We start from the raw sequence: 67,964 nt of genomic DNA, 5'->3' as shown, positions 1-67,964 counted from the left end.
AGGTGTTCTTTTTTACTGACTTTAGAACAAACAGATAAACATTTTGCAGTGATGCACCTGCCAGTAGTGAAATTATTGCCATCTGTGATACATTTATGAATGTAAATCGGGGTGAGTAAAGACATGATGTACAATGTTTTACATTGCATAACAACAAAAGTGAAATCAAATACAGGTAGGTCACATGTCAAAGAAATGTGTTGGTTTAACTTACAAAATTATGTTTTAAAATACTTTACTGGAGGTCTTCTTTAAACAGACACTGAAGTGTACAAAAACTTATGATATAATGAATTGTATTGTTATATAGTTGTTGTTTTTTTTAGAACATTGCATCATTCTGTCATATTTACAAACTACACTTTGTATTTTAAACTATGAAACAGAGCAGAGCTAATGACCCTTTGAACTCTCCTGCAGTAAAATCTTATCTGAAGCTGCCTCTCACTGTTTATTTGATGTATAAGTACTTCAGAAAATAGGACTGTCTCTGACCAAAGTTTGGTTGGAGAGCTTAGAGATTTTTGCATGGATAACTAGTGAAGTTGTTTTAACTCTTCCTGTACTGGAAATAATATAAGACTCATACAGTATCTTTACTACTAAGGTTCTATTTCTTAGCTGTACTACAAATACAATGCATTATTTCACAAGTTTATTTTCACTTCATATTCCCTTTAATGGCGAGTTTGAAACTCATGCCTGCATAGATTAGAATTGATCGGCGCCACTCAGAGGAACTTCTCGGTAGGTAAGGGGGACACCTAGTGTGGCTGCTATTTCTGATGTTCTTCTGAATTACTAGGCACCTCAGAGGTACCTGGGGTGGTGGTGGTGCATCATCCCATGGCTGTAGCACGTGAGATTTTATCAAGGCTGGTTCTAGACTTTTTGCTGCCTGAGGCAAACTTGTGAGGATGCACACTCCCCACACCCCACCGATTTGGAATGATCGCACAGTAGCCGAAAATGTTCACCCTCAGTATAGGTATAAGTGAAGCACGTTGGTGGAGGAGCCCAAAAGTATGTTGTAGCAACAGCTAGATAATTTTACTCATAAAATTAGATAAATAAAAAGTAAATAAAAATATAGGGTATGATGAGGAGGTCTCTTACCTCCAAAGAAGACTCACGTGGGTAGAAAAAGGAGTCTTTTTATTAAAATAACGGTTATACTCTAGACAACGCGTTTCACGGGACTCAGCCCGCTTCCTCAGGTCAATAAAACAGATAACGTTAAAGAGGAGCTGTTAGGTATAAGGTCTCAGAGAAAATAAACACATATATCAGTAGCTAAAGATTGGCTGTACTTACATTACATATGCATTTCACTGTCCACGTTTGGATTTCACAGAATTTGTATATAGTATATGCAGAGATAGATGCTCCTGACAGCTTATGGCAGGCTCCATGTTTTTCTGTCAAATGTGTCGTCATGTCCTGCCTGCTTCCTGATCACAGAAAAGCTCGTACTGAATAACACAGTGTGCAGTGAATATTAATGAGCCATGTGGCTAGGAACAATAGCTGACTCCTGCAGTGTACTCTGCCCGGAGATTTATCAGTGCTACGCGCTGGATTGATTACAAGCTGCTGTAACGTCTCATTAGCAGCCGAGGGGAGGGCCCCAGAATGCTTTGCAGTATAGTATGCGGCTTGCGTCCTCTTGGGTCTATAACAGCTTTGCTGATAAGCACACATCAAAGGTAAGAGAGATTTTTATCTTCACTAATGCCTTTCTGGCTTCCTTCTAAACTGTTTAACACAGGAGAATAGAGGTTTAAATTAGCTTCTGCAGCCTGACAGTTACTCTTTAACAAAAGCCGTGCGGAGCTCGGGCGCATAGATCAAAAACGTTTTGATCTATGCGCCCGAGCTCCGCACAGCTTTTGTTAAGGTTATCCGTTTTATTGACCTGAGGAAGCGGGCTGAGTCCCGTGAAACGTGTTGTCTACAGTATAACCGTTATTTTAATAAAGACTCCTTTTTCTACCCACGTGAGTCTTCTTTGGAGGTAAGAGACCTCCTCATAATACCCTATATTTTTACTTACTCTTATTTTTATTTATCTAATTTTATGAGTAAAATTATCTAGCTGTTGCTATAACATACTTTTGGGCGCCTCCACCAACGTGCTTCACTTATATACTCCACACCTCCTTGAGATGTCATCACTGTCCCTGGGCAACATTATATACCGGGAAACAGGACTAAAGGAGGAGAGCGACCACCCAGATCCAGAGGGTCTGGGATATCGAGCGGAGACTGTTATCCTTCCGCAGGCATTTACGGTGGCTGCAGGACTGCAACCTTCCTTTGTGAGTATATCTTATTCACAAACTTACACCTTCAATTTATACTAACAATACTGCACCATAAGGGCACCCGGTCTCACCCTTCCTATAGGTCAAGGTTAACCCTCTCCATTGTGACGGGAGCACCCGAGACCCACACAGATACTCAGTATAGGTAGGTAGCCAGTATAGTTTCCCCAGTATAGATAACTAGTATAGTTGCCCCTACTATAGGTAGCCAATATTGTTGCCCCCTGTATAGGTAGACAGTATAGTTGCCCCAGTATAGGTAGCCAGTATAGTTGCCCCAGTATAGGTAGCCAGTATAGTTGCCCCACTATAGGTAGTATAGTTGCCCCACTATAGGTAATTAGTATAGTTGTCCACAATATAAGTGGTATAGTTGCCCCAGTATAGGTAGTTAGTATATTTCCCCCAGTATAGGTAGTATAGTTGTTGCCCCAGTATAGCTAAGATAGGTTCCCCTGGCCCCCCTCCATCCCCGGTCCAGCTTACCTTCTTGAAGCAAGTGGCGGCTGCCTCTTGCAGCAGGATAGGCCTCTGGTTCCCCCTCACACGGCCTGCTTGTAGACTTCTAGTTACTTCCGGTATATGCGCTGCTATGGGAGCCGCGACGGGTCACTCGGATCTGAGGTCTACAAGCAGGACAGGCGAGGGGGACCCGGTGAGCCTGTCCTGCTGCAGGAGATGGCGCCAATTGATTCAAGAAGGTAAGCGGCGACCGTGGAGGGAGGGGGCCAGGAGGCGGCTGCCCAAAACCAGAAGTGGCTGGAATGCCGCTTGATGCATGACTTCACCTGAGGAAGCAGCGTCACCTGGCGTCATGGGCGAGACGGCCCTGGATTTTATGCTGAAGAAAGCTTTCAGTCCCCAGAATGCAGAAGAAGTGCTTGATTGGCTCACTCAGCTTTCCGCATATTTGCGGGCCATCCCAAAAACAAATAAAAAGGTTATTCACATAGCCATTTTCTTTAGGAGCAAGTGGTGTTTGAGCAATGATGGCATTCACAGGAGGGTTTCCTGAATTCACATAATGTTAAAGTGGATAAGGCTATCACCATTTTCAACCAGGAGGGTGATCGTGTACAAATGTTCATGAAATACATACATATAATTTTTATAATGCAACAATTTGGCCACTTCCAACAGGTCTCATATTTTGGCCACAGGGACAGTCAACTACACAGCAAAAAGAAAAAAAAAAATTAAATCCCTTATCCCTATCACTAACAGGGTTCAGTGGATGGCCCGCACCAATCTCCAAAGGATACACATATGTGCGTTTGTTCAAAGTAGCGCATGTGCACCCCCGGACACCTTATGCTGGGGATACACAGTACGTTTCTGTACCGTGTATCGACCAGCTGATCCGGCCAGCTGATCATATTCAGCTGGCCCGATTAAGCCGCTCGACCCCAGCCCGATCGATCCCCGCCGGCGGACAATGGCAGGGAATTGAGCGCTGATAAGGAAGAGCCGGCGGGGATGAGCGGTAATCGATCCGCGGGGACGCGGCGGGCACGCGGCTGGGGTAGATCCGGCGGCTAATCGGCCGCCGGATCGACCCGTGTATTCCCAGCATTACGTGTCTACAAGCTTGCGTGGCTCAAAGGTCGCTTAACTAGTTAGCCTGGGGGAGTCTCTGTCTTTATCAGACATTGGGGTTGATTCACTATCACTATAGCTCCCCTTTCTGCACGCTTAGCGTGCCTTATCAGAGTTAACATGACTTATCAGAGTAGCGTAGCGAGCGCTACAAACTTATGCTTGCTAACTGACAATGACGAGGGCTCCACTCATCTGGCCCTGAGCCCCTGCGGGTCCAATCACTTTAAAGGACATAATCCCCGCACTTTGATTGGCCCACAGGGGCTCAGGGCAGGACGAATGGAGCCCTCGTCATTGTCAATTAGTCATTGTCAATTAGTTTGTAGCGCTCGCTATGCTACTCTGATAAGGCACATTAACCCTGATAAGGCACGCTAAGCATGCACTAAGGAGAGCTATAGTAATAGTGAATCAACCCCACTCAGTGCAGATGGAGGGACATGAAAGTAAGACTTACCCAAGTAAGCAAAGAGACAACTAGCAGGCAGAAGCTAGTCAGTATCACACACAATGCCAAAACAAATTAAAATGAAGACTGCATGCAGTTAGTTTATTGTCCACAAGATGGCACCCTAATCCATAGCTAGTAGGGAACATGCAGATATTGGTGAAAGGAAGTGATATCACAAAAGGGTTAAAGGTAAGAGGTGAAGCAGAGAAAGTGGAGAGCCGACATTGTTGGCTCTGGCAGCAGAGAAAAGGTAAGAACATGTATTTTAATGATGGTGATAAAAATAAATCTCCTAAAATAACTAACTGGCTTCATCTAGGGAAGGAGAAATTGGGGTAGCAAACCACTAAACAAATAACAAATCTGCTCTATATCTCTCATCTCTAGATTGTAAGCTAATAAGGACAGCCCACTCCCCTCCTCTGTAGATTGTAAGCTCACAAGGACAGCCCACCCCCCTCCTCTCTAAATTGTAAGCTCACAAGGGTAGCCCTCTCCTCTAGATTGTAAGCTCGTAGGAGAGCCCAACCCTCCATTCTCTGGAGCAGGCTTTCTCAACCAGGGTTCCCTGGAACCCCAGGGTTCCTCGAGTACTCTGCAGGGGTTCCCTGGCATTTTACCCCATCGTAAGGGTAGTATAATAGAGCAAACTATAATAGGTGGTACTGTAACAAGAAGCACTAAATTGGGGGGTCAGGAGACAGTATAATGAGTGGCAGTGTAATGGGGGTAGTGAAATAAACAGCCACACATACTTTTAAAGACCACGCCTCCTGCAAAATAAATGCAGGGGTTCCTCGAGATCAAAAAATTGTTTGCAGGGGTTCCCTGATATCCCAAAGTTATTTGCAGGGTTACTCCAGGGTAGAAAGGTTGAGAAAGGCTGCTCTGGAGTGTAAGCTCACTAGGGTAGCCCACCCCTCCTTTCTCTACATGGCAAGATCACTGTTGTTTCTCACCTCTGCTGTAGTGGATCCACCTGAGCAGGGATGCTATTGTTACTGTTACACTGCATTGTTTATGTATGTACTTATATACTTGCACGGTTGTCTGTTTCTCTGGTAAAAGCTTAGTGATGGATGCTTAGGAGCTTATTTTTTTTATTATTTTTGTTTTTTTACAGAAGACAACAAAGCCACAGTTTATAAAATAATGGAAAAAACCTGCAGCTTCGCATATAGTGCAAAGTACTAAGCACCTGGGAAATCAATATACTACAGGTAAATACATCAGCAGTTATGACTCTGGAGTACAAAATGACAAATATTCTGATGGGTTGGTCAGTACCAGAGCTATATGGATATGAGGCATGGCAAGGAACTTAATTATTAAAAAAAAAAAAAAAAAAAAAAAATTATGAATGAAAAAAATATTCTGCTCTCCATTTTGTAAAATCACAACTTTTATGGAAACAAAAGATTAGATTTTGGATGGTGTATCAATGCTTGATCAGAACTGCGCCTGCGCAGTACCGTCCTGATGACGTTGGAGGGACCACGTGACCCTCACGGTGGAGCGCAGAAGGAGCCAACCCGGAGCCCGACCTGGCCAGGTCGGCTGCGCCAACGGGGAAGACCGGGAGCCTCCGGAGCTGCGGCGAGGGCACAGGACGGCTGCCACGGGCTGGAGGAAGCCCCAGGTAAGTGGATCTTTTTTTTTTTTTTATTGCTTGGACCATTCCTTTAAGCTAAATTAGTGATTAACGGAATAGCACATTGCAGTATAATCTTGTTATAGCAAATTCCAAGGGACCGGGAAAAGTGGTTTACTATATCAGAAGATTAATATATCACAAATTGTCCTGGAAATGGCCCGGCATGCCCTAGTACATTCCTTGCTGCAAAGGAGCAACTCTGTCCTCCCAGTGGCTATACAGTACATTTGCACATTTGGTGGACTACAAGGTTAAGTATACCTTAGGGCTGCAGAGCCAGGCTGGACACATTGCTGGTACAGTATCCAGAGCTCCTTAAAAATTGCAGCCGTCACTGAATAGAGGCAGCCACTTCCTGGGAGTGGCTCCAACACATCCATGGGCGGGACTTGCAGCATGTGTACTGCAAAACCTTCTGCTAACACTTGAGCCAATCATGAAGCCTCTCTTCAAAATGCAGCCAATCATGATAAGCCACTCGCATCTGTAATGCAAGTAGCTCCGATACCTCCGTGGGTGGGACTTGGCACTCTTCTCTCCATTGTCCTTAGTTTTGCAGTGAGTAGGCCCTCTCTGATCTGCACTACAAGTGAAAGTAGCCTGTACTGCACTCCACACACTACCAGGAGTATCATCTCTAACGAGGGAAGCGATAACCAGGAGTGTGTACAATCCCGTTGGAGGACTGAGATGATACTTTTATTGGTGGTTGCAAAGTGGAAGTGGTAACGCTGGGTGTATGAGAGTATTCGCCCCCGGGAGACTTGGGTGCAGGATACAGCCGGTATGGCTTATCCTGCTTCTGCACAAGTTCCCGGCGACGTTAATTACTATTCCCCCTCTAGGTCGATGTGGATGGTGGGGAATGATGTAATTCGGCTTCCAGCTATTGCTGAAATTACTGGCTGTGCGCCGCTATAGCCGTAAATCCGATTACGGTCTACGGTGGCGCCGACTATGCCCAAGTCTCCTGCGCTGTATTGCCAGTGTTCGAACGCTGGAACCTCTTTTGTTTATGTTCACATTATTCCTCATTTTCCCCCAAGCTTCTTATTTTGTACAGTACTGTATATCCAGCACTGGTGCCATTCTTCTTGTCTTACCAATTCTATCAGACATCAACTCACCTGCAACCAGCCCTGAAGAGAGCAGTTGACCATGTGTTTCAAACTGACACATGACGCATGTAGCACCCACTGTTTACTATATCCAGAGTCAGCATCATGTAGGGGTCAAAAAACATGTTTACAATAACAGAAGTTTTATTATATCAGGGTTTACTATACTAGGCATTGCTCCCATAGACTTATAATGGAGATTGGCCGGTATGTGGAGAGTTAGTTTAATATACCCCAATGTTTACTATACCAGAGTTTATTATAATGAGATTATACTGTACTGGCCACCAATGTTATTTCACAGTAGAAACATTAGAGGTAAACAGCCCATTGGCTTTCACATCAACTGCATTATGCTGCTTCTTCAATTGCAATCTGTGAAAAAAGTGTCAAAAAGGATGCCTGAATAAATAAGAATAATAATTTGCTGGGTGTAGATCATTAGTATCAATGAGCAAAAACTTCTCTCAAAGGACAACTTGGGATTGTATAAATAAAACTTTTCACTATTGAAATCGACAGTTTGTTTGTCTGCTTGAGGAGGCAAGTCCACCACTACCTCCTCTTTATTTATGTTTTTAATTTTTTTTAGTAGATTTTATTCTTTTGGCGCCTCTGTTCCCTTCATACAATGTCTGAGTGCCCCCTTGGTGGAGAGGTGTTACCCCTTTCTTTCCTGATCTACAGCGAGCGACTTCCTAATTCTGAGTGGGGACAGGTTTAATCTCCCCACCTGCTGTTAAGGTGGCCATACACTTATAAATTTGCAGCAGATTTGACCACCAGATAGATTTCTGTCAGATGTTTGTCAATCGAATCTGACAGGAATCTATCTGATGTGTGCCACACACTAGGAAAGATTTCCAATAGATTTCAGATTGAAATCTATCTAAATGCATTATTGGACCATTAGATCCAATGCAACTCTATGGGCCACGGATCTACTACCAGCCGCAGATCGACCCAGGTCTTCCATCCTGTCAGTTAGATCAAAGCCATCGAAATTAATCGAAATTGGCCACACATTGATCGATTGATAGATTTGAAAGAATCAATTTCTGATCGATCGATTCTATAGAAACGATTGATCGAATGATGGCTGAAATCGACCAGTGTATGGGCCCCTTTACAGTGGTTGCCTTTGTGGTGACCCTACTTTGTGAGTATACTGCATTTACTCTAAACATTTATCATTTGTTAAGATTTACTAGTCAGTGTTTTTTTCTTAAGGCCCACCTTATCCATTTCACAATCTTTGTATAGATCATTTCCCGGGAGTGCTTTTGTAAAGAACAAAGATAATACTTAGAATCTTCCATGAGGAGATGGACTAATTCAAGATCTGTAAAGATTTGTCAGGTTTTTACTATGTACTGTAAATGCCGGCAACATAGGAAAAAAGTAATTAAAAGTGCATTTTACTCTTGGAGAAATGTACATTTTATATGTATGATCATTTTTACAGTTTGTTACTATAGTGGTCCTTTAGCATGCAAATCTGCACGTCAATGCTGCTAGCTGCCGATCTTCTCTGTTCTGCCTCCTCTCTTCGCTCTCTCTTCTTTCTCTAACAGTCAAGCCTCCCTCAGCTCCTCTCACACCATTTTTAGGTCCTTTTTTGTTTCTACTATTTTATTTCTGCTCCATTCACCCAGGGCCAGATTTTCCATAAGGCACTGTAGACACATGCCTACAGGCGCCTTATGTGGGAGAGGCGGCCTTCCCTCCTCAGATCAGTGACCTTAGGCACTTACACCCTACAACCTTGTCTCATGTCAGTGAGAATGATAAGAGACAGGGATTAGAGTGTAAGATTCTGAGGACAGTAGTGACATAAGGAAGGGATTAGAATTTGAAATATTTTTACTTGGGGGTGTGGCCTGTGTTCAGGGCGGAGTTTAGCACTTTAACAACTATGCCTATTGGCCACTGAGTTGTAAATCCAGCCCTACATTCACCACAAGCTCCCCACAAACTTCAGCTAATTCTTTCAATATCCCTGAATTAAGATAGATAGATAGATAGATAGATAGATAGATAGATAGATAGATAGATAGATAGATAGATAGATAGATATTCTGGTCTCTGATATTAAAACACTCACAAAATTTGATGAGTGATTCAGGGAGGTCACTGGGCAAAAATAAAATGTCCGCACTCACCAACAATTAGCTTCCATACGCTTTATTAGACATCCATAAAACAGCAAAGAAAGTCTGACATGTTTCGGACAATTGTGTCCTTATTCATAGCCCCCGATGCGAAGAGTGCAGCTGTGTTTTTCTTGTACATTTGATTCAGGGAGGTCACACAATGTCACTTCTATCTCTGTTAATAAAACACACCTGACCACAGAGGTGAAGTTGATTCTTGGAAGATAGACTGATAACTGCTACTGTCTTTATTGTACAGGCTGCCCACATTGCAACCAAGAGACTCAGCTAGGACATGCAAAATAATGAGTAGATCCTAAGATCATCAACAAGATCAACAGTGGGAGTATTTAAGGACACAGGGACCTCTAGGAGGACGCCAGGATGGAGAATCAGCTGCCCCTCACATCACCGGGTAAGAGGAGACTTTCATTTCCTGTAAAGGAGAGAGCAGTACAGAGGGTCCACCCCCCCCCCCCCCCCCCCGCCATCATCTGATAATCACATAGAGACAATGTATTCAGTCAGTGTGTGTTTACTACAGATGGATCCAGTAACAGAAACCCACCACAGAGATGTAAAGGTCCTCTTTATTCACAAGAACTTCAAGACTGCACATACTGTTATCAGGTAGGAGGGAAGAGGGAATAAAGATTAAAAAATAATAATCTACATTGTGAGACATGTTTTTTTGTCCTTGAGTCAGTTTATGTTTGCATGTTATGTTAGGGTGAAGACTTGATTGTAGTGAAAATTGAGAGTAAAGAGGAAGAAGAGACATACATGATGGGTGATCAGGATCAGGACTCTTCAGAGGATGGTGAAAAGATTAAAACAGTGAAAGAGGAAGAGGATGAGACAACTGGAAATAAAGAGGAAGAAAAACAGACATATGTGATCACCCATCATCAGTCTACAGAGACCAGTGGCAGGACGAGGTCAACTGAAGAAGAAGATGAAAAGTATATGAGGGGTGATCAAAGTGCTACTGAAGATGATATTATGTTGGTGAAAATTAAAGAGGAGGACCTTTCTGTAGATATAAACATAGGTAAGTAATAAGCACTGCATGTTAAAAAAAAGACTCACATTCTCTTATTAAACCAACAAGCTTAGGGTACATAGCCTTAGGGCCGGTTTCCACTAGCAATTGCTGGTGTTCATGCTGAACGCTAGCGATTGCGATTCAGCAAAGTAACAAATTTCCCCGGCGTTTGCAATCGCGATTTTGCTATGCACTGGACTGCATAGCAAAATTGTGTCAAAAATCGCTCCACGGCGCAATTACGTTTCAGTAACAAATGAATAGCGGTAGTGGAAATTACCTACCACGATTCCTATGTTAAAATACAAACTGTAGTGCTTTTAAAATCACTAGCGGTTTGCGATTTTGTGATTCAGCATCGCAATCACCGCTAGTGGAAAAGGGCCCTAAAGGAGAATCGGCAGCTCTTTAGTATAACATCATAATACCAACACATGAGGAGGAGATACTGTACACCATATGAAAGGCCCATCTCCATTCCTCAGTATAACATCATAGCTCCAACACATGAGGAGGAGATACTGTACACCATATGAGAGGCCCATCTCCATTCCTCAGTATAACATCATAGTACCAACACATGGGGAGCAGATACTGTACACCATATGAAAGGTCTATCTCCATTCCTCAGTATAACATCATAGTACCAACAAATGAGGAGGAGATACTGTACACCATATGAAAGGCCCATCTCCATTCCTCAGTATAACATCATAGAACCAACACATGGGGAGGAGATACTGTACACCATATGAAAGGTCTATCTCCATTCCTCAGTATAACATCATAGTACCAACAAATGAGGAGGAGATACTGTACACCATATGAGAGGCCCATCTCCATTCCTCAGTATAACATCATAGCACCAACAAATGAGGAGGAGATACTGTACACCATATGAAAGGTCCGTCTCCATTCCTCAGTATAACATCATAGTACCAACACATGGGGAGGAGATACTGTACACCATATGAAAGGCCCATCTCCATTCCTCAGTATAACATCATAGTACCAACAAATGAGGAGGAGATACTGTACACCATATGAGAGGCCCATCTCCATTCCTCAGTATAACATCATAGTACCAACACATGGGGAGGAGATACTGTACACCATATGAAAGGTCTATCTCCATTCCTCAGTATAACATCATAGTACCAACAAATGAGGAGGAGATACTGTACACCATATGAAAGGCCCATCTCCATTCCTCAGTATAACATCATAGAACCAACACATGGGGAGGAGATACTGTACACCATATGAAAGGTCTATCTCCATTCCTCAGTATAACATCATAGTACCAACAAATGAGGAGGAGATACTGTACACCATATGAGAGGCCCATCTCCATTCCTCAGTATAACATCATAGCACCAACAAATGAGGAGGAGATACTGTACACCATATGAAAGGTCCATCTCCATTCCTCAGTATAACATCATAGCACCAACAAATGAGGAGATACTGTACACCATATGAAAGGCCCATCTCCATTCCTCAGTATAACATCATAGTACCAACAAATTAGGAGGAGATACTGTACACCATATGAAAGGCCCATCTCCATTCCTCAGTATAACATTATAGCTGCAACACATGGGGAGGAGATACTGTACACCATACGAAAGGTCCATCTCCATTCCTCAGTATAACATCATAGAACCAACACATGGGGAGGAGATACTGTACACCATATGAAAGGTCCATCTCCATTCCTCAGTATAACATCATAGTACCAACAAATGAGGAGGAGATACTGTACACCATATGAAAGGCCCATCTCCATTCCTCAGTATAACATCATAGTGCCAACAAATGAGGAGGAGATACTGTACACCATATGAAAGGTCCATCTCCATTCCTCAGTATAACATCATAGTACCAACAAATGAGGAGGAGATACTGTACACCATATGAAAGGTCCATATCCATTCCTCAGTATAACATCATAGCACCAACACATGAGGAGGAGATACTGTACACCATATGAAAGGCCCATCTCCATTCCTCAGTATAACATCATAGCGCCAACAAATGAGGAGGAGATACTGTACACCATATGAAAGGCCCATATCCATTCCTCAGTATAACATTATAGCACCAACAAACGAGGAGGAGATACTGTACACCATATGAAAAGCCCATCTCCATTCCTCAGTATAACATCATAATACCAGCAAATGAGGGGGAGATACTGTACACCATATGAAAGGCCCATCTCCATTCCTCAGTATAACATCATAGCACCAACAAATGAGGAGGAGATACTGTACACCATATGAAAGGTCCATCTCCTTTCCTCAGTATAACATCATAGTACCAACAAATGAGGAGGAGATACTGTACACCATATGAAAGGTCCATCTCCATTCCTCAGTATAACATCATAGTACCAGCAAATGAGGGGGAGATACTGTACACCATATGAAAGGCACATCTCCATTCCTCAGTATAACATTATAATACCAACAAATGAGGAGGAGATACTGTACACCATATGAAAGGCCCATCTCCATTCCTCAGTATAACATCATAGTACCAACAAATGAGGAGGAGATGCTGTACACCATATGAAAGGCCCATCTCCATTCCTCAGTATAACATCATAGTACCAGCAAATGAGGGGGAGATACTGTACACCATATGAAAGGCACATCTCCATTCCTCAGTATAACATTATAGTACCAACAAATGAGGAGGAGATACTGTACACCATATGAAAGGCCCATCTCCATCCCTCAGTATAACATAGTACCAACAAATGAGGAGGAGTTACTGTACACCATATGAAAGGCCCATCTCCATTCCTCAGTATAACATCATAGTACCAACAGATGAGGAGGAGATACTGTACACCATATGAAAGGCCCATCTCCATTCCTCAGTATAACATTATAGTACCAACAAATGAGGAGGAGATACTGTACACCATATGAAAGGCCCATCTCCATTCCTCAGTATAACATCATAGTACCAACAAATGAGGAGGAGATACTGTACACCATATGAAAGGCCCATCCCCATTCCTCAGTATAACGTCATAGCACCAACAAATGAGGAAGAGATACTGTACACCATATGAAAGGTACATCTCCATTCCTCAGTATATTATCATAGCACCAACAAATGAGGAAGAGATACTGTACACCATATGAAAGGTCCATCTCCATTCCTCAGTATAACATCATAGCACCAACAAATGAGGAGGAGATACTGTACACCATATGAAAGGCCCATCTCCATTCCTCAGTATAACATCATAGTACCAACAAATGAGGAGGAGATACTGTACACCATATGAAAGGTCTATCCCCATTCCTCAGTATAACATCATAGTACCAACAAATGAGGAAGAGATACTGTACACCATATAAAATGCCTATTTCCATCCCTCAGTATAACATCATAGCACTAACAAATGAGGAGGAGATGTTGTAAACCATATGAAAGGCCCATTTCCAATCCTTCGCGTGCTCGGGCATGCACAGTATGGAGCTTCCAGTCTTCAGGAGCCCCCCTAAAGGCTTCCAAAGCCTCCCGTGGTGGCATAGAGCATTATTCGACCCATCGGTTCTATGGGAACCAGAGCTTTCCCTGTCCATAGTTATCTGTTTTTTTTTTTTTTATTCACTTCAGATTTGCTTCAAGCAAGGGTAGCCATGCTTATCCTGCTGGCACTTGGGTTGTATGTGGGGAGCCCGGGCTGAAGGGAATGGTCGATATCCATACAATCGTTAACCCTCTGCACTCAAAACACACTCATAGCAAGCTGGAACTCTAGTTAGGTAGCAATAAAAACAACTAGATTGCAGAATTGCAATTCAGTTGAGGTTCCCTTCATAGAATTGGTTGTTACTCTTCCTACACCAGTAAACAAGCAAGTGAACATTTCATGGTTCTATCTTTAAATGGAACACACAAAAAGAAAAAAAGCAGGCTTTGTCAGAATTAGAGAAAAAATATACAGAAGTGCATGAGTTATTTCAAGAAGCCCCCTCTCCGGAAAATAAAAGAGAGCTCTTACAAGCAGAAACAGCACTTAATCTTAGCTTAACAGAGTTGGCAGAGAAACAACTCTCCTTTTCTAAACTCAAGTTTTATCTCAAAAACAATAAACCTGACACCTTGTTGGCTAATAGGTTGAGACAGACGGATTTATCATTCAAATCTATCTCCCTACAGGTCGACCATAATCAAATATCTGCCAACCCTGCCAAAATTGTGGAAACTTTCCGTACTAACCTAGAGAAACTATATAACTCACCTGACAAAGCCTCTCCTTCACAGATCAGTGAATTTTTGTCCAAAATACCTCTTCCGGCACTCCCCGCGGGACTGAGGGAATCTCTAGACAAGGAAAATACTTTAACAGAAGTTCAACAGGTAATAAAACAACTAAAATTAAATAAACAACCAGGCCCAGATGGTTTTAGGGCTATTTACTACAAAAAATTTAACAAAATTTTGGCCCCACATTTAGTTAGCGCATTCAACAATATTCTTAAGGGTGCCCAATTTCATCAAGAAACTATTTCAGCATTCATTAGTATGATCCCCAAACCAAATACCAACTCACAAATTTGGTCTAACTACCGCCCTATCTCCCTCCTAAACTTAGACATCAAAATTTTGGCCAAGGTTTTAGCTAATCGCCTAAATAACAAAATTACCACGCTCATACATAATGATCAGGTGGGCTTTATGCCCCAAAGGCAAGCTGGGGATAGTGTACGTAGATTAACCCACTTAATTCATCAGGCCCACCTTACATCTACCCCAGCAATGCTATTGGCACTAGACATTACTAAGGCCTTCGATTCGGTTGCATGGTCTTATTTACTGGCGGCGCTTCAACACTGGGGCTTTGGTGACAATATGATTTCCTGGATCAAGGCCTTATACTCCACACCTTCTGCAGCAATTGTATACCAAGGCTTTCGGTCAACCTCCTTCCATATTACACGAGGTACCCGCCAGGGGTGTCCTCTATCCCCACTACTTTTTGCTCTACTTATTGAGCCTTTAGCCATACTGATCCGAAATACCTCAGATATACAAGGCATTCAAGTAGGTAGCAGAATGCACAAACTGGCGTTATTTGCAGATGACCTTGTGATGTGCATCTCTCGCCCTTCCAAATCCTTACTCACCTTAAATAATATCCTAACACAATTCGGTAAGATTTCAGGGCTTCATATCAACCCCGCAAAATCCAAAGCATTGAACATATCTCTACCCCCGCTATTAATGCAAGCGCTTCAAGACGCTTTTGAATTTCAAGTAGAAAATTGTAAACTCCCATATTTAGGTATTTACCTTACAGGCTCTTATGATACTTTATTTCAGTATAATTACCCTTCCTTGTCTCGGGAGCTCTGTAAGATGCTGGAGTGCTGGAAGAGGTACTCAATTTCCTGGATGGGCAGGATCGCAGCTATCAAAATGACTTTCCTCCCTAAACTTTTGTATGCGTTTCGGTTACTCCCTGTCTCCGTTCCTTCTTCATTTATAGAGACTCTCCAAAACAAAATCAACAATTTCATTTGGGCTCTAAGAAACCTCGCTTTAAAATGAAATACTTACTCCTGCAACGATCCAATGGGGGTCTGGGCGTCCCTGATCTAATGTTGTATTACAAAGCTGCTCAACTGGCCTCATTGACCAGTTGGCACGCTATTGCAGGAAAACCCTCGTGGGTGAGTATAGAGGAACAGGTTGTCCATCCTATCAAACTACAAAATCTTCTCTGGATATCTCCCTCTGCCCGCAATAAAATATCTAATCCTATAATTAAAAACTCACTCGCGGTCTGGGACAGTTGCAAATACTCAGGGAAGCTAATATCCCCTCACCGCCCCCTAACTTCGTTTTTAGGCAATCCATCCTTCCCAGCTGGTTTACTGTCTCCTGCGAGTTACCAATGGTGGGCCGGAGCTAGACTGACGAGAATCTGTGATCTCACAACCGACCAAGGGATGAAATCACTGAACTACCTGAAAGAGAAACATAATCTACCTAAAGAGGAACACTTCAGATACTTGCAGATATCCCACTTTGTGAAAACTAATATACCTGATCTATCCTCTCTTTCATGTAGAACAGCTTACGAGGCCATATGTGCCACAGACCCCTTTTCCTCTGGAGTTATTTCCATGATATATAGGAATCTTTCACAAGTGAACTCAGAATGGAAACCAGAGTACATAATAAAATGGGAGAAAGAATTAGGTATTACGATAGGAAATGAAGACCTACAAGATATCTGGAATAATATTCCCCGTCTATCTGTGAATGCTGATCTGATTGAAGCTAATTATAAATTGTTATTTAGGTGGTACCTAGTTCCGCAAAGATTGTCAAAAATTAAACCAAACTCCACTCCTAGTTGCTTCAGGGGTTGCACGGCGGTTGGTACACATACCCACATCTGGTGGAAATGCAAAAAAGCAAATAGGCTGTGGATAAGGGTCTGCACATGGGCCTCATCACTGCTTAATACTCCCGTGCCCAAAAACCCAGCTCACACACTTTTAGGCCTCCCGTACCCAAATCTGACCTCCACTCAAAATGCTTTGATTAACTTTATTTTTACAGCAACAAAGTTAACAATTGCTGCTTCCTGGAACACTACATCCCTATCCTTTGATCAGGTAAAAAAGAGGCTCTGCCTCATCTTATTTTTTGAGAAACTTAAAGCTAGATTGATGGATAGCGTCAAAAAGTTTGATAAGATATGGTCCCCCCTTACCAATTACATTTTAGGACCTGAGACAAGCTCCCAATTAAGACGTTACTGACACTACTTACCCGGGCTGTGGAGACAAATCCATATTCTTCATCTTATGGGGGGGATTGATGGGCCCCCCGCTCTCGCGGTCTAGACCTTCTTCTCTATACTTCTTTTTCCCTCTTCACCTCTCCTTTCTTTTCTTTACTTACCTTAGTTAAGGAACTGACAACCTGATACGGTATAATTCTTTCTAGATCTATTGGTATTGCAATCCCCAAAATGCTTACACTCCCAGAAACCATGTTGTTACAAGCGTAGACTTTCTAGAATTGCAATAAAGATCCTGTCTTGCTGAAGGCAGGACCTCATAAGCATTTAGTTGTACCTAGGGGGAGGTGGCCCTGCCCAGCCATTTTGGTTTGTGAATGGGCGGTCGCCATCTTTCCTAATTAAGTGGTTAAAAACATACCACCACTCAGCCTTTCCAAAGACTGATTTATTCGGTTAGGGGTTGCTTTCTATACTCCAATTCTCCGATCCTTGTTCTACACTTCTCACAGGCTACCACAGTTTCAAGACTCATGTTGTCATGTTATGTTATTATGTTATTACTTTATTAATTTGCACTGTATTCACAGTACCTGATGTTGTAAACAGCAATATACTTCATGGATCATTACTGTAACTGTAATGTCACTCTGGTACTATGTTAAAACCAATAAAAAATTATTGAAATCTAAATGGAACACACACATAAATCAGTCCAATTTCTCCAGGGAGAGACAACCTGCACCTCTCACACCATACATGCAATGCTGCCACAGTCTGTGTGTGTGTGGAGGGTGGGGGTGGGGGGGGGGGAGCCCAACTGTGAGCTTTTTAGGATCATCAACATATAGTTAAAACGGACCTGAACTCAAAATTTCCTCTCTGCTCTAAAAGATACACAACAGCATAATAAAGAAAACATTTGTTTTTTTATAGCTGATACAAATCCTGCATTAAATCTGATGTGTGTCTACTTACCGCTTTCATGGAAGAAGACATATAGTTAACATACTGTGCTTTTAAAGGAGCTTATCTGCCATGGCAGTTAGCGGACACAGCTAAGAGATCAAATTACAACTTGTGATTAGACAGGCTAAATCCTCATGGTGCATTTCTATGTTTTCCTTGTGTCCTGTGCAAGAGTTCACATCCACTTTAAATAAATGGGCTGTGCTGGCATAGATTCAAGAGAGGTACAGCCTGCAGCCAGGCCAGACAATCTTAAAATGTAAAATATATATAAACACATACAAATAAGAAGTACGTTTCTTCCAGAATAAAATGAGCCATAAATTACTTTTCCCCTATGTTGCTTTCACTTACAGTAAGTAGTAGAAGTCTGACAGAACAGATAGATTTTGGAATAGCCCACTTCCTCATGGGGGGGGGGGGGCGGCTCTCAGGGTTTTCTGTATTTTCAAAAGCGCTTAGTGAATGGCAGTTTCTTAGTTCAACTGCCAAAAACGTGTATGTTGAGTAGGGAGGCTGGCCAGCATCTTTGTATAAAACTTTTTCACAGAGTGTCCTCATAAAGAATAAAGGCCATGCTGAGATTCCTCTATGGAGAGATGGACTAGCCCAAAACCTGCCGGGAATGTCAGATTTCTACTACTTACTGTAAGTGAAAGCAGCATAGAGTAGGAAAAAGATTGTTTTTTTTTTTTTTTTCACTCTGGAGGAAACATACTTCTTATTTGTATATGTTTACTTGTATTTTAAATTTTAAGATTTTTGTGGCAGTGGTCCTTTAACCTCCCTGGCGGTAAGCCCGACATACGCTCGGGCTAGCTGCCGGAGAGGATCACATGGCCCCCGGAGGCTTGTTTTTAATATAAAATATGATTCATTAAGCTAGCACTTGGCTAGCTAACCATGCCCCCCAAGTCCCTCCGCTCTCCCCTGATCGCCGCCGTTATACGTACCCTCCAGGGATTCCGCGATGGCGCAGCCTCCCAATCAGCTCCAGGCTTCGCTATGGGGAGGATCGGGACTGTGCATGATGTCATGACGTCGATGATGTCAGACGTCATGTCCGATCGTTGCCATAGCGACGACTGAAGCTAAATGGTAAAGCTGCGGCTCTCGCGGGATCGCGGACGGGTAAACATTGCCGGCGGTGATCGGGGGGTGGGGGGGGGATCAGAGTGGTGTCGGGGGACTTGGGGGCCATAGTTAGCTAGCGAAGTGCTAGCTTAAGCATTTAAATCAAATTTTATTTTAAAAAATCCTCTCGCGGATGCAGCCTCTGAAACTGCGTACCACCAGGGAGTTTAAGAAATCCAATTAACAATTTTGGCTCAACTCCAGAAACACAGTTGTGACTGAAGAATGATTTTATTATTATAATAAATGTGGGTTCAAAGCTACTTTAATAAGAGTTTTCTTTCCAACAGATGAATCCTACATCAGAAACACCTCGGAGGGACATCCTTTGTCACATCCAGGTGACAATTCAGAAGATAGTGGTGTCACACAGCCTTCTAGCAGAGGAAACCGCAAGGAATCGGTTATGCGAAGTTTGCGCACTACAGACAAGAATGTTCCTAGTCACGAGAAGTCCTACTCATGTTCTGAATGTCCAAAAACGTTTAAGTCCAAAACTGGCCTCATTTTTCACAAGAGAGGTCACACCGGCGAAAAGCCCTACTGCTGTTCTGAGTGTGAAAAATCATTCAAGACCAAAACAGAACTCATCAGACACCTGAGAATTCACACTGGTGAAAACCCCTTTTCCTGTTCTGAGTGTGAGAAATCGTTTAAAAGGAAAACAGGTCTTGTAGCACACCAACGAATTCACACTGGTGAGAAGCCCTTTCCATGCCCCGTGTGTGGGAAAACCTTCAGGATCAAAACAGACTTGGTCAGACACCAGAGAGTACACACTGATCTAAAGCCCTTTTCGTGTTCTACTTGTGGGAAATCGTACAAGACGAAAGTGGAACTGGGGACACACCAGCGAGTTCATGATATTGAGAAATCCTTTTCTTGCTCTGAGTGTGAGAAATCCTTTTCAACAAAGGCTTTACTTTTTAGACACCAGAGATCTCACACAGGAGAAAAACCCTTTTCCTGTTCTGAGTGTGGGAAATCATTTATGACAAAGTGTTTGCTCGTTAGACACCAGAGAGATCATAATGGTGAGAAGCCCTTTGCATGTTCTGTGTGTGGGAAATCATTTAAGACAAAAGCAGAACGTGTTAGACACCAGAGAGTTCACTCTGGTGAAAGGCCCTACTCTTGTTCTGAGTGTGGGAAATCCTTCAAAGCAAAATCGGATCTCAGTTCTCACTACAGGATTCATACTGGAGAAAAACCTTTTTCTTGTCTTGAATGTGACAAGCGGTTTTCACTAATAGGTGGGCTCCATTCCCACTTGAAAGTCCATACTGGTGAGAAGCCATTCTCATGTTCAGAGTGTGGGAAATGTTTCTCACAGAAGGTAAACCTTAAGACTCATTTGAAAGTTCACACTGGTGAGAAGCCGTATTCATGTTCAGAATGTGGAAAGTGTTTCCATGAGAAGCAAAATCTTGTCAGACACCAGAGATATCACAGAGGAGAGCATTCTTTTTCCTGTGAAGAATGTGGGAAGTCCTTTGTTACAAAAGTGGAGCTTTTTAGGCATCAGACAGTTCACAGTGGAGAAAAACCCTTCTCGTGTTCTGAGTGTGGGAAATCCGCCCTTACCAGAGCAGGTCTTGCTACACACCAGAGAGTCCACACTGGTGAGAAGCCATTTTTATGTCCCGATTGTGGCAGGGGGTTTTCTGAAAACAGAACATTGAGAAAGCATATAAATCTCCACACAGGTGACAGACCATTCAAATGTTCAGAGTGTGGGAAAGGGTTCCACGAGAAAGGGCGACTGCTCATACACCAGAGAACTCACACAGGTGAGCGTCCTTTTCCATGCTCTGAGTGTGATAAATGTTTCATGGCCAAAAGGCAGCTTATAACCCACCAGAGAAGTCACACTGGCGAGGGCCCGTTCACATGTTCTGAATGTGGGAAATCTTTTACCTGGAAGTCAACCCTCAAAAGTCATGAGAAATTTCACAGTGTAACTGAGCAAAGTTCATGAAGAGTAGGAAACTGAACTTATGTCCTGTACTTTAATTTTGCTACTTGATTCTTTTAGATAGTAATGTTCTAGAGCAACCACCTTGTGACAGTCTAATAGTGACTCTACATCCTGTAATAGGATAGATGTAATGGATAGAAACTATGTATTTTGAACCCAGATGTGAGTTCTAGCCTAGTATATCAGAGTCCATATGACTCATTTGATACCCAACACATGACATTTATCGCTACAAATCTCAGCCACAGGAGGAGAATCGTACCGTTTTAACAAATCCCCATTATTAAACTCATGCCCTCTATAGAAGAGCAGGAAGAGCTGAAAGTAATATATTCATGTTTTTATCCTTACTACACCACCCTTTAAAGACAGGAGGGATAGTTTTATTCCTGCAAACACCATTTATTAAAGAGGCACCACAGTGGGCTGTATTCTCAATTCACTAAAGTTTTTCCCCATGAGGCAGAAGTTTGGTAATTTACAGAACAAACATGCCTCAATTCACTAAGCCCTGCTCGGTAAGTGTCACTTACCAGCATGTGTAGCAGGGCAGGCAGGGAGCTGTGTGAGGTTTTCTGTCCTGTGCATCTCAGTTATCCCTTTAAATGTGCTGCAGCTACCAGGGGGAACTCTTCTGTATGCTAAAATACAAATATGCACATCTAAAGAGATACAGGGATGAAGTAGAATGAAATACATTATTCATAATACCCAATTTTGCATTAATTATCATGGTTTCAGCATCAGAAACACTTCCTATATCTACTGTATATAGGTATGTAACCCCACCCTCCCAGTGATGTTAGCCTAGGCTGTTTATGAGAAATTGCAGAATTCTTACAGGGCCCTCTGGGAGACCAGGTGTTGTTTCTGTTCACTTTGGAACAAAAAAAAAACAAAACATTTTACAGTGGTGCTCCTTACTAGCCGTAAACTGCAACATGATACATTTAAGAATGTAAATCAAGGAGAGGAAAGATTTTACAATTGGCGAACACTGACTAAATACTTAAAAAAATAGTTGCATAATATAAGCATTTTATTTATTAACTTATGTGTCTAATCACAAGTTCATTTGAAGTGCTCGCTGATTTGAAGTGCCGCACAATGTGATGTAGCTTGACCACAATACTTTATTAGCTCGCTGCTACTACATTAATTAATATAGTTGTGGCAATGCTAAAAGTAAAAGTGGTCGCACTACAACACATTGCACGGCACTTCAAATGAGCGCACATAACTTCAAGGAGTGCGTGTAGCTTAAAGAGAAACTCCGACCAAGAATTGAACTTTATCCCAATCAGTAGCTGATACCCACTTTTACATGAAAAATATAATGATTTTCACAAACAGACCATCAGGGGGCGCTGTATGACTGATTTTGTGCTGAAACCCCTCCCACAAGAGGCTCTGGTACCGTACGGTACTCTGGGCAAACTGCCACAATGTAACAATGACACACACAGGAAATGGCTGTTTATAGCTGTCTGTTAAAGCCAGAACAGCTACATAATCTGCCCACAGTAACAATGTCACCATGTAATACATGTCAGAAGGTGAATCTAGGAGAGGAAAGATTTTACAATGAGCAAACTCTGACTAAATCATGTATACATAATTATTGTAAAAATTAAGCAACTTTTTATATTAAATTATTTTCACTGGAGTTCCTCTTTAAGAGCACACGCAATGGTGACAGTAGTGTGTGCTCATTGGTCTAACCTGTGCTGCTTGAGCACGTTACCTTTCATGAATCAAGCCCAAAGTGCTGTGTAGACCTTAATACCACCCTATGGGCAAAGAATGTTAACAGAAGTTCTTTGTAACCAAGAGCTTGCATCTCTGATATTATTCTTGCGAAAAAAGTGAGGAAGGCAGCTTTTAGGGTTTAAGTATTGATTAAGTCTTCAATATCATTGGCAAGTCCCATGTCTTCTTAGGTGGTTTGATCTTTATTACACCTGAGATAAACTGAACCACTTATGAATTAGTAGTCCATCTCTGGTCCGTTAGTGCTGATAGTGCAGAAATCTGTACTTTGAATGGTAGGCTAGCCCCTTGTCTAAGCCAGTATGGAAAAACTGAAGAACAGGATTTACTTTGTGTGGCAGTGGGTCAAAATGATTATCTTCTGCGATTGTTGTAAATCTACCCCAGATCTTCTCATAGGTGTTATTATTTAATGCTTTCCCTGATTGTAACATTGTTCTGATGACTTCTTCTGAACACCCTAAGGTTTGCATCTTCCTCTTCTTAAGTTCCATGCTGCTAACCTTAGCCTGGCTAAGTTGGGGTGGGTCACTGTTCCCTGTGTGATCAGGTTGGGAAAGATTGGTAAGTATATTGGAGGGCTCCTCTTCAGTTTCCACAAAAGTGGAAACCTTGGTCTCTTTGGCCAGTATGGAATAATTTCAACTAGAGTCAACTAAAGATGTTCGGAGGCTTTGACAGAAATTGCCTGTAAGAAGAGCTGCTAATGGCAGTATGGACCTGTGTGGACATTGCACAACAGCACCCAAATACACAACAGGAAGACAACATAAATGTCATTTTAGTCTTAATGTGATGGACAGATTTAGGCCTCCTTCAAATAGGAGTCTGAACTGTGTGTATGTCAGGCAGTTCAGCCTGCCCGGCTAATGCCCACGAGTGCCATTCGAGTGCAATTCAAGTGCAGCTTCATGGCAGTGGTTGTAACCATGCATGTCAAGCGCTGACATGCGGTGGCATTACCCAGCAGCAGATAACTGTGACATGTTGCTGCGGCCACGTTCAGAAGCAACTCTATGGGAGGGTGCCTGTCCAGCGCTGGTACTGAGTGCTAACAAGCGCCTGGCCAGTGCAGGAGAGCAGCCGACTGGAGGTGGTGTTACCCAGAGGCAGAGAACCATGACATGTTGTATCTAGCAGGGCTGTGGCCACGCTCTGATCTGACTTCATGGGGTGCAGCCTGTCCAGCGCTGGTACCGAGTACTAACAAGTACCTGGCTGGTGCAGGAGAGCAGTCGACTGGAGGTGGTGTTACCCAGCAGCAGAGAACTGCATCATGTTGTATATGAGTATGGCTGTGGCCATGCTCTGATCTGACTCCATGTGACGCAGCCTGTCCAGCTTTGGTACTGAGTACTAACAAGTGCCTGGCCGGTGCAGGAGAGCAGCTGACAGGTGGTGGCGTTTCCCAGCGGCAGAGAACTGCATCATGATGTATCTGAGCAGGGCTGCGGCCACGCTCAGATGTGACTTTACGGGAGGGTGCTTGTCCAGTGCCGGTACCGAGTACTTACAAGTGCCTGGCCAGTGCAGGAGAGCAGCTGACAGGCGGTGGCGTTACCCAGTGGCAGAAAACTGCATCATGATGTATCTGAGCAGTGCTACGGCCACACTTACATGTGACTCTACGGGAGAGTGCCTGTCCAGCGCCGGTACCGAGTGCTAAAGAGCGCCTGGCCAGTGTAGGAGAGCAGTTGACTGGAGGTGGTGTTACCCAGCGGCAGAGAACCACGACATGTATCTGAGCAGGGCTGCGGTCACGCTCAGATGTGACTCTCCGGGAGGGTGCTTGTCCAGCGCCGGCACCGAGTACTAACAAGTGCCTGGTCGGTGCAGGAGAGCAGCCAACTGGCGGTGGTGTTACCCAGTGGCAGAGAACCACGACATGTTGTATCTGAGCAGGGCTGCGCTCAGATGTGACTCCATTAGCATAAACTCACGATAATTAACTCGTGTCGACGGGCGCGTTACGTTTTGTGAATCAAGGCCCAAGGTAGATATTTTAGGCTCTGAGTGTATTTATTTTAGTTTTTACAAACTTTAAAGTGTATTATATAGGTTTAAATACATTACATTATTTCAAAAGGAATGTGAATTTTTATTAGGCCAGTAATAGTTGTTTTTTTTCTTAGAAAATTATTTAATACAATAACAACTCTAATGTGAGTTATCAGCTGCACCTGCTGGTATGAGCATGCTTTGTTAGTACAAATAAGGCATAATGCATAATGCTTGCATGTTTTGTTTTGTTTTTTTTGCAATAATTTATAAAATACTTTGAGGTTGATTCACTATAACAAATAGTGTGCCTTATCAAAGTTAACACTCCTTGGGCTCGATTCACTAACTGGTACTAACCTAGTTAGCACGCCTAAAGGGTTTGGGGGTGCTAAGCAGTTAGCACGCCCAGAGATTGCGCGCTGTGCGGTGCGCCGAAAACGTTGCGTGGTGCAACGTTAACGCTGCAGCCTTCGCGTGAAACGTGGCCCACAGTGCCCTGGAAACCTCGCACCCTGTGCGCCTAAAAGGTCGCATCCTATGCCCATAAAAAGCCGCATGCTATTTACAGTACCATGCAACTTTTTAGGGGCATAGGATGCAACCTTTTAGGCACACAGGGTGCTATTGTTTCAATGGCATAATGAACTCTGCGCGCGATGATATGTTTTTGGTGCGCAATGCGACTGTGTGAGATGTGACATTTTACACGCAAAAATGGGCTTTTCACAGCCTTGTTAACAGTTAACTCTGGTAAGGAGCTTGATTCACTAACCAATGCTAACACCTTATCAGAGTAGCATAGCGGGCGCTACAAACTTTTGCCTGCTATTAATTGGCAATGACGAGAGCTCCACTCGTCCTGCCCTGAGCCCCTGTGGGTCCAATCACTTTAAAGGACATTATCCCCACACTTTGATTGGCCCAATAGGCTGCCTGTCAAGTTTCCTGTGAAGCCTAAGCTGTGTTAACTCTGATAAAGCATGTTAACTCTGATAAGGAACACTATTTGTTATAGTGAATCAACCCCCTTATTTTTATATTTTTAACATCATGTGTTTTTAATTGTTTTTGACTAATTTATTAAAACATCTTGTAAATATATATATATATATATATATATATATATATATATATATATATATATATATATATATATATATATATATATATATATTGTATTCAATAAATAAAAATGTTTAAAAAAAACAAACAAACCCCTCTGCTGTGTGTGTGTGTGTGTGTGTGTGTGTGTGTGTGTGTGTGTGTGTGTGTGTGTGTGTGTGTGTGTGTGTGTGTGTGTGTGTGTGTGTGTGTGTGTGTGTGTGTGTGTGTGTGTGTGTGTGTGTGTGTGTGTGTGTGTGTGTGTGTGTGTGTGTGTCAAAAATGTGTGAGGATCTCGGCCCTCGTAGGACCGCTTTGACTACCCGAAGTGACACAATGAGATAGACATGTGTATGTACAGTGCCTAGCACACAAATAACTATGCTGTGTTCCTTTTTTTTGTCTTTCTCTGCCTGAAAGTGTTAAATATCAGGTGTTTATCTGGCTGACTCAGTCCTGACTCAGACAGGAAGTGACTACAGTGTGACCCTCACTGATAAGAAATTCCCCTTTTTCCCTCTTTCTTGCTCTCAGAAGCCATTTTCTACCAGGAAAGCGTTTTATAGTTGGAATTTCTTATCAGTGAGGGTCACACTATAGTCACTTCCTGTCTGAGGCAGGACTGAGTCAGCCACTTACATGCCAGATATGTAACTCTTTCAGGCAGAGAAAGAAAAAAAAGGAACACAGCATAGTTATTTGTGTGCTAGGAACTGTACATACACATGTCTAACTCATCATGTCACATGTCATTTCGGGTATCCTTTAACACCTTTTTTCACATTTATTTGTAATATCTTATGTTCCAATAAAAAATAATACATTTGCTATTTAGAGTTAGCTACAGTAAATTAAAGAAATATGGTAAGGAAAAATCCACATTCCCCTTGACCAAGTAATGATATGTGCTGCATACATTGCATGTTTTTGTCAAGATCAACAACTGCTGAATAAAAATTGATCCTCGATGCATGCATGTGAGCGAAAGGCGCCGAAAGCCATCCATATATAAATCAATAAATATCCACAAAACCTGATGTCCAAAATGTAGATATAAAGTTTATTAGGGACTTATGCCTGTATTAAAACACTGCAGAGGGTAACATCCACAACATATATAATTGGTATTATGACATGCAAAATATTCAGTCATCTGAACCAGATAGATAATGTGTACTGTATACCAGGGCAAGCATCTAATAGACCTGCAAAATAATCACCAACCTAAACATAATACCACAGGACCAAATAAATAGTATTGTAAAGTCCAAGTCACCTGCGATAATCAAGAGCTAGATATAGCAGACCCTGTATAGAGAGCCATCCAGCAAGTATAGGAGTGAAGCAAAAATGGGTGGAAATAGAAAGGAAAGGTAGGCAGCTTACCCACAAGGTTCAGGATGGATAATACTGGATGTCCGCCCCTCACGCGATCTCACGCGTATCGCAGACTCCTTTGCTTCCTCCTCTGAGGACTCATTGGCACCTTATTGTTTTTGGCTCCTTTTTTTCAGTTTGGAGTTAAATTATGATGCCCTCTTGCAAGTGCAGCCCATTAAAAGTCCCCTTACCCACTGAGCAATACTGGGTGTCTAGTGCCCTTTACAGAGTTTTTTAGGGATGGATGTTCAATAAAGTTTATTTACCTACTTGGCTCCTGGCCTATTAACTTTCATAACTCCTCCCTCACATGTGCCTCTGTTTGGAACACTTGATTAACCTACCACTTAGACAGACTTTACAACTCCTTAGTTGTGGAGCCTTGTTGCAGCAGGTAAATATACATCTTTCAGCATACTTCCCTGACAAACTCTGCTATGGGAAAAGATGGGGACATAGTTCATACACATTGTCCTCAGTCTTAAAGTGAACCCAAGGTGAATATAAACTGAAGAGATAAACAGTTGTATCTTACCTCCTACTCCTACATTTTTTTTTCTAATACCACATAGTTTTATTTAATGTTTAAACATTTAGAAAGTAATTTAATGTTTTATTGTCTTTGCTCAATGGCCGTCTCTCGAGTCTCAGAGCTAAAATATATGAACTATTGACCTTTTTTATCTATCCTTTGCAGTCAGAAGCTCTTCTCTGCCAGGGAAAAAGTTTTATAGCTGCAATTCCTTATCAGTGAGGGTTTTGCTATGATCCGACAAAGATCGACAAGAGAGAAGCTGTCACTTGCATGCCTAAAGGTTAACTTTTCCGGGCAGTAAAACTAACTAAACACCACCTAGTTATGAATATGTTTGGCACTGTACATATACTGTACTTGTTTATCTAATCATGTAATATGTCACCTCACTTTAAAGACTTCATGGACACTGTTAACAGCCAGGTGACTAGCAACTCTAAAACCATGGTTAGATGGATTGAGAGAGCAGAAATTGGACAGATGAACAAATCCCCATTTTTTTGCTTGCATACAAATACAATACAGTTTGTTTCAGCTTGGAATTAAAATAGTCAGAAAATACATTTGACTGGCCCAGTTCCAAATGGCATACAATTTGCATTATGTCTGCATGCAAGTTTGTGGAACTATTTGAATATTACTGATCATGTCTCCTAAACAGGTGGCAATCCTAACTTACATGGAACCTGTATGTTCTCTTCGTGTTTGCCTGGATTTCCTACATTTCCCAACCACATTCCAAAAATTAGTGGCAGGTAACTTGCTTCCCTCTGAATGACCCAATACTTTGTAGGGCAGGGACAGAACACTGGAAGCGAGGGACAGATGTGATTGGATGTATTCTGTAGAGCAATGCGTAATATGTTGACAGTACAGAAAAGTATATAAAAATGTGTGGAACTCTTGTTTTTTTCCATTAATTTTAAACAATAACAAATTATTTCAGCTATTTTTTTTTTTTTTTTTTAGCAATTTTCCTATAACTGGAGCGATCATCAGCGTACACATATAAGAACAGCTGCGACCTCCATCGTTAGTTCAAGAAGGATGCAGTTAGCCTATTTGCCACAAGATGGCGATACATAAGCTGTTGTGGTTGGAAGGAATAGACAGGAAGTTTCTGGTTAGATTAGACACGTGAGGAAGTAGAGAGGAGACGTAACTGGGACTGGCAGCACGGGAGGTAAAATTATTATTTTAATCAATATAGGTTTCTATCCACCAACCCAGTTTCTTAGAACAATGGTATCTGCATACACAGGCATTTATCCAACTGAGCATCCAGATCTGCTTGTTTGTAACACAAATATAGCCGAGAGTTGCTAATCCAGCTATACATCCACAAATATTATATAGCACTCACATATTTTGCAGTGCTTTATTTCCCATTATGCACATAGTCTATAGTGACACCTCGCCAGTCTCTACTGGACTCTGCTGCTACTGAGACATGCACCTCTCCCCTTCTCTGATGCTGCCCCTCTCTGCCAATCTCTCCATTGGCTGCAAATCATCTAAATTATCCAGTTCAAACTCCTAACACTATCATACAAAGCTCTACATAAGCTATCCCCTCCATACATTTCCTTATTAATCTCCAGATATCATCCATCCCGACACCTTTGTTTCTCTCAGACACACCTTTTCAGACAAGCTTATAATTTGCTATAGCTAGAATTTTTAAAGTGTTCCTGAGATGTGTGTGTGTGTGTGTGCGTGCGCGTGCGTGCGTGCGTGTGTGTGTGTGTGTGTGTGTGTGTGGGGGGTGTGATACATACCTGGAGCTTCCTCCAGCCCCCTTCAGGCTGATCAGTCCCTCGCTGTCCTCCTGTGCCGCCTGTATCCTCCGCTATTCGGCCCGTAAAATCAATCAGTCGGAGCCAGCCAGAGCATGCTCAGCCTGGCTGCGCACTCCCCCATTGCGCTACCGTCATTGGGAGCATTCTGCGCTTGCACAAGCGCAAAATGCTCCCGACGTCGAGCGCAATGGGGGTGCACGTGTGGCCAGGCCATGCATGTGCAGTACGCCTCAGACGGAAGGACTTTACGAGACGTATAGTAGAGGATCCTGGTGGCGCAGGAGGACAGCGAGGGAGCGATCAGCCTGGAGGGGGCTGGAGGTAGCTCCAGGTATTTAGTATTTATATAGCACTGACATATTACACAGCGCTGTACAGAGTATATTGTCTTGCCACTAACTGACCCTCAGAGGTGCTCACAATCTAATCCATACCATAGTCCTATGTCTATGTATGTATCATAGTCTTGGATCAAATTCAGGGGGAAACCAATTAACTCAACTGTATGTTTTTGGAATGTGTGGGAGGAAAATGTGGTGCCTGGAGATAACCCATCCAGGAAAATACCGATGCCGTAGGATTTGAAACGGGAAATGCAGTGTTACAAGGCGAGAGTGCTATCCACTACGCCACTGTGCTGCTCAAGACCCAGATCTGGAGGTTTATTGCACAGATATAGCCTAAATATAATGCCACTTATCACACTGTACATTTAGGGTGTGTACAAACATCCAATTTTGATTGGCCAAAAAATGGGCCAATTTTACTACCTCCAACATATTTTAAATACTTTGAACAGATTGCGTAGATAAACTCTTATATTACATGGAGGTGATAACTAAGCAGAGCTGTGGAGTCGGTACAAAAGTCATCCAACATCAACCACCGACTAGGCAGCTCACAATACACATGTGGTTTTGATTAGTAAAGATATTTGACTATGTTTTCCCAATTGTATTCCTTTTATACTTCTTAAGGATACAAGAACCCTTAGCGGTTAATGATGGAGAATCAGCCGCCCCTCACATCACCAGGTAAGAGAAACTTTAATTTCCTGTAAAGGAGAGAGCAGAACAGAGGATCCACCTAGACCTCCCATCATCTGATAATCAATTAGAGACAATGGGCGTGATTCACTAAGACAAATAGAACGCCTTATCAAAATTAACACGCCTTATCTGAGTAGCATAGCAAACTTATGCCTGCAAATTGGCAAAGACGAGAGCTCCATTCCTTCTGCCCTGAGCCCCTGTGGGTTCGTAGCACTCACTATGCTACTCTGATAAAGCGTGTTAACTTTGATAAGGTGTGCCAACTTTGATAAGGCATGCTATTTGTCTTAGTGAATCAAGCTCAATGTGTTCAGTCAGTGTGTGTGTTTCCTACAGATGGATCCAGTAACAGAAACTCACCAGAGAGATGTACGGGTCCTCTTTATTCCCAAGATTGTCCACAGGAAGATCCCACCATTCCACATCATAATCAGGTAGGTGGAAATAAGGATTTAGAACTTAAAAGTGACTGCATAATAAAGGTTCTTTTCTGTGTAGACTTGGTTTCTTATTGATCTAATATCTATTAGGGTATTAAAAAAATTAAAGAGGAGGCAGAAGACCTTTATATAAAGAATGACCATCCCTCTGGTTCAGAGGGTGATATTATGGTGACCATTAAAGAAGAAGGAGATGAAGAAGATACATATATGAGGAGTAATCAGCAGTCTATGGAGGAGGGTTTAATGGTGAAGATAATTAAAGTGGAGGAATCTTCGTTTGATATTGGCACAGGTATGTACTAAGCAGTAAATGTACAAATGGTTTACATTTTTATGTTTTAGTGAAGCATTTCATTTTTGCAAGAGGTGCTCCCAAGTTTACAAAAGATACAGATAAGACACAAGGGCCTGATTCTATTCCAGGTGATAAGTAGCTTGCCTGTTACCTGGCCAATCTATGAGGATTACCAACAAATCCAATTGCCAGTTTCACTCATTAGATGGACGTGCATTACTCAGCCAAAAGCCTGAGCGATGCTCCCATATCCCGGGCAAGGGGAACAAGGTTTTGTCCTTCAGCACCGCAGCACTGCTGCCTCCACCGGGAGATGCGCACGTATCCGACGTCTGCCATAAGATCCAGCAGGCTCATAACCGTGCACTGATGTCCGCCTTGTATGCCAGGCACTGCTGGCATCATCCCTTCCCAGTCACTTTGCGCCACCCGTGGGATCAGCCGTGACTTACGCCACTGACTTAATCTTCTTTGTTCCTCGGAAACCCAGCAGAAGAATCTTTAAATGTCCTGATAGCGCTCCCCATGCGTCCACTAAGTGGACCAATGAAAATCATCTTGATTCATAATTAAAACAATGAGAATCCTCCCTAAGGAGGATTTTCATCAGTCCAGCCCATGAACCGATGGAGCACCCCGGCTGGAGCTTTAAAGATGCTTTGACAGGGCTCAGAGTATTGTACAGTGACGGGTGTCCTAGCAAGGAGCAGCGAGGCGATGGCGGATGATAGGTGGCGCTGTGGGGTGAGTTGCACAGAATCAGGGTTCGGCGTTGCGAGAGGTGGACCAATGGGGTTCTAGGAGGGGGGATCTCAGATGCAGCAGTGGAACACATGCATTGGGGTCTTTAGACCTGCTTTTTGCCAGTCTACGCTAATGTGACGGGAGCCATCGCTTACTGGCAGCATGACAAGATGAATAGGATATGGCAGTGATAGGTAAACTTCTCTCTCCAGCTGTTAAGGAGCTACAAGTCCCATAATGCATTTGCCTTGATGAATCATGACTGTGGCTGTCAGACTTCTAAAATGCATTGTGGGACTTGTAGTTCCTTAACAGCTGGAGAGCCAAGTTTGCCTATCACTGGGATAGGGTGTAAAGAAATCCCTGGAAGATAAGTTCACCCAAGTGAGTTTTTTAACATCCTTCCTGGGCTAACTGCAATTGGATCAGGTGACGATTATCGGACTCCCCAGTGGTTAACGCTAGGGAATCTGACAATTGCATCAGGCCCGATATCTTGTATGGCAGTGTAACATCATAGTACTAACAGATAGCAATAGAGTATTGTACCTTGTTACCCATCAGTAAAAGCAAGATGTTTTGAATCAGGAAGATTACATTTATTGGCTAACTTAAAGAGAATCTGTACTCTAAAATTCTTACAATAAAAAGCATACCATTCTATTCATTATGTTGTCCTGGGCCCCTCTGTGCTGTTTCTGCCTCTCCCTACTACAATCCTGGCTTGTAATTTCCATTTTTTATCCAGTGTTTACAAACAAAAGACATAGCAAGTGATACGCTGAAAAGAGCGGAGTGTGTGAGTCATACAGATTGTGCAGGGGGCCTGGAGAGGGTGTGTATAGCTTCTAGCCAATTACAAGCAGAACAACACATTCCAGTCTGACTGCCCCAGCCCGACAGAGGAGAGAAGATTAGATCATATAACAGAGCGAATACAGCCACTGTGCAAATAGGAAAGGCTGCAGTAAGCCAGAGCACATTAGAACAGGTATAGGAACTTATAGGATAGAAGAAATAAGGATGACATTTTTGTTACAGAGTCTCTTTAAGAGCAAAAAAAGTAAGCTTTCGGCTTATAAACCTTCTTCAGACTCAATTCCTCCATGATGCAGGAATTTAATCTGAAGTCTGAAGATGGAGTTGAGTCTGAAAAGGGCTAATTAGCTGAAAGCTTACTCTTTTTCTCTTAAGTTAGCCAATAAATGGTATCATCCTGATTAAAAACATCTTGCTAGTACCAACAAATGAGGAGGAGATAATGTACACCATATCAAAGGTCCATCTCGATTCCTCAGTATAACATCATAGTACCAACAAATGAGGAGGAGATCCTGTACACCATATGAAAGGCCCATCTCCATTCCTCAGTATAACATCATAGTGCCAACAAATGAGGAGGAGATACTGTACACCATATGAAAGGCCCATCTCCATTCCTCAGTATAACATCATAGTGCCAACAAATGAGGAGGAGATACTGTACACCATATGAAAGGCCCATCTCCATTCCTCAGTATAACATTGTAGTATCAACAAATGGGGAGGAGATACTGTACACCATATGAAAGGCCCATCTCCATTCCTCAGTATAATATGTACTAAGAAATATGGAGGAAATAATGTACACCATAAGAAAAGCCCATCTCCATTCCTCAGTATAACATCATAGTACCAACACATGAGGAGATACTGTACACCATATGAAAGGCCCATCTCCATTCCTCAGTATAAGATCATAGTACCAACAAATGAGGAGGAGATACTGTACACCATATGAGAGGCCCATCTCCATTCCTCAGTATAAGATCATAGTACCAACAAATAAGGAGGAGATACTGTACACCATATGAAAGGCCCATCTCCATTCCTCAGTATAACATCATAGTACCAACAAATGAGGAGGAGATACTGTACACCATATGAGAGGCCCATCTCCATTCCTCAGTATAAGATTATAGTACCAACAAATGAGGAGGAGATACTGTACACCATATGAAAGGCCCATCTCCATTCCTCAGTATAACATCATAGCACCAACAAATGAGGAGGAGATACTGTACACCATATTATTATTATTATTATTATTTAGTATTTATATAGCGCTGACATATTACGCAGCGCTGTACAGTGTATATATATATTGTCTTGTCACTAACTGTCCCTCAAAGGAGCTCACAATCTAATCCCTTCCATTGCCATATGTCTATATTATGTAGTGTAAGTACTGTAGTCTAGGGCCAATTTTTTTTAGGGGGAGCCAAATAACTTATCTGTATGTTTTTGAAATAAAAGGCCCATATGAAAGGCCCATCTCCATTCCTCAGTATAACATCATTGTACCAACAAATGAGCTGCAGATACTGCACACCATATGTAAACTCCATCTCTATTGCTCAGTATAATCTAGCTGCTGAATGGGATTGCACCCTTAATCTAATGTGAGATCTCTTCCCCACAGACGGCCGTTATGTGGGAAATTCTCCTGATGAATCAGTTGCACACAAAGACAAGAAGAAACAAGAATGTTCAGAATGTGGTAAATGTTTTACGTCAATTTCCTCTTTTGTGGTCCATCAGAAGAAGCACACCCAGGAGCGCCCTTTCCCTTGTCAAGAGTGCGGCAAATCATTTAAAACAAAATACATCCTGTACGTACACCAGAGAGTCCACACCGGCGAAAAGCCTTTTTCATGTTCCGAGTGTGGGAAATCATTTATAACAAAATCAGATCTCAACCGACACCAGAGGGGTCACAATGGTGTGAAGCCTTTCTCATGTTCCGAGTGCGGCAAAAGTTTTCCACAAAAAGGAGGCCTAAAGATTCATTTAAAGGTCCACACTGGGGAGAAGCCCTTTTCATGTTCCGAGTGTGGGAAATGCTTCCCTGAGAAACAAGGTCTTCTTGTGCACCAGAAATACCACAAAGGCGAGCGGCCGTTTTCATGCTCCGAGTGCGAAAAGTCATTCATAACAAAAACTGATCTCATCCGGCACCAGAAGCTACATGCTGGTGTGAAGCCCTTTTTGTGTTGTGAGTGTGGGAAATCCTTTCCGATGAGGAAAGATCTCATCATGCACCAGAAGATTCACGCTTTACAAAATCCCTAGTCATGCTTTGAGTGTGGCAAGCATTTTTCAGAGAACGAAAGCCTTCGTAAACATCTGAAAACTGATCATGGCTACCAATGTTCAAGTGCGGAGCCCATCAAAGACTCCACTCACTAAGTGAACTTTCTGCTACATGAGAGGGTATCCTCGTTCACATTTGGAGCAAAGGAAACTCAAAAAGCAAGTCTTATTCAACACCAAAAGGGGGACGCATGCCCTCACTGTTGCCAACAACATGATGTTGTTCAATGAACAAAATTGACTATAAAAATTATGGATTTTGGAAAACAGACCACAAAATATCAATTTTGATTTGAATTGTGTTGTAAATTATGCAAGCAGGGGATACAGGATGTGAAGAAGCCCTGTCCCAGGGAGCTTACAATGGGCAAGGGGCACATGAGGACTCATCGGGGCATGATGGGGAGTCACGGGGGGGAATATGACTAATCAGAGGACTGGAGAGTTTATTTTGTATCCTATATTGCTACTGCAATCATGCATTTTCTATAGTGTTGATGCATTCAGAAGGTTGGAGAGTGTTTGTATCTTAATCATTTTTATTACGTACTTTATTTTAAAGTAAAGTAAACATGTATGTACAGTGCAAAACATATTAATAACCAGGCTGTTTTACTAGTTTTATTTTTCTGCCTGAAATAGTTAATTTTTAGGCATGGAAGTGGCAGCTTCTTCCTTGTCGGTAGCTTGTCGGGAATGTAGTACACATCACTGATAAGCTAATTACAGCCATAAATGATTTCCTGGCAAAATAAAACCTCTGAGAGCAAATTTAATTTTTTTCATTTTTAGGAGCAGAAGGATAAATACAATTGTTTATCTCATCACTCTATTTTCACCTCGGGTTCACTTAAACCTAGTAACAACACAGCACAGTACAATGAGAAGAATTTACATCACTATCTGTCCGGTTTTGGGGGTCACAATTAAATGTTCTACCAAAGTCTAGTACCAAATTTGGAGGGACATTTATCTTATGTGCTCTCTATTCCCCCCCCCCCCCTATATCCTCACACCCCAAGCTTCAGGGTACCTACAATTTGATAGGCACTGCGTACTATACACCAGGTAGTGTTTAGATAGATGATAACTTAAGTCGTCCTATTTCTGCTGTGTGGTGAGTTATGTTAAGCTTAAACCATAGTTCAGGTTATATATTATTTTGTAAGGTTAATTGCTTAGACTATATCATAATTTGCAATACATTTTTGCATTATCTATCTCTTATTACCTGGTGGTCTGGGTTTAGAAAACTGGCTTCCTGTGCTTATGCCAGATGCATCTTGGCTAGGCTGAATAGCAGTCTAGGAGCCATCTAAACTCCTCCCCCTATTCAGTCATCATCACTCACAGGATGGTAGAGGGGAGTAGATTCGAGCTGGTCTTGTGCTGTCATCACAAACCTGATCACTTGACCCTGCCTCCCTCCTCTGTGTTGCTGCTGATAGGTTAACTTTTTGTGCCCAACACTGCAGCTCTGCAGAGTCCCATGATCAGTTACAGTGTAGTTCCTCCTGGTACTGTGGGTATAAATGCATTTACCATTCACACACAACCCCCTTAGCAGTGGGATTATAAATAAGTCAATGAGCAGTGAACAATTGTATTTCAGGTAGGGCAGGAAATGAGAGGTGCACATGGATTTTACAAACACTCTGGAAGGGGTGTGACAATGTCTGACAGCAACCCCCTCCACAGCGCTGCCTACCCTAGTGGCTGCCAGCCTATCCATTGGCTATCATTCATTAAGTAGCTTCAGCATAGAGCTAGCCATGTCCCTTCATATTAACTGCACCAGCACAAATACCAAGTATTACGGCTAGTAGAGCTGCTCATGTGTAGCAGAACTCACAGTCAGGATTAGGTCAGGTGACAGAAGTGGCACATGGTCATGTCAGGCACGGAGAGCGTCAGTACATCCATGGCCTATAGCGTGGCACAGTATCAAACATGGTGAAATCTATTGAAAATCTATGCAGTGTGTGGGAAGAATAGATCTCTTTCTAGTCAGATTTAGATCAGAGATGGATTGCTGTGTTTGCCACAGTAGGATGTAATCTTTGTGTGTATGGCCACCGTAAGAGAGTTTGATTTTATTTGAGGCAGTTTAGATTAATCATTATGCAAGTTTTGTATGCAAATGTATGCAGCTTTAAAACAGACCAATCATATTCCACCATGGTGGGATCTGATTGGTCTATTTTGAGTCCACACAAATTTACCTACAAACTTTGTATCATCTCAGAGTTACTTGCATCACACTGACGATCTTTACTGAGTGATAAATACTTCCTGCACTTGCCCTGTCAGTAATATTCAGCTTTGCTTCTCTCCATTGTGTCACTGCTTTCCTCTGTGTCACCGCTTGGTTGTTTTTTATTTTGCTGTTCAAAATTGCAAATAAATCTGAAGTTTCAAAAATTAGTATTTTGATTTTTACTCTTCCTTTTTTTCAAATGACCGGTGCTTCTTAGGTGATTGTTAGAGAGGGTCAATGAGGTGCTAATTATTATGGATGAGCTCCGGCGTTTGGATTCCGAATTCCGATTAAAACTTGCAAATCGGATGAAAATCGGCGGTGCCAAGAGCATGCACGATCAACGATTCGACCAATTTTGGGCCGAGAGTGGTCATATGTATCGATCAGACATGCTGGGAAATCTCGGGCAGATGTCCTTGATCAGGTACGCTGTGGTAACAGCGTGTAATAATCGCGAGACAGCGAACACAACAGAAACCCCTGGCCGCTGCCCCCCCCCCCCCCAAAGGATGCCTCTGCATTTGTACTGCACTTTTCATGCTGCCCACTAGTATTGTCTTCATGCGGATTTATGTAAATTTTAATGCAAATATATGCAGCTTAAAATTGGACCAATCAAGTCACACCCAGGTTTAGATTGTTTGGTCCATTTTCAAGCTGCATGTATTTGCATAATATATTTGCATGTTATTGGTCATCCCTAATATATACTATTCTTAGCAAGCATTTTGCAGCAATGTGCCCATTTTTCACTAGTGATAGAGGAGCAGTATTAGTTTACCACCTAGGTTGGAAAGTCATTTTTGTAGCCTTGCTGGTGGTAATGAGGAGGGAAAAAACTTGTTACAAGTGGGATTGAGGAGCTAGGTTCCTCTATGCTGAAAACAGGTCTAGAAAGAGTTATAATGGTGTTTGAACACCACCTACTGGCAGTAGGCACATATTACAGGCAGCATTACAGAACAGTCAAGTTCTGTTTTCTAATACCATACTGTATATTGTACAGAGAATGACACTTTTATTGCCACACTGGTCTGAACTCGGCCATGACGGACTATAACGACCACGATGGCTACGAGTTGTGTAGCAGACCAGAGTGTGTACAGTGGCCCAATGATGATCCCTAAAGATCTGACATGTCGGAGCTTTAGCTATGCCTAAGCATGACCCAACGGCATTGTTCTTTGCACCTCCCCATCGCCGCTAAGTCAGATGCGCTTGTCGTCCCTTCGCCCCCCCCCACGCATGGCAACAGAGGCATCATCAGCCAAGGGCGACAGTGCACTAAGAACACTGTACAGAAGAGTCATCAGGTTTTGCACACGATGCGGGGAGAAACGATGAGTGTGTGTAATGGAGACGTTTCTGGTGGTGGGAGCAGCGAGAACAATGCTGTTGTGCTGTGCTCGGGCATTGCTAAAAATCTAACACGCCGGATCTTCATGCAATCGTTGTGCGCCTGATGTAGTCACGCTGGTCTGACCATAATGACCACGACTGATGGCAGTCGTTATGGTGCACCACTCAGAGTTCAGACCAGCGTATGTATGGACGTTTAGGGCTGGTTCAGGCGGATGTCTCATTCACCTGCCCAGAGTCTCGTCCAAATGCTCTTCTGCAAGCGTACAGAAAAGCATTTGTCGACTTTCAGCGGCGATTCCCAGCGATCGTCATTTTTCATCCTGCAGGGGGACACAGGAGTGCAGTGCTAATGGACCCCAGAACAACCAGACCCTGTTGCTTCCAGACAGTGGAAAAAATACAGCTCAAAATGCTGCTTTTGCATGAACGGCGGTAAATGACGTGCAAGTGTGCGTGTGAACTGGCCCTTAGTTGTACCACACAAGAGAGATGTTTTAGGTAAACACTGTAAAGTATTTATTTCTGCATCTGTAGATGTATTTCTTCATCCATATTTGAGGAGGATTTTTCTATTTGTGATTAAAAAGTTGAAATTTTGATTACATTTTTTTGACATGTTTTTCTTTTTAAACTTTTATTTTGGATACTAGACCCTTGCTTGACAGATTTTAGTAAGTTGCAAGCAAAAATTTCACGACAATTAATTGAATCACCTTTTGCACCGAAATTGAACGCTAGGGAGGGTAATCTAAGCTAGATTCAGAGTTTAGAAGTATAGAATAGAGTTGGGCCGAACGGTTCGCCTGCGGACGGTTCCATGCGAACTTCAGTGGTTCGCGTTCGCGTCCCGCAGGCGAACCTTTGCGGAAGTTCGGTTCGCCCCATAATGCACCATGGAAGGTCAACTTTGACCCTCTACATCACAGTCAGCAGGCCCAATGTAGCCAATTAGGCTACACTAGCCCCTGGAGCCCCACCCCCCCTTATATAAGGCAGGCAGCGGCGGCCATTACGGTCACTCGTGTGCTGCCTGCGTTAATGAGAGTAGGGCGAGCTGCTGCAGACTGTCTCTCAGGGAAAGATTAGTTAGGCTTAACTTGTTCCTGTCTGGCTGCATACCTGTGCTGTGAACCCACCACTGCATACATGTGCTGTGAACCCACCACTGCATACCACTGCATACCTGTGCTGTGAACCCACCACTGCATACCTGTGCTGTGAACCCACCACTGCATACCTGTTCAGTGAACCCACCACTGCATACCTGTGCTGTGAACCCACCACTGCATACCTGTTCAGTGAACCTGCCACTGCATACCTGTTCTGTTCAGTGGACCCGCCACTGTATACCTGTTCATTGAACCCACCACTGCATACCTGTGCTGTGAACCCACCACTGCATACCTGTTCTGTGAACCCACCACTGCATACCTGTGCTGTGAACCCACCACTGCATACCTGTTCAGTGAACCTGCCACTGCATACCTGTTCTGTTCAGTGGACCCGCCACTGTATACCTGTTCAGTGAACCCGCCACTGCATACCTGTTGTGTTCAGTGAACCAGCCACTGCATACCTGTTCTGTGAACCCGCCACTGTATACCTGTTCTGTTTAGTGAACCCGCCACTGCATACCTGTTCTGTTCAGTGGACCCGCCACTGTATACCTGTTCAGTGAACCCGCCACTGCATACCTGTTCTGTTCAGTGGACCCGCCACTGTATACCTGTTCAGTGAACCCGCCACTGCATACCTGTTGTGTTCAGTGAACCTGCCACTGCATACCTGTTCTGTGAACCCGCCACTGTATACCTGTTCTGTTTAGTGAACCCGCCACTGTATACCTGTTCTGTTTAGTGAACCCGCCACTGCATACCTGTTCTGTTCAGTGGACCCGCCACTGTATACCTGTTCAGTGAACCCGCCACTGCATACCTGTTCTGTTCAGTGGACCCGCCACTGTATACCTGTTCAGTGAACCCGCCACTGCATACCTGTTGTGTTCAGTTAACCTGCCACTGCACCTGACGAAGGCGTGGTTAGCGCCGAAACGCGTCGTGACGTCAGACGGCTCCAACGTGACCAAGCCCCGCCCACCGAATCCAGCTCCGCGTCGGGACACACCGCACCTGTTGTTTTGGCCAAACACAGGGTAGGAGAGGACGGCTGGCAGGCCTGAGACGCGCTTCTGTTTTTAACACACTGTAAGTGTAATTTGTATGCGTGGAATTTTAAGTAAAGAAAAGTATTGCACCAAAGGAGCGCTCTTGTCTCTTCTACTGTTTCACTTAGGTCACTGGCACCACCCAGCAACCAGGAGCAGCACCTTTACGCCATCATAGCCCATACTGAGTAAGAGGGTAGCGCAGGAGAATCTCTTCCTTCTGTATAACCTGCCACTGCATACCTGTTCTGTGAACCCGCCACTGTATACCTGTTCTGTTTAGTGAACCAGCCACTGTATACCTGTTCTGTTTAGTGAACCCGCCACTGCATACCTGTTCTGTTCAGTGGACCAGCCACTGTATACCTGTTCAGTGAACCCGCCACTGCATACCTGTTGTGTTCAGTGAACCTGCCACTGCATACCTGTTCTGTGAACCCGCCACTGTATACCTGTTCTGTTTAGTGAACCCGCCACTGTATACCTGTTCTGTTTAGTGAACCCGCCACTGCATACCTGTTCTGTTCAGTGGACCCGCCACTGTATACCTGTTCAGTGAACCCGCCACTGCATACCTGTTGTGTTCAGTGAACCTGCCACTGCATACCTGTTCTGTGAACCCGCCACTGTATACCTGTTCTGGTTAGTGAACCCGCCACTGTATACCTGTTCTGTTTAGTGAACCCGCCACTGCATACCTGTTCTGTTCAGTGGACCCGCCACTGTATACCTGTTCAGTGAACCCGCCACTGCATACCTGTTGTGTTCAGTGAACCTGCCACTGCATACCTGTTCTGTGAACCCGCCACTGTATACCTGTTCTGTTTAGTGAACCCGCCACTGCATACCTGTTCTGTTTAGTGAACCCGCCACTGCATACCTGTTCTGTTCAGTGAACCCGTCACTGTATACCTGTTCAGTGAACCCGCCACTGCATACCTGTTGTGTTCAGTGAACCTGCCACTGCATACCTGTTCTGTGAACCCGCCACTGTATACCTGTTCTGTTCAGTGAACCCACCGCATCAGTGCGCATACCTGTGCAGTTAAGTGAACCCACCTACCTACGTGAGTGCACGCAGTGTGATATACCACTCCGTGCATACCCGATATGGACAAAACAGGTAGAGGAAGAGGTAGTGCCAGAGCCAGAGGAAGGCCACCCGGCAGGTCTGCGCGAGGTCGTGTAAATGTAATTTCGTGTGGACCTGGCCCACAGTACAGTGCTCGGAAGAAGGCACGTCCCATCACCTCCCAAGATTGTCAGGACGTGGTTGAGTATTTAGCGACACAGAACACCTCATCTTGCTCAGCCACCAGCGCTACTACTAGCACCACTTCCGCTGCATTTGACACTTCGCAAGAATTATTTAGTGGTGAAATCACTGATGCACAGCCATTGTTGTTACAGCCAGATGAATTTTCACCAGCTAATATGTCTGAGTTACGCGGCAACACTATGGATGTAACGTGTCAGGAGGATGAAGGACCTACTGATGGTGCAAGTTTGGATTTGTCTGAGGCAAGCGAAGCTGGGCAGGATGACTACGATGATGACGGTAATAGGGATCCTCTGTATGTTCCCAATAGAGGAGATGAAGAGGGGGACAGTTCAGAGGGGGAGTCAGAGAGTAGTAGGAGGAGAGAAGTTGCTTAAAGAAGCTGGGGCAGCTCTTCGTCAGAAACAGCTGGTGGCAGAGTCCGGCACCATGTATCGCCACCTATGTACAGCATCAGCTGCTGAGGTCCCCATAGTGCCCACATCCCAGGGTGGCTCAGCGGTGTGGAAATTTTTTAATGTGTGTGCCTCAGATCGGACCAAAGCCATCTGTTCGCTCTGCCAACAAAAATTGAGCCGTGGAAAGGCCAACACTCACGTAGGGACAAGTGCCTTACGAAGGCACCTGGAGAAAAGGCACAAACAGCAATGGGATGGCCACCTGAGCAAAAGCAGCAGCAGCACACAAAAGCAAAGCCACCCTCCTTCTCCTCTTCCTCCTCCATCAGGTGCATTATCTGCTTCTGCCGCTTTCTCCCTTCCACCTTCACAGGCACCCTCCTCCACTCCGCCTCTGCCCTTGAGCGCTTCCTGCTCCTCTGCCCACAGCAGCAGTCAGGTGTCCGTGAAAGATATGTTTGAGCGGAAGAAGCCAATTTCGGCCAGTCACCCCCTTGCCCGGCGTCTGACAGCTGGCGTGGCGGAACTGTTAGCTCGGCAGCTGTTACCATACCGGCTGGTGGACTCTGAGGCCTTCCGTAAATTTGTGGCCATCGGAACACCGCAGTGGAAGATGCCAGGCCGCAGTTATTTTTCGAGAAAGGCCATACCCCAACTGCACCGTGAAGTTGAGAGGCAAGTGGTGTCATCTCTTGCGAAGAGCGTTGGGTCAAGGGTACACCTGACCACGGATGCCTGGTCTGCCAAGCACGGGCAGGGCCGCTACACAGCCCATTGGGTGAACCTGGTGGTGAACGATGGCAAGCAGGGCGCAGCGGACCAAATTGTGACACCTCCACGGCTTGCAGGCAGGCCTCCTGCCACCTCCTCTCCTCCTGCTACATGCTCTTCGCTGTCCTCCTCCTCCTTGGCTGAGTGGCAGTTCTCCTCTCCAGCTACACAGCCCCAGCTCCGCAGGGCCTATGCTGCATGCCAGGTAAGACGGTGTCACGCCATCTTAGACATGTCTTGTCTCAAAGCGGAGAGTCACACTGGAGCAGCTCTCCTGGCTGCTCTTAAGAAACAGGTGGATGAGTGGCTGACCCCGCACCACCTGGAGATAGGCAACGTGGTGTGCGACAACGGCAGCAATCTGCTTGCCGCTTTGCATATGGGGAAGCTGACACACATACCCTGCATGGCACATGTCATGAATCTAGTGGTTCAAAGATTTGTGGCAAAGTACCCTGGCTTAGCGAATGTCCTGAAGCAGGCCAGGAAGTTCTGTGGGCATTTGAGGCGGTCTTACACAGCCATGGCACGCTTTGCAGAAATTCAGCGCAAAAACAACATGCCGGTGAGACGCCTCATTTGCGATAGCCCGACTCGCTGGAACTCGACCCTGCTCATGTTCTCCCGCCTGCTAGAACAGAAAAAAGCCGTGACCCACTACCTCTACAACTACAGTAGAATGAAACAGTCTGGGAAGATGGGGATGTTCTGGCCCGACAACTGGACACTGATGGAAAATGCATGCAGGCTCATGCGGCCGTTTGAGGAGGTGACCAACCTGGTGAGCCGCAGTGAGGGCACCATCAGCGACTTAATTCCCTACGCTTACTTCTTGGAGCGTGCTGTGCGTAGAGTGGCGGATGAAGCTGTGAATGAGCGTGACCAGGAACCGTTACGGCAGGAACAGGCATGGGACCAATTTTCATCAGACCCAGCTGTTTCCTCAACACCTGCGGCAGCACAGAGGGGGGAGGAGGAGGAAGAAGAGAAGTCGTGTGCAGAAGACGAGTCAGACTCAGAGGATGATGAGCAAGGTGTTTCTTTGGGGGAGGAGGAGGAGGAGGGGACAGCGGCAGGAGAACAACCTCAGCAGGCATCGCAAGGGGCTTGTGCTGCTCAACCTTCCTGTGGTATTGTTCGCGGCTGGGGGGAGGAGGTTGACTTACCTGACGTCACTGAGGAAGAGCAAGAGGAGATGGAGGGTACTGGATCCAACTTTGTGCAGATGTCGTCTTTTATGCTGTCCTGCCTGTTGAGGGACCCCCGTATAAAAAACCTCAAGGGGAATGAGCTGTACTGGGTGGCCACACTACTAGACCCTCGGTACAGGCACAAAGTGGCGGACCTGTTACCAACTCACCGGAAGGTGGAAAGGATGCAGCACATGCAGAACCAGCTGTCAACTATGCTTTACAATGCCTTTAAGGGTGATGTGACGGCACAACGCCAGCAAGGTACCACTGCCACTAATCCTCCTCCCGTGTCCACGCAGTCAAAGACAGGACGCTCCAGCGATCTCATGGTGATGTCGGACATGCGGACGTTCTTTAGTCCAACGCCTCGCCGTAGCCCTTCCGGATCCACCCTCCACCAACGCCTGGAACGGCAGGTAGCCGACTACCTGGCCTTAAGTGTGGATGTAGACACTGCTGTGAACAGCGATGAGGAACCCTTGAACTACTGGGTGCACAGGCTTGACCTGTGGCCAGAGCTGTCCCAATTTGCCATCCAACTTCTCTCCTGCCCTGCCGCAAGCGTCCTGTCAGAAAGGACCTTCAGCGCAGCTGGAGGCATTGTCACAGAGAAGAGAAGTCGCCTAAGTCACAAAAGTATTAAGTACCTCACCTTTATCAAAATGAATGAGGCATGGATCCCGGAGGGCTGCTGCCCGCCCCAAGACTAAGTCAGTCCCCGCACACACAGCATCTCTGCCTGCACGCCGTGTGACTGGCTGCCTGGCCTGCCCCAAGAAGACTAAGTCGCTCCCAGTCCCTCCACACAGCATGTCTGCCTGCAGGCCGCTTGACTACCTTCTCTGCCACCACCAACAGGGTCCGGGACTCCAGGTGGATTGCTGAATTTTTTAGGCCGCTGCTAGCAGCGGCCGCTGTAATAATTTTTCTGGTGCGTGTACATGACTGCCTAATTTTTCTGGCTGCACTGCGGGCAGCTGCAACAACAAAAGAAAAGGCATGTACATGCGCCCATTCCCCTTCGTGATCATTACCTTGCCGTGGTGAAGGGGCTTGCGTATCACAATGAAGCAATGACCGGCGCCTAGATGAGTGTCTCGGGGGGCACACCCACGATAATAAGGTCGTTGCCTCATTGTGGTCAGACCAAATTTGATCAGCTGGACAGTCACTGTTCTGTCATTCAGCTACATCAGCCAGGCGACCATATGGGCTGTAAAGCCACCAAAACCTGCACTCTCGCCATGGTGCGCACCAGTCCAGCACGGCCGTCACTACACAAACAGCTGTTTGCGGTGCGTTACACGGTGAGTTTGGTGTGTCAGTGTGAAGCAGTACCTTAATTACACTACCTGATTGATGTATACACATGCAAGATGTTTGAAAGCACTTTAGGCCTGTCATTTAGCATTCAATGTGATTTCTGCCCTTAAAACGCTGCTTTGCGTCAAATCCAGATTTTTCCCCGGGACTTTTGGCATGTATCCCACTCCGCCATGCCCTCCTCCAGGTGTTAGACCCCTTGAAACATCTTTTCCATCACTTTTGTGGCCAGCATAATTATTTTTTTTTTCAAAGTTCGCATCCCCATTGAAGTCTATTGCGGTTCGCGAACTTTAACGCGAACCGAACCTTCCGCGGAAGTTCGCGAACCAGGTTCGCGAACCTAAAATCGGAGGTTCGGCCCAACTCTAGTATAGAATAGATACAGTGGTGTGAAAAACTATTTGCCCCCTTCCTGATTTCTTATTCTTTTGCATGTTTGTCACACTTAAATGTTTCTGCTCATCAAAAACCATTAACTATTAGTCAAAGATAACATAATTGAGCACAAAATGCAGTTTTAAATGATGGTTTTTATTATTTAGTGAGAAAAAAAACTCCAAATCTACATGGCCCTGTGTGAAAAAGTGATTGCCCCCCTTGTTACAAAAGTAACTTAACTGTGGTTTATCACACCTGAGTTCAATTTCTGTAGTCACCCCCAGGCCTGATTACTGCCACACCTGTTTCAATCAAGAAATCACTTAAATAGGAGCTATCTGACACAGAGAAGTAGACCAAAAGTACCTCAAAAGCTAGACATCATGCCAAGATCCAAAGAAATTCAGGAACAAATGAGAACAAACGTACTGTAATTGAGATCTATCAGTCTGGTAAAGGTTATAAAGCCATTTCTAAAGCTTTGGGACTCCAGCGAACCACAGTGAGAGCCATTATCCACATATGGCAAAAACATGGAACAGTCATGAACCTTCCCAGGAGTGGCCGGCCGACCAAAATTACACCAAGAGCGCAGAGAAAACTCATCCGAGAGGCCACAAAAGACCCCAGGACAACATCTAAAGAACTGCAGGCCTCACTTGCCTCAATTAAGGTCAGTGTTTACGACTCCACCATAAGAAAGAGACTGGGCAAAAACGGCCTGCATGGCAGATATCCAAGGCGCAAACCACTTTTAAGCAAAAAGAACATTAAGGCTCGTCTCAATTTTGCTAAAAAAACATCTCAATGATTGCCAAGACTTTGGGGGAAATACCTTGTGGACCGACAAGACAAAAGTTGAACTTTTTGGAAGGTGCGTGTCCCATTACATCTGGCATAGAAGTAACACAGCATTTCATCAAAAGAACATCATACCAACAGTAAAATATGGTGGTGGTAGTGTGATGGTCTGGGGTTGTTTTGCTGCTTCAGGACCTGGAAGGCTTGCTGTGATAGATGGAACCATGAATTCTACTGTCTACCAAAAAATCCTGAAGGAGAATGTCCGGCTGTCTATTAGTCAACTCAAGCTGAAGCGATCTTGGGTGCTGCAGCAGGACAATGACCGAAAACACACCAGCAAATCCACCTCTGAATGGCTGAAGAAAAATAAAATGAAGACTTTGGAGTGGCCTAGTCAAAGTCCTGACCTGAATTCTATTGAGATGTTGTGGCATGGCCTTAAAAAGGCGGTTCATGCTAGAAAATCCTCAAATAAAGCTGAATTACAAGACTTCTGCAAAGATGAGTGGGCCAAAATTCCTCCAGAGCGCTGTAAAAGACTTGTTGCAAGTTATCGCAAATGCTTGATTGCAGTTATTGCTGCTAAGAGTGGCCCAACCAGTTATTAGGTTAAGGGGGCAATTTCTTTTTCACACAGGGCCATGTAGATTTTGAGTTTTTTTTTTCTCACTAAATAATAAAAACCATCATTTAAAACTGCATTTTGACTAATAGTTAACGGTTTTTGATGAGCAGAAACATTTAAGTGTGACAAACATGCAAAAGAATAAGAAATCAGGAAGGGGGCAAATAGTTTTTCACACCACTGTATATGATACAAGACCTTTATCTACCGAGAAAATCTTTTACAGCGAATCTCAAATTACATAAAATTTAGATCTACTTTTTTTTTCCATTATAGGGTTCCAGTAATTAAATATTTGACATGGAAAGTTTCTGTATGGGCTGGTACACACCAAGGGCTTGATTCACTAAACCGTGATAATTGATATCACGGTCGCGCTAGCGTTTTGCACACGTTATAACGTGTGTAATGTTTTTTGCGTGCATGCGAAAATGTGCGGTTGCGCACAAAAAAGTTACGCGTATTATAACGCATGCAAAACTGTAGTGCGACCGTGATATCGGTTATCACGGTTTACTAAATCAAGCCCCCATAGCGCTTCTGAGCATTTTTCAGATCGCCATTTCTTTGAAAAGCGCTTGGCTATTGACACCCTATGAGGGTGTTCGGAAAGTCGCAAACAGGCTGCATGTAGCCTGCATTTTTTTTGAGCATTTTTTTTTAGCTATTCAGCTTGAATGAATGAGCAAAAATACTCATTCATTCAAAAATCGCTCTGAAAATCGCAATCGCTAGCAATTTCTTTTGTGATTTTGCTGTGCACTAGCCCAAGGGCTGGTTCACACTTGGTGATTTTTCAGCGCTTTGCTGATCGCCCGCGATCAGCAAAGCGCTGCTACTAATGTATCCCTATGGATACACTCACAGTGCAGCGTTTGCGATTTTGATTAATTGCAAACGAATCACAAATGCGCTGCATGTAGCATTTAAAGGGCGATTGCGCTGTGATTCTTGTTCTATTGACTGGAAATCACAAGCGCAAATCTTGCTAAATCTCGAGATTTAGCCTGCAAATTGCGATCGCGCAGCCAAACATGATTGCGGGCAAGCGGCGCTCCAAGCACCAAGTGTGAAGTAACCCTGAGAGACGTATTGGTCTCCCATGCCAAATGTGCTCTGGAAAATAATCTAGAAGCCCTGAGAAAGCGCCCAACAGTAATGAGTGCCCAACCTGACCACCGTTGAAAATCGGCTGGACCAGGCATGGGCTAACTTGGCCCTCCAGCTGTTAAGGAACTACAAGTCCCATAATGCATTTGCCTTTATGAGTCATGACTGTGGCTGTAAGACTCCTGCAATGCATTGTGGGACTTGTAGTCCCTTAACAGCTGGAGGGCCAAGTTTGCCCATGCCTGGGCTGGACTGTGACCAGGGGGGATTCTAATCACCATTTTTGCTGATCGCCCCTAGGTACACTATGCTTGCCCATTATATTTTGTCAGATAAATTGAGCCCCACATGAAATAACCCATATACAATATGTGCAATAAGCCTGTCCCTTGCATGCAAGAAAATATGCAGTGCGCATGGTGTGCCACAACAAAATGGGGCGTGGCCAAAAGAGATTACATATGGGGCCAAATAGCAGACCATCGCCATGGGTAACATCATGCCAAGAAAAGGGGTGCTCCGCACCATGTCAACCTGTTAAAAAAATTAATACATAAATCTGCTCAACAAAAAACAAATGCAAGATCAAAAAAGTTCCATAGAGTAGAGTAAAGGTGTTGAATATCATTATGTCTTCATGTCAACACCTTCAATTTGTGAATAGACATTTTGGCAGCCACTATATTAGTCACTTGATTCTTGGCAAGATCACACAAATCTTTTTCTTTTGAATGTTATATTCAACACCTAAATGTTAAGATCATTAATCCATTGCGGCACATGCTTGACGGCAGGAGGTGTGTCCTCATTTCAGTTCTTCAGTTATTACTTACTTATTATTGTAGGTAATTAAAGGCTGATATAGAATTATTATAGGAGTTGTGGGCAGAAAATGATCCACCCACACACAGCTTGGCTTATACTGTAGAAAAAAATAGCTGCAGTGATGACATTCACCACAAGATGGCAAACTGTGCTTTTGTTAGTGGGAAGAAGAGATAGGAAGTGATTGCATAGAAGGGGCGGGGCCCAGAGAGGAAGTGGAAGACATCACTGTAACTGGCATCAAAGAAGGGCATAAGGTATGTTATTTTATTATATATTCATTGAAAGTTAAGCAACTATATACACACAGACTTATGTACAACTGTACACCCAGATCTGCTGGGGTTTATTGCTCAGATTCAATCTAAGTGGAGACCTTATGGACATGCAGGAGTATCTGGACCTTCACTAGTATAAGTAAGAAATAAGGAGTGTAGCCTTTGTCAAATAAATGGCTGATAGCAGTGAATGGTAGAATTATGCTGTAATAGGTCAAAGTACAAGGACATCAGTCATCTCTACTGCAGTCCATCTACAGAGAAATGCTTTCTTTATAGTTCATATAACCACATTATAAAGAAGGCAAGTCACTGTAATCAGCACTGTGAAGGGCTGTTCCTCTGACCCTTGTCCGAATGGGACCTGCAGCTGTGCCACATTGTAAAGGTCTTGACAAAGTTGCACGCTCACGACCACCGTAATGCATGCTGGGAGATGTAGTCCATGGATGCGAGTACACGTACAGGGCATGTCACAAGAAAGGGTTCGGGACTTTGGCCACAGAGGCTATTGACATGTTTTGTTGCTATGTGAAGGGGCTGGGGGCCGACAGAGCAGCGCACAAGGGAGTGAGTGGGGCAAGAGAGAGAACAATGCCCGCAGCAGCACATGGAAACATCTAGCAGGCTAGTGATGTGTTCTGTTGCTATGCAGGAGGGCACATGGAGCAACGCAGGAGTGACATCACCCGATGAACGCTGTGTGGGGAAAACAATGCTCTCAGCCAATGATCAGCTGAATCGATCCACTGGACTGTTCTCCGGCCGAGGCCTCTGGTGGCATCAGGGGCTGCTGTGTACACATGCTAGATTCTCGGCAGGGGCGGTCATTATTGGCCAACTCAGCCAAGACTCATCAAGCGTGTGTATGAGGCTTTACTCTGCTGATACCAGACAAGTGAGGAGGATTCTGGGAGGTCACATGACATCACTCTTATTCCATTAGTAAAACACCTGAGCAGAGAGGTGAGGAGGATTCTGGGAGGTCACATGGCATAACTTATCATATTTAATAATACCTAAAGGACTGACGAGGTGAAAATCAGTAAAAAAGTTAAATACCTATTTTGCATTAACATCCTTGGGGGACGACATCCGTGCCCCCCGGTCCAAAATATATGAAAGTCTAATGTTTATCAGTACATTACAGAAAATAATGAACTTTATCACAATATGCTAATTTTTTGAGAAGATATATATATATATATATATATATATATATATATATATATATATATATATATATATATATATATATATATATAATTTGACCTCCCAGAATCCTCCTCCAAATTCAGGTGTGTGTTTTTCAAATAAACAAATCAAACATAATAAATATATACATTTAAAGACGGGCTCTAGGTCTGTTACTCCGCCGCATGTGAGTGCACATGCCCGGCTCCCTGGCCCCATCCTCCTCCTGTCCCCCGCATGCTACACATGCGCAGTAGCACAAAACCACCTACACAGACAGGAGGATGACGCAGGGACAGTTAAAGGACTTGTGAGGCGAAAATCAGTAAAAAAGTTAAATATCTATTGTGCATTAACATCCTTGGGGGACTCCACCCACACCCCCGGGTCCATTCCGCTGCATCTCTTTTATAAAGCCATGGCTCCTGTGGGGTCCCGACCCGATTTCTCGGGTCGCCGTCACCTGCCCTAACCAACATGGCCGCCGGGTCCTGCCGCGCCTGCGCTGTTCACGTAGTCGCAAGCGTGGCTTCGCAGCTCTGAGTCCGCTGCCATCTCTGACCTCGTTCCCGGTGGTCTCGTGGACGTAAAGCACGCGTATATAAATATGTATATATATATATACAGTGGTGTGAAAAACTATTTGCCCCCTTCCTGATTTCTTATTCTTTTGCATGTTTGTCACACTTAAATGTTTCTGCTCATCAAAAACCGTTAACTATTAGTCAAAGATAACCTAATTGAACACAAAATGCAGTTTTAAATGATGGTTTTTATTATTTAGTGAGAAAAAAAACTCCAAATCTACATGGCCCTGTGTGAAAAAGAGATTGCCCCCCCTTGTTAAAAAATAACTTAAAGGTGGTTTATTACACCTGAGTTCAATTTCTGTAGTCACCCCCAGGCCTGATTACTGCCACACCTGTTTCAATCAAGAAATCACTTAAATAGGAGCTATCTGACACAGAGAAGTAGACCAAAAGCACCTCAAAAGCTAGACATCATGCCAAGATCCAAAGAAATTCAGGAACAAATGAGAACAAAAGTACTGTAATTGAAATCTATCAGTCTGGTAAAGGTTATAAAGCCATTTCTAAAGCTTTGGGACTCCAGCAAACCACAGTGAGAGCCATTATCCACAAATGGCAAAAACATGGAACAGTGATGAACCTTCCCAGGAGTGGCCGGCCGACCAAAATTACCCCAAGAGCGCAGAGAAAACTCATCCGAGAGGCCACAAAAGACCCCAGGACAACATCTAAAGAACTGCAGGCCTCACTTGCCTCAATTAAGGTCAGTGTTCACGGCTCCACCATAAGAAAGAGACTGGGCAAAAACGACCTGCATGGCAGATATCCAAGGCGCAAACCACTTTTAAGCAAAAAGAACATTAAGGCTCGTCTCAATTTTGCTAAAAAAACATCTCAATGATTGCCAAGACTTTTGGGAAAATACCTTGTGGACCGACGAGACAAAAGTTGAACTTTTTGGAAGGTGCGTGTCCCGTTACATCTGGCGTAGAAGTAACACAGCATTTCAGCAGAAGAACATCATACCAACAGTAAAATATGGTGGTGGTAGTGTGATGGTCTGGGGTTGTTTTGCTGCTTCAGGACCTGGAAGGCATGCTGTGATAGATGGAACCATGAATTCTACTGTCTACCAAAAAATCCTGAAGGAGAATGTCCGGCCATCTGTTCGTCAACTCAAGCTGAAGCGATCTTGGGTGCTGCAGCAGGACAAGGACCCAAAACACACCAGCAAATTCACCTCTGAATGGCTGAAGAAAAACAAAATGAAGACTTTGGAGAGGCCTAGTCAAAGTCCTGACCTGAATCCTATTGAGATGTTGTGGCATGACCTTAAAAAGGCGGTTCATGCTAGAAAACCCTCAAATAAAGCTGAATTACAACAATTCTGCAAAGATGATTGGGCCAAAATTCCTCCAGAGCGCTGTAAAAGACTCATTGCAAGTTATCGCAAATGCTTGATTGCAGTTATTGCTGCTAAGAGTGGCCCAACCAGTTATTAGGTTAAGGGGGCAATTTCTTTTTCACACAGGGCCATGTAGGTTTTGAGGTTTTTTTCTCACTAAATAATAAAAAACATCATTTAAAACTGCATTTTGTGTTCAATTATGTTATCTTTGACTAATAGTTAACGGTTTTTGATGAGCAGAAACATTTAAGTGTGACAAACATGCAAAAGAATAAGAAATCAGGAAGGGGGCAGATAGTTTTTCACACCACTGTATGTATGTATGTATGTATGTATATATATATATATATATATATATATATATATATATATATATATATATATATATATATATATATATATATATATATAAAATGTAACCTGCCTGGAGAGAGGAGGAGGTGTCTAGTAGGTCTTCCCATTCAAATCTGTTATTATAACATACACCTGCCTGGATAGGTAAAGAGTATTCTTAGATGTCCCATGAAGTCACTGATATCTTTAATTAAAACATACACTTGACTGTAAGGGTGAGGGAGATGCTATGAACACATACAGTGATAACTGATACCATCTTTTTTTATTCAATAGGTCAGTCAATTACTCAGCAAGACACTCACCATAGGCTATAAACCGAAAAACCAGTTACATAGTTACATAGTTATTTTGGCTGAAAAAAGACATACGTCCATCGAGTTCAACCAGTACAATTTAGTACAACTCCAGCCCGTCCCCCACATACCCCTGTTGATCCAGAGGAAGGCGAAAAAAACCCCACCAGGCATGGTCCAATTAGCCCCAAATGGGAAAAATTCCTTCCTTACTCCAGTTACAGAGGTCACCAACATAATTGAACTGCATTGGTAGTATCTAGGACACAAGGATTTCTAAAAAGGACACCATGATGGAGAATCAGCCACCCCTCACATCACCAGGTAAGAGGAGATATTTTTTTGTGAAGGAGAGAGCAGTATGGAGGGTCCACCTAGATCTCCCCATCATCAGATAAACACATAGAGGCAATGTATTCAGTCACTGTGTGTGTTTCTCACAGATGGATCCAGTAACAGAAACCCACCAGAGACGTGTACAGGTCCTCTTTATTCCCAGCATATTCCGCAGGAAGATCCCACCATCCACCACCATGATCAGGTAGGCGAAACTGAATGTCTGTAAACAGCACCAAACTCATGTTTTTCTTTGAAGTCTAAGTTTATAACTGATCACATTTCCTGGATTGTATTTTTATGAGTTTAGGATGAAAAAAATACTGATCTGAAAGTGGAGGTTAAGCAAGAAAATGAAGCAAATGTGAGAAGTTCTCCCCAAACTGTTGAGGAGGATTTTACAATGGTGATAGTGAAAAAGGAAGAAGAGGAGACGTATGTGACGGCCGATCAGAAGTCCATAAAGGAGGATGACATGATGGAGACTGTTAAAAAGCATGAAGGTTCTACAAATATTGGAACAGGTAAGTGGAAAACAAAGGGGCTTAATTCATTAAGCTGCACTGCTAAAGCAGCGCACCTTAATGTGAAGGAGCGGCCGCTAATGCATGCTTTACATAGCAGCTTCAAAACAGAGGAAAGAGTAATCCAGGAGCAACTCGCCATATGTAACTTTAATAAAACTTCAAACTTTAATGAGTTTCTACTAATAAAAGCTTCAATGGTAAAAGACATTCAAACAGCAATACTTATCAATCAGGAGGTAGTAAAGGTGTCGAGAAAGCCCTCATAGAGGGGCAAAACGATCGTCGACCATCCTCCGCACCACCTTTACTAACTCCTGATTGATAAGTATTGCTGTTTGAATGTCTTTTACCATTGAAGCTTTTATTAGAAGAAACTCATTAAAGTTTGAAGTTTTATTGAAGTTACATATGGCGAGTTGCTCCTGGATTACTCTTTCCTCTGTTTTGAAGTTATGAACATAAACTGTCTTCATCTGGATGTTGCACCGCTGTAACAAAGTGGATGGTGTTATTGTAAGGCATTTGTGTGCACTCGCTCTATTACTCCTATTGATATATTGAATACACTTTACATAGCAGCACTTGCTGCTTTGTAAGGAGCGTGCCTTCCTTAGGAGCGTGCGTTCCTTAGATAGGAGCGTGCCTTCCTTAGATAGGAGCGCGTGCCTTCCTTAGATAGGAGCGTGCCTTCCTTAGATAGGAGCGTGCCTTCCTTAGATAGGAGCGTGCCTTCCTTAGATAGGAGCGTGCCTTCCTTAGGAGCGTGCCTTCCTTAGATAGTAGCATGCCTTCCTTAGATAGGAGCGTGCCTTCCTTAGATAGGAACGCGTGCCTTCCTTAGATAGGAGCGTGCCTTCCTTTGATAGGAGCGTGCCTTCCTTAGATAGGAGCATGCCTTTCTTCAATAGGAGAGTGACTTCCATAGATAGGAGAGTGCCTTCCTTAGATAGGAGCGTGCCTTCCTATACGTTCTAACTATGTATAGGAAAGCACTCTTCTATCTAAAGGGGCCCACACACCTATCGATTTTACCGCCGATATACAGCAAATTCGATCACTGTGATTGAATCTGCTGTGAAATCGTTGCACAAATGCTGACAGAACGATCAATTTCTGTCCGAAATCAATCGTTCCTGTCGATTCCCGTTGATCCGTCCGTGCGGAAGATTTTTCTCGATCGCCGGGGGGTCGGGAGTGCGTCGATAATGGCGTTCGAATGCCCGACGACCAACGCAATACAGTGGAGATACATTACCTGTTCCGGCCGGCGCGACTCCCCGGTCTCCGCTGTCTTCTTCTCCGCTCTGGGCTCCAGGGCTGCAGCTTCACTGAACTTCCTGTCCCGGCAGGAAGTTTAACAGTAGAGCCCCCTCTACTATTTAAACTTCCCCTGGACAGGAAGTTCAGTGAAGCAAGCCAGCGGGACCGGAGACCAGCGCGGAGACCAGGGGAGTCGCGCTGGCCAGATCAGGTTATGTATAGCTGGCGGGCAGGCGGCAGCGGCAGCTCCACAGATTGTGATCGGTTTCATGCTGAAATCGATTCACAATCTGTTTTCAGCAAAGGCAGCCATACGATCTAGATTCGATCAGAAAGGGAACTATCTGTTTGTCGAATCTGATGGCAAATAGACCTGTGTATGGCTACCTTTAGTAAAGTATGCTCCTAAAGAAGGCACGCTCCTATCTAAAGAAGGCACGCTCCTAAGGAAGGCATGCTCCTTACATAGCTGCGAGCGCTGGTATGTAAGGCATGCATTAGCGGCATGCCTTACATAGCAGCGCTTGCAGCTATGCATTATCTCCTTCACATTAAAAGGAAGGTTCAGGGACTCTGTAAAAAAATTAAAATCCAAATCCACTTACCTGGGGCTTCCTCCAGCCCGTGGCAGGCAGGAGGTGCCCTTGCCGCGGCTCCGCAGGCTCCCAGTCTCCTCCGGTGGTGCACCCGACCTGGTCAGGCCGGCTGCCAGGTCAGGCTCTTCTGTGCTCCAATGTGCGTCTCACTGGTGCGCGCTGACATCATCGGACGTCCTCCGGGCTGTACTGCGCAGGCGCAGAACTACTGAGCCTGCGCAGTACAGCCCGGAGGACGTCCGATGATGTCAGCGCGCACCAGTGAGACGCACATTGGAGCACAGAAGAGCCCGACCTGGCAGCCGGCCTGACCAGGTCGGGTGCACCACCGGAGGAGACTGGGAGCCTGCGGAACCGCGGCGAGGGCACCTCCTGCCTGCCACGGGCTGGAGGAAGCCCCAGGTAAGTGGATTTGTATTTGTATTTTTTTTTACAGAGTCCCTGAACCTTCCCTTTAAGGTGTGCTGCTTTAGAAGTGCAGCTTAATAAATCAAACCCAAAGACCCTGATTCACAAAGCTACAGTAAGATTATTGAGGTGTCCAAGCAGCGCATGGCAATTTTACCACTACTACCCCCATCATCAGATAAACACATAGAGACAATGTATTCAGTCTGTGTGTGTGTTTCCTACAGATGGATCCAGTAACAGAAACCTGTCAGAGACATGTACAGGTCCTCTTTATTCCCAGCATATTCCGCAGGAAGATCCCACCATCCACCACCATGATCAGGTAGGTGAAACTGAATGTCTGTAAACCGCACCAAACTCATGTTTCTCTTTGAAGTCTAAGTTTATAACTGATCACATTTCCTGGATTGTATTTTTATGAGTTTAGGATGAAAAAAATACTGATCTGAAAGTGGAGGTTAAGCAAGAAAATGAAGTGAATGTGAGAAGTTCTCCCCATACTGTGGAGGAGGATTTTACAATGGTAAAAAAGGAAGAAGAGAAGACTTATGTGTCGGCCGATCAGAAGTCTATAAAGGAGGATGACATGATGGAGACTGTTAAAAGGGATGAAGGTTCTACGAGTATTGGAACAGGTAAGTGAGAAACAAAGACCCTGATTCACAAAGCTACAGTAAGATTGATGATGTGTGCAAGGAGCGCATGGCAATTTTACCGTTACTACCGATGACCGCGTAGCAGTTTGTCTAATTAGTGCTCCCCCCCTTCATTACCTAAGTAACAAAAATGTTGGTAAGGTTACCCTTGCACTAGTCAGGCAACGCACCCAATACTGTCACCGGTAGTAACCGTAAAATTGCTGCGTGCTACTTGTACCAAAAAAAGAAAGAATTACTTCATTAAACACAGTTATGGAGAGTCCAAGGAAAATCTGGTAAAATGAGGTTGTATAGAAGTGACAGACCAGCAATACCAATGTCCATTTACATTGTAAGAGTAACTTTACCTATTGTCAGCTAATACCTGGCCATGTTGGATAGTTTTCTGCTCACTAGTTTGTCTTAGTGGTGCTTGTGGCACCTACAGTGGCTTGCAAAAGTATTCGGCCCCCTTGAAGTTTTCCACATTATGTCACATTACTGCCACAAGCATGAATCAATTTGATTGGAATTCCACGTGAAAGACCCATACAAAGTGATGTACACGTGAGAAGTGGAACGAAAAGCATACATCATTCCAAACATTTTTTACAAATCAATAACTGCAAAGTGGGGTGTGCATAATTATTCAGCCCCCTTTGGTCTGAGTGCAGTCAGTTGCTCATAGACATTGCCTGATGAGTGCTAATGACTAAATAGAGTGCAACTGTGTGTAATGTACTGTCAATACAAATACAACTACTCTGTGACAGCCTCAGAGGTTGTCTAAGAGAATCTTGGGAGCAACAACACCATGAAGTCCAAAGAACACACCAGACAGGTCAGGGATGAAGTTATTGAGAAATTTAAAGCAGGCTTAGGCTACAAAAAAGATTTCCAAAGTCTTGAACATCCCACGGAGCACTGTTCAAGCGATCATTTAGAAATGGAAGTAGTATGGCACAACTGTAAACCTACCAAGACAAGGCCGTCCAACTAAACTCACAGGCTGAACAAGGAGAGCGCTGATCAGAAATGCAGTCAAGAGGCCCATGGTGACTCTGGATGAGCTGCAGAGATCTACAGCTCAGGTGGGGGAATCTGTCCATAGGACAACTATTAGTCGTGCACTGCACAAAGTTGGCTCTTATGGAAGAGTGACAAGAAGAAAGCCATTGTTAACAGAAAAGCATAAGAAGTCCCGTTTGCAGTTTGCCACAAGCCATGTGGGGGACACAGCAAACATGTGGAAGAAGGTGCTCTGGTCGGATGAGACCAAAATGAAACTTTTGGCCAAAATGCAAAACGCTATGTGTGGCAGAAAACTAACACTGCACATCACTCAGAACACACCATCCCCACTGTCAAATATCGTGGTGGCAGCATCATGCTCTGGGGGTGCTTCTCTTCAGCAGGGACAGGGAAGCTGGTCAAAGTTGATGGGAAGATGGATGGAGCCAAATACAGGGCAATCTTGGAAAAAAACCTCTTGGAGTCTGCAAAAGACTTGAGACTGGGGCGGAGGTTCACCTTCCAGGAGGACAACGACACTAAACATAAAGCCAGGGTAACAATGGAATGGTTTAAAACAAAACATATCCATGTGTTAGAATGGCCCAGTCACAGTCCAGATCTAAATCCAATTGAGAATCTGTGGCAAGATCTGAAAACTGCTGTTCACAAACGCTGTCCATCTAATCTGACTGAGCTGGAGCTGTTTTGCAAAGAAGAATGGGCAAGGTTTTCAGTCTCTAGATGTGCAAAGCTGGTAGAGACATACCCTTAAAGACTGGCAGCTGTAATTGCAGCAAAAGGTGGCTCTGCAAAATATTGACTCGGGGCTGAATAATTACGCACACCCCACTTTGCTGTTATTGATTTGTAAAAAATGTTTGGAATAATGTATGATTTTCGTTCCACTTCTCACATGTACACCACTTTGTATTGGTCTTTCACGTGGAATTCCAATAAAATTGATTCATGTTTGTGGCAGTAATGTGACAAAATGTGGAAAACTTCAAGGTGGCCGAATACTTTTGCAAGCCACTGTAATGTGTAACTGATGAAAGATCTATCTCCATTCCTCAGTATAAATTCATAGCTCAAGCAAATGGGGAGATATTATACACCATATGAAAGGCCCATCTCCATTCCTCAGTATAACATTATAGTACCAACAAATGAGGATATACACCATATGAAAGCCCATCTCCATTCCTCAGTATAACATCATAGTGCCAACAAATGAGGAGGAGATACTGTACACCATATGAAAGGTCCATCTCCATTCCTCAGTATAACATCATAGCACCAACAAATGAGCTGCAGATACTGCACACCATATGTAAGCTCCATCTCCATTGCTCAGTATAATCTAGCTGCTGAATGGGATTGCACCCTTAATCTAATGTGAGATCTCTTCCCTATAGGCGGCCGTTATGTGGGAAATTCTCCTGATGAATCAGTTGCACACAAAGACAAGAAGAAACAAGAATGTTCAGAATGTGGTAAATGTTTTCCATCAGTTTCCTCTCTTGTGGTCCATCAGAGGAAGCACACCCAGGAGTGCCCTTTCCCTTGTCTAGAGTGCGGCAAATCATTTAAGACAAAATACATCCTGTACGTACACCAGAGAGTCCACACCGGCGAAAAGCCCTTTTCATGTTCCGAGTGTGAGAAATCATTCATAACAAAATCAGATCTCAACCGACACCAGAGGGGTCACACTGGTGTGAAGCCTTTCTCCTGTTCCGAGTGCGGCAAAAGTTTTCCACAAAAAGGAGGCCTAAAAATTCATTTAAAGGTCCACACTGGGGAGAAGCCCTTTTCATGTTCCGAGTGTGGGAAATGCTTCCCTGAGAAACAAGGTCTTCTTGTGCACCAGAAATACCACAGAGGCGAGCGGCCGTTTTCATGCTCCGAGTGCGAAAAGTCATTCATAACAAAAACTGATCTCATCCGGCACCAGAAGCTACATACTGGCGTGAAGCCCTTTTTGTGTTCTGAGTGTGGGAAATCCTTTCTGTTGAGGAAAGATCTCATCATGCACCAGAAGATTCACGCTTTAGAAAATCCCTAGTGTGACAAACATTTTTCAGAGAAGGAAAGTCTCAGTAAACCTCTGAAAACTGACCATGGCTTCCAATGTTCAAGTTTGGAGCCCATCAAAGACTCCACTCTCTAGGCTGAATAACAGTCTGGGAGCCATCTAAACTCTTCCCCCTATCAAGTCATCACTAGGGATGACCCTGATTAGGAGAACTCATGGAGAAGCATGTGATCAGTTTGATCAGCTGATAGATTTGTAAGGTCCTGATTTGCGGTGATGACTTCCTGCTTTAACACATGATCAGGACCAGCAAATCAGAACCTTACAAATCTATCAGCTGATCAAACTGATCACATGATTCTCCATGAGCTCTCCTAAACAGGGCCATCCCTAGTCATCACTCACAGGATGGGAGAGGGGAGTAGATTCCATCTGGTCTTGTGCTGTCATCACAAACCTGATCACCTGACCCCGCCTCCCTCCTCTGTGCTGCTGCTGATAGGTTAACTTTTTGTGCCCAACACTGCAGCTCTACAGAGTCCCATGATCAGTTACAGTGTAGTTCCTCCTGGTACTGTGTGTATAAATACATTTACCATTCACACACAACCCCCTTAGCAGTGGGATTATAAATAAGTAAATGAGCAGTGAACAATTGTATTTCAGGTAGGGCAGGAGATGAGAGGTACACATGGATTTTACAAACACTCTGGAGGGGGTGTGACAATGTCTGACAGCAACCCCCTCCACAGCGCTGCCTACCCTAGTGGCTGCCAGCCTATCCATTGGCTATTATTCATTAAACAGCTTCAGCATAGAGCTAGCCATGTCCCTTCATATAAACTGCACCAGCACAAATACCAAGTATCACGGCTAGTAGAGCTGCTCATGTGTAGCAGAACTCACAGTCAGGATTAGGTCAGGTGACAGGAGTGGCACATGGTCATGTCATGTAAATCCGGGCCTTACTCATCTATCACCTGATTAAACCGATCACATGCTTCTCCATGAGTTCAGCTGCACACAAACAACACGGCTAGTCAACTGCTGAAGAGGGGAGGAGGAGAGAATCGCTTAGGACAGCATTTTTATTAATAATTGACTGAGGGAAACACCTGCCTGTCAGTGGACCACAAAGGCAAAGGTAATGTGTCAGAAACCACTCTATGCACAAAATACAGCGTGCCGTCTGAGGGATGTAATGTTGATGGGTCTGTTTGGTCCCCCAAGCTAACAATGAAGGTGTGATGTGAACATTTTTTGTTACCAGGAACTGAATGTCTGGACCACTAAATTGCACTAAACAGTCTTCCGGAATTCTGAAAATGAGTTTTGTTAACTGCAGGACTGTAGCTCAACTTGGGTTTTTACAGAGAAGTGTAAAGCACTCATACAGAGAATTGTACAGACACATACACATATCGATATTCCCCCAAGCAGATTCAATCACTCGGGGGGGGGGGGGGGGCACGGAGAGCGTCAGTACATCCATGGCCTATAGCGTGGCACAGTATCAAACATGGTGAAATCTATTGAAAATCTATGCAGTGTGTGGGTAGAATAGATCCCTTTCTGGTCAGATTTAGATCGGAAATGGATTGATGTGTTTGCCACAGTAGGATGTAATCTTTGTGTGTATGGCCACCGTAAGAGAGTTTGATTTTATTTGAGGCAGTTTAGAGACCATACAGAGAAATAACTGAATAACTGAAATATTGGAAGAGATGTTGGCAGCCTATTTACAATGACTTACATGAGTTGGATGGCATAGCCGATCCTGCAAAGCTTCAAGAAGAAACCAGATGTGTTCATAGCTGTGCAGTCTTGTGGTCCCTTTATATCATCTTCAGATTTCTGTTTCTTTTATCTCTTTGCTGCAGATTTCTGGTTCCTTTATCTCATCTCTGTTGCAGATTTCTGTTTCTTTTATCTCTTTGCTGCAGATTTCTGGTTCCTTTATCTCATCTCTGTTGCAGATTTCTGGTTTAGGGATGATCCACGAGATACAAACAATTCAGTTAATGCAGGATAATGCAAATGTAGGCAGCTTGAAAATTGACCAATCAGTTTAAACTTTGGTGGGAATTGATTGGTTGATTTTCAAGCTGCATATATTTGTATACAAAATGTACATACTCCTGCATGAACTGAAAATTATTTGCATCTCATTAATCATCCCTTTTCTGGTTGCTTCATCTTTTCTCTTCTGCAGATTTTTTGTTCCATTTTCTCTTCTTTGCTGCAGAATTCTGGTTATTTCATCGCTTCTCTGTTGGTTGTTATTTTTTCTGATTGATGCTGTATATTTCTACTTCCTTTGTATTGTCTTTGCTGCATATTACTAGTTCTTTTATCTTATCCCTGGATGATGCAGATCGGAGCTCAGCAGTATGGAGATTCCTGTATGGTATGGGGGTAAAGGGGTTATAAACTGGTCCAGCCTCCCTTAAAGTGAACAGGAAAACTACGGAGATCTTTATTTAACTGTATAGGAGATCATTCCAATTGATCATATGAATAGGGATGGTCAGTGAAATGCAAATAACTCTGAGTTGATTAATCATTATGCAAGTTTTGTATACAAATGTATTCATCTTTAAAACAGACCAATCATATTCCACCATGGTGGGATTTGATTGGTCTATTTTGAGACTGCACAAATTTACATACAAACTTTGTATCATCTCAGAGTTACTTGCATCACACTGACGATCCTTCCTGAGTGATAAATACTTCCTGCACTTGCCCTGTCAGTAATATTCAGCTTTGCTTCTCTCCATTGTGTCACTGCTTTCCTCTGTGTCACTGTTTGGTTGTTTTATATTTTGCTGTTCAGAATTGCAAATAAATCTGAAGTTTCAAAAACTAGTATTTTGATTTTTACACTTCCTTTTTTCAAATGACCGGTGCTTCTTAGGTGATTGTTAGAGAATGTTAATGAGGTGCTAATTATTATGGATGAGCTCTGGCGTTTGGAACCCGAATTCCGATTAAAACTGGCAAATCGGATGAAAATCGGTGGTGCCAAGAGCATGCCCGATCAACGATTCGACCAATTTCGGACCAAAATTGGTCAAATGCATTGATCAGACATGCTGGGAAATCTCGGGCCGATGTCCTTGATCAGGTACGCGGTGGTATCTTCCCCAGTGCCCCTGCATTTGTACTGTACCTGTCATGCTGCCCACTAGTATTGTCTTCATGCAGATTTATGTAAATTTTAATGTGAATATATGCAGCTTAAAATTGGACCAATCGAGTCACACCCAGGTTTAGATTGTTTGGTCCATTTTCAAGCTGCATATATTTGCATAACATTTACATAAATCTACATGAACTGAATGAAGGAAATATTTGCATGTTATTAGTCATCCCTACTATTATATACTATTCTTAGCAAGCATATTGCAACAATTTGCCCATTTTTCACTAGTGATAGAGGATCATTATTAGTTTACCACCTAGGTTGGAAAGTTATTTTTTTAATCCAAGCTAGATTCAGAGTTTAGAAGTGTAGAATAGATATATGATACAAGACCTTTATCTAGCGAGAAAATCTTTACAGCGAATCTCAAATTACGTAAAATTTAGATCTACATTTTTTTCCATTATAGGGTTCCAGTAATTAAATATTTGATTGGCATGGAAAGTTTCTGTATGGGCTGGTACACACCAAGAGCGCTTCTGAGAACTTTTCAGATCGCCAGTGCTTTGAAAAGCGCTTGGCTGCTGAAACCCTATGAGGGTGTTCGGAAAGTCGCCAACGGGCTGCATGTAGCATTTTTTTTTTTTTACACTATGCTTGCCCATTATATTTTGTCAGATAAATTGTGCCCCACATGAAATAACCCATATACAATATGTGCAATAAGCCTGTCCCTTGCATGCCAGAAAATATGCAGTGTGTATGTCGTGCCACAACAAAATGGGGCGTGGCCAAAAGACATTACATATGGGGCCAAATAGCAGACCATCGCCATGGGTAACATCATGCCAAGAAAAGGGGTGCTCCGCACCATGTCAACCTGTTAAAAAAAAATGAAATGAATACATAAATATGTTCAACAAAAAACAGATGCAACATCAAAAAAGTTCCATAGAGTAGAGTAAGGCTTCTTGCACACCAAGACGTTGCATTAGGTGGCACGTTAAGGTCGCATAACGTGCACCTAACACAACGTATGGTGCTGCAAGAGCCGACGGTAGAGTGAGCCGCGTTAGGCGGCTCGAGTCCTATAATGTCTCCCAGAGTGGCGCTGATTGGCCAGCGGGACCACGTGATGCGGAGCGAGACACTCCGCATCACGTGGTCCCGCCGGCCAATCAGCGCCCGCCAGTGCAGTGAATATTAAGTAGCCATGTGCGCGGCTACTGTAGCTGGCTCTCCCCGCCTCCTCCGCCCCCCACTGCGCATGTGCAAACAGTCTAACGCGGCTATAGCCGCTCCAACGCCGTAGCATGCTGCACTTTGCACAGAACGTGCAGCGTTACATGTAACGCAACGTGGGCTGTGTGAACAGAATCAGAATCAATTTATTTTCGCCAAGTAAGTTTGCACCTACAAGGAATTTGTCTTGGCAGTTGCTTAACAAACACAAACAAAAAACAATACAAGGACAGACAGTGTGAATATTACAAGTTAAGGACATTATAAGTATAGTGGCAGTAAGCAATGTGAGAATTGTTCATGTTTAGTTCTGTGCTGATTACTTTCAGTCCTAGCAGCTCTAACGTGGTTCAGCATTAAGTATGGCTACCGCTTGAGGAAAAAAACTGTTCCTGTGTCTGGAGGTTTTGGTAGCGATTGACAGGAATCTTACTCCTGAAGGCATGCGCTGGAAGATGGAGTGAGCTGGGTGAGAGGGGTCAGAGGCAATTTTGGTTGCTCTCTTTCTGCACCTGCTAGCGTAAAGATCCTGCAGAGAAGGTAAGCTACAGCCAATTATCCTTTCCGCTGATCGGATGATGCGCTGCAGCCTCCCCTTTTCTAATGCTGAGCAGGAGCTGAACCATACAGTCATGGATGATGTTATGGTGGATTCGATGATTGCAGTGTAGAACTGCACCATTAGCTTTTGAGGTAGGCCAAACTTTTTCAGCTGCCGCAGATGGTACATTCTCTGTTGTGCTTTCTTGACAATAGTGGCAGTGTTGTTGTCCCATTTTAAGTCGTTTGAGATCGTGGACCCAAGAAACTTGAATGACTCTACTTGGGTTATTGTGGATCCATTTATGGTTAAGGGGAGGTGCTGGGGGGGAGATCTCCTAAAGTCTATTATCATCTCCATGGTTTTGAGAGCATTTAGTTCTAAATTGTTGCTGCTGCACCAGGAGGAAAGCTGTCCCACCACATGCCTGTATGCAGACTCATCCCCGTTTTGAATGAGACCAACAACTGTTGTGTCGTCTGCAAACTTCAGAACCTTAACAGATGGATCTGTGGAGATGCAGTCATTGGTGTAAAGTGAGTACAGCAGTGGGGAAAGTACACAGCCCTGGGGTGCACCAGTACTGACTGTCAGAGAGCTTGATGTGAGTTTGCCAAGTCTAACACGCTGTCTTCTGTCGGTTAAGAAGTCGGTTATCCATTTGCAGAGGGATTCAGGTATGTGTAGCTGGGAGAGCTTGCTGTGCAGCAGTGATGGAATTATGGTATTAAATGCAGAGCTGAAATCTATAAATAAAATCCTGGTGTAGGTTCCTGGGGTGTCTAGATGCTGTAGTGCATAATGCATACACATGTTCACGGCATCGTCTGCGGATCTGTTAGGTCTGTAGGCAAATTGCAAAGAGTCCAGCAGGGGATCTGTGATGGATTTCAGATAAGTCATTATCAGTTTTTCAAATGCTTTCATGACCAGTGATGTCAGGGCAACAGGCCTGTAATCATTTAAACATGTAGGTTTTGTTTTTTTTTGAATTGGTACAATAGTTGCGCATTTAAAACAGGCAGGAACAATTGAGAGTTCTAGAGATGCTTTGAATATGTCTGTAAATACAGGCGCTAATTGGTCGGCACAGAGATTCAAGCATTTCGCAGACACAGCGTCTGGTCCCATTGCTTTCCTGGTGTTTTGTTTTTTAAAGAGTCTATTTACATCTGATTGGCATATTGTTAGCCCACTTGTGTTACATTGCTGTGCGTTGGGGGAGCGTTACAGGCGCACTAACGTGCGCCTGTAACGTCTTGGTGTGTAAGCAGCCCAAAGGTGTTGAATATCATTATGTCTTCATGTCAACACCTTCAATTTGTGAATAGACATTTTGGCAGCCAGTATATTAGCAGGAGCACACAATTATTTTTCTTTTGAAGGTTATATTCAACACCTAAATGTTTAGATCATTAATCCATTGCGGCACATGCTATAATAATGAAACAATATACAATACAATAACATTTCTATAGCGCTTTTCTCCCATAGGACTCAAAGCGCTTAGGCTCTCTCAGATTCAGTGATTGGTAGTAGGATGAAGTATTCACAACAAAAGTTATATTTCTGCAAATGCCAAAAAGTTATATTTCTGCAAATGGGATAACAATACGGCCACTATTGTCAAGAAAGCGCAACAGAGGATGTACCATCTACGGCAGCTGAAAAAGTTTGGCCTACCTCAAAATTTAATGGTGCAGTTCTACACTGCAATTATTGAATCCACCATAACATCATCTATGACTGTATGGTTCAGCTCCTGCTCAGCATTAGAAAAGGGGGGGCTGCAGCGCATCATCCGATCAGCGGAAAGGATAATTGGCTGTAGCTTACCTTCTCTGCAGGATCTTTACGCTAGCAGGTGCAGAAAGAGAGCAACCAAAATTGCCTCTGACCCCTCTCACCCAGCTCACTCCATCTTCCAGCGCATGCCTTCAGGAGTAAGATTCCGGTCAATCGCTACCAAAACCTCCAGACACAGGAACAGCTTTTTTTCCTCAAGTGGTAGCCATACTTAATGCTGAACCACGTTAGAGCTGCTAGGACTTGATAGTAATCAGCACAGAACTGTAAATGAACAATTCTCACATTGCTTACTGCCACTATACTTGCATAAATGTCCTTGACTTGTAATATACACACTGTCTGTCCTTGTATTGTTTTTGTTTGCGTGTGTTAAGCAACTGCCAAGACAAATTCCTTG

The 67,964-nt window shown here is 43.7% G+C and overlaps 3 protein-coding genes across 4 annotated transcripts; all 3 read left to right on the top strand.

Annotated features, from left to right (window-relative positions):
• Window positions 1-9,569: 9,569 nt before the first annotated feature.
• Window positions 9,570-24,237, top strand: LOC137534848 (zinc finger protein 271-like). Its single transcript, XM_068256519.1, has 4 exons — window positions 9,570-9,714; window positions 9,844-9,929; window positions 10,029-10,350; window positions 19,519-24,237. Exons 1-4 carry the CDS (start codon window positions 9,684-9,686, stop codon window positions 21,204-21,206), a joined length of 2,127 nt encoding a protein of 708 aa, XP_068112620.1. The 5' UTR covers window positions 9,570-9,683; the 3' UTR covers window positions 21,207-24,237.
• A 4,892-nt stretch (window positions 24,238-29,129) lies between these two features.
• Window positions 29,130-37,882, top strand: LOC137534859 (zinc finger protein OZF-like). Of its 2 annotated transcripts, XM_068256534.1 has the most exons (5): window positions 29,130-29,176; window positions 30,770-30,826; window positions 31,181-31,278; window positions 31,375-31,579; window positions 34,788-37,882. In XM_068256534.1, exons 2-5 carry the CDS (start codon window positions 30,793-30,795, stop codon window positions 35,435-35,437), a joined length of 987 nt encoding a protein of 328 aa, XP_068112635.1. In that variant the 5' UTR covers window positions 29,130-29,176; window positions 30,770-30,792; the 3' UTR covers window positions 35,438-37,882. The 2 variants fall into 2 exon arrangements, with proteins under 2 accessions (XP_068112635.1, XP_068112636.1); XM_068256535.1 differs by lacking the exon at window positions 29,130-29,176 and having other exon boundaries at window positions 30,108-30,826.
• Window positions 37,883-50,152: 12,270 nt separating this feature from the next.
• LOC137534853 (gastrula zinc finger protein XlCGF57.1-like) lies at window positions 50,153-63,698 on the top strand. The gene is made up of 7 exons (XM_068256523.1): window positions 50,153-50,210; window positions 53,994-54,337; window positions 54,457-54,554; window positions 54,660-54,873; window positions 57,368-57,465; window positions 57,571-57,778; window positions 60,211-63,698. Exons 2-7 carry the CDS (start codon window positions 54,304-54,306, stop codon window positions 60,858-60,860), a joined length of 1,302 nt encoding a protein of 433 aa, XP_068112624.1. The 5' UTR covers window positions 50,153-50,210; window positions 53,994-54,303; the 3' UTR covers window positions 60,861-63,698.
• Window positions 63,699-67,964: the final 4,266 nt, after the last annotated feature.

The sequence above is a fragment of the Hyperolius riggenbachi genome, chromosome 10 (assembly GCF_040937935.1).
Source record: "Hyperolius riggenbachi isolate aHypRig1 chromosome 10, aHypRig1.pri, whole genome shotgun sequence".
Taxonomy (NCBI): Eukaryota; Metazoa; Chordata; class Amphibia; order Anura; family Hyperoliidae; genus Hyperolius; species Hyperolius riggenbachi.
Note: the sequence above shows the minus strand (reverse complement) of the source record. Positions and strands in the feature narration are given on the sequence as shown.

Bases quoted from the DNA above. Each gene is read 5' to 3' on its own strand.
- LOC137534848 (XM_068256519.1), top strand. From the start codon at position 9,684: ATGGAGAATCAGCTGCCCCTCACATCACCGG. The intron at 9,715-9,843 runs GTAAGAGGAGAC...TGTTTACTACAG, and splicing joins GCTGCCCCTCACATCACCGG to ATGGATCCAGTAACAGAAAC. The intron at 10,351-19,518 runs GTAAGTAATAAG...TCTTTCCAACAG, and splicing joins TTCTGTAGATATAAACATAG to ATGAATCCTACATCAGAAAC.
- LOC137534853 (XM_068256523.1), top strand. From the start codon at position 54,304: ATGATGGAGAATCAGCCACCCCTCACATCACCAG. The intron at 54,338-54,456 runs GTAAGAGGAGAT...TGTTTCTCACAG, and splicing joins GCCACCCCTCACATCACCAG to ATGGATCCAGTAACAGAAAC. The intron at 54,874-57,367 runs GTAAGTGGAAAA...TGTTTCCTACAG, and splicing joins TTCTACAAATATTGGAACAG to ATGGATCCAGTAACAGAAAC.
- LOC137534859 (XM_068256534.1), top strand. From the start codon at position 30,793: ATGATGGAGAATCAGCCGCCCCTCACATCACCAG. The intron at 30,827-31,180 runs GTAAGAGAAACT...TGTTTCCTACAG, and splicing joins GCCGCCCCTCACATCACCAG to ATGGATCCAGTAACAGAAAC. The intron at 31,580-34,787 runs GTATGTACTAAG...TCTTCCCCACAG, and splicing joins TTCGTTTGATATTGGCACAG to ACGGCCGTTATGTGGGAAAT.